Genomic DNA, 72,089 nt, shown 5'->3' with positions numbered 1-72,089 from the left:
TCGACCCTCTGCTCTCATAGTTCGATGATTGTTGACTTTGCAAATTGACTTTTAATATGCCACAGTTTGAGCAGCACTTCAGAAAATATATCCCAGGCTGACTTTTATGATTAGAGCGCGGGCAGATGGTATTGTGTGCAAACTATAGAGAGAGGAATACTAATGCAGGTATCTCTCATATCTCAAGCATGCAAATTAAACGAGCTTTGTCTCCATTTGATACAGGGCACAAAAATATTCAGCAATTGTCGGCCTCCAATTTATTCTTCTTTTTATTCCTTAGCTCTCTCATGATATTTAGCGGAATTTTGATTACGAAGTGCTGCCTCCTTATGCAACGTATGCCAAGCATTTCGCCACTCCCCCTGCAGTATCAATCTCCTGCCAAACCGAACTCCAACTCCGACTCCGACTCCTGCTCTTCACCACTTCTTCGCTGATTTCTAATAAAAGCGTCGCGCATATTCCTTGCTTAATTTGGAAGAGCGGGCTCAGCCTCAGCTCTACTGCTCCAAAAATATGCGTACATGAGCATAAATATTGCTTTGTGCACACTCACACACACACACACACACACACACTTGAGATGCTGTTACGCGCCAGAGACCAGGCGAGGGGTTGCGTTGTTTTATGCATGCTAATTTGTTATGTGCATGTTCTTTTTGCCGCATGCCTTTTGATCAACATCCAAACTACATATGGAGGCGGTAAACGCACAGACCACGCCCTCCCACACACACACGCACGCACACACACTCGTACTGCCTTTGCTGCTGCCCGTAAATATTTTCATTGGCGTTTTTCTTTTTCTCTCTTTTTCTCATTTTCCCTGCGTAATTTTTCTTCTTGCAAATTTTCGCTGTGGAATTTGGCGCGTTGCTGGCAAATATTGCTTTGTTTCTACTCATTAGGCCAGGCCCAGCGCGGGCTGTTGCTCATAACAGGGCTAAGAGCATAAAGTGCTCATATATGGATATGAGTATATATATATATATATATATATTCATATATATGTGTGTGTTTGTGTTGCCTGCTTCGTTTCCGCCTTTGACGTTTTTCATTTGTGCCTCATTTAAATGGCAATTTATGAGTTCTGGTTCGGGGCTTTTCAATTTTTCACAGCAGCTGCGCCAAATTGCATGTTAAATGCTTACAACGCACGCTCAACCACCAGCCGCACCACCAACCGACTCCTGCTCCTCTCAGGCCTTGTTTCCATAGCCCATAGCCGCGATCTTAAGCATTAGATAAACGTTTTCCAAATTTATTTATTTTTTTTTTGCGAGGGTTGCTGAGCCACAAACGAAATGAAAATTAAACCCAAATTCGCTGCAACTTCAAAGCATCGCCGCTCATCAAATCCCTTAAAAAAAATGAAGATGAAATTTATTGCGAAACAAGTCTCTGGACTCCCTGGAGAATCTCGCAATAAATTACAAATAGTTCAAATGCTTTCTCAGGCATATGCAAAACATCTTTGATGTTATTCACATTTAAGTGTAGGATTGTGAAAAACCTTTTTCAGCCTTTTTATTGTCGATCTGCAGTTATTGACCATGAATTATATTGACTTGTTTTGTTGAAGAGAGTTGAAGGCTTTACTAAGCTTATAGAGAAACCGTTTAAGTAAGACGTGATTATTCCAGCTGGACCCTTACCAAAGGTCACGCTCCAGCTCATTTGAAAGCCATACTTGATTGAGTATGATAATAAGTTTTTACCTATATCAATCTCTCAATTATCATATTGTGAATAATTGCAGTACTTCAAGCACCTTAGTTGACTTTGGCCAAATATAAATTTGTTGTTCTCAAAGTTTCTCTCATTATTTCACTTGAGGCACATTTGCTCTTAATTTCCGCCAAGATAGTTCTGCACTTTTGTTTGCATTCTTTTGAAATGCATTCAAAAATAATTTTTAGTATTTTTTTGGTGTTTTTTGTCAGTACTATTTCGGTGTGTTGTTCTTTGCTGCTTGTCGTCTGTTATTTGTGTCTGTATGAGTGTGCATGTGTGTGTGTGTATGTGTGTGTTGTCTTTTGCACAAATGCACTCAAGCATTAATTTTTACGCTTCAATTTTCATACAAAATACACACACACACAACGGCCAAGCGACTGAAAGAGAGAGAGAGAGAGAGAGAAAGAGAGAAAGAGAGAGCGTGACTGAGAGCGTGAGAGACAGACTAAAATAGAGCTACTAAAAAGGCAGCTTGGCATGTTGACTAAATTATAATTTTCCATATGTGTGTGTGTGTTAGTGTATGTGTGTGTGTATGTCGCCAGTCGTTAGTTAAAATATGAACTCAAAACTTGTCATCAAAACGGCAAATGGCCGCCCAAAATGGCCCGAACTAAAAAATGGCTGCCAAGGCAGCAGCAGCAGTAGCCGTAGAAGCCGTAGAAGCGTGTAAAAACTTTTCAGACAGTTGCAGAAATCATTTTGGGCGTAGGGCAAGCACAAGTGAAAGAGAGAGAGAGAGAGAGAGAGAGAGAGAGAGAGAGATGAGCAGTGTGCGTGTGAGTGTGTGTGTGTGGGTGACTGTCGACAACTGCAACGGAAATGAGTTGAAAAAGTTGAGCAAATAGACGCCAACAGACGTCGCAATGTCGCCCAAAGCAACATCCAACTTCTTGTCACTAACTCACACACACACACACACACACACACACTAATACACACACCCACAAGCTGGCTGACACACCCCCAGAGCGTCTGGTTGACCGGATATAAGCAGTAAAACAAGCCGACAGCTCCGCTAGCCTTTGAACAGTGCCCGTCACTTGACTATGGACTTATGCGTGAACAAATAAAAACTAATTCCCCAGTCCAGGCACTCGCCTGGCATTATCCACCGTCGCTTAATGCACTTGAATCGTGTGTTGTCAAGTCTCGAATGCATAAAATATGAAATAACCCAACAAAGCAATTGCCATGCAGCAGCAATTGCCACTCAAGCATGCAAATTTGCGCCACAAGACATCGCCAACCACCGATGGCCAAGCGCTCTGTTTCGGCGCGGCGTGATCCTGGCCGAGAGCTGGCAAGGAGCTCAGCTGCAGCCAGCTCGGCAGCCCACCAATTGTGCCCCGCGGCTGCCACATACGCTGGTTACGCCAACTAATAAGCGACGCGACGGCAACTCAGTTGCTCTATAATGATGACGCCCACTGAGCGGCCCACTGTGCGCCCTATGCCTTGCCTCAAGTGGATTACGTGGAATTGCCAAAGCTTTTTATTCGCCAGAGCTTCGCGGGTGGCCCAGCCACGGGGTTGAGCCCTAGCCAAAGCCAAGTGCACTGATAATGCAATTTGTCGCCCGACGACGCAGATGATGGGCATAAATATGGCCAAGTGAATGGCTGGGGTGGCCAGAGCCACGATTAACATGAGCACTTCAAGTATATGTATATTATTAAATTGCATAGAATACATAAATGGCATTTGCATTAATAAATGTTTCCAGTGCATAGATAATGGTATTCCTCAAATTAACTGAAGTAAAACTCTCGGAGTAACCTCTTGAATAACAACTAAAAAATATTATTATTAATTATATAAGATTTATAAATATACTTCCTATTTCAAGTTTTCTATTCCATTAAAACAGAAGTTTAATTCACAAAATATATAAATAAATAAATGAATAACAAATAAATAATTGAAAAACTTAAAAAAAAATAAATAAATAAATAAAGTGATAAAATAAATAAAAAAAAATCAAATAAATAAACGAAATAAGTAAATAATAAAATAAATAAACAAGTACAGAAATAAAAATAAATAGTTTGGCAAATTTTAAAATAATCAATAGCTTTCTTTTTTGGGTTTGTATATATTCGTTTCTTTGAGCTCTGACAGTAAGAAAATCAAACTTAATATATTTGTATAATTATAAAATACTAGCATTATAGAATCAGTTGAATAGAGCAGCAAAAATAAAATCCACCTTGAAAAATATTAAGGTTCTGTAGGAACTCCTAAGTGATTTTCTATCATTCTGAACTATAGCTCAAAATCTACATATTGAAATTATCATAGTAGATAATCATATGATTAAAACAATCATTTTTCAATTTATCTTAAAATATTAGTATTGATAAGCAATATTTAATAAATAATAGCTAATTTTAATGCAAACTTGGTTTTCTTATTATTATAATAGTGAATAAAAGTTTAGTAGTATTTTTATTACTATTTAAAATATGTATACATATTCTAACTGAATGACTTTTGATGATGTGAAAAAGGAAATCTAAAGAATAAAATGTTTTTATTCCCCTCTGTCTGCATTAATAGGTATAACAATTGACAAATTCCTGAATTATTAATGATAAATATGGAAAGGCATGATAAAAATCACGCCAGCGACTTTAATGTAAGCTCAATTCCAAGGATATATTTGTATTTAAAATAAATCAATGATAATTTAGAGATTCCACACTTTAATAATTTTCTTTAGCCCCACTCAAAATGCGCTAATTTCTTTTTATTTAAAAATAAATTACGAAGGGAAAATCGGGAATAAAACTGCAGTAAAATTTAATAAAGCGTTTCCAAAAATTGTACAGTTTTATGGGCCGAGTTCATCCATTTAGCAGCCGCTGACCCGACGTCCTCGTCCAATTGTTGTTTAATGAGCTGCTCACGCATAAAATTTGCAATTTTCGGTGCGCCTAAGGCTATGCAATAAAATTCAAATGCATATTTTAATTGCATTTCGCTGCAGTCGAGCGGCTGTCCGTGTCGCTGTCGCTGTCGATGTCGATGTCGTTGTGGCTGTCGTTGTCGTTGGCCTTTTCCATGTACCGCGACTGGCGCCAGCGACCCAGAGTAGATAGTGCATTAAAATGGTCGCCGTTCTACGCAGCGCGTAAAGTAATTAAACGCCGCCGCCGCAAAGCTAATAAAAATGTCAAATGTCAGGCAATAAAGCATAGACCTGACACACACACACACACTCAGATAGAGAGAGAGAGAGAGAGATAGTCTGTGTGTGTATCTGATTGGTTGTCTGGTGACCGCACGGTTCACACCCTCATCCATTCGCCACAAATTTGATGAGCCGCCGCATAGTGCACTTCCAGTGGGCGCTGCCACGCCCATCTTTCAACATTTGATGGCATCAGGTTTATATGCAGCACGTCCAGCACGCTTTGCGCCTTGCTGCACTGCCGCACTGCCGCGGTTAGTTGATTGCTCTCGATTTTATGGGCTCGTCCGCTTTCTGTGTTTGCATTAACCTTAACAACAACTATTGCATCCGTGTTGCTTCTTTAACGACGTTGCAATATTTAAAGAGAGTGCACTTTGTCATAGTAGAAGGAACATTTCTTCTTCGAATACTGCTCTTAAAGATGTCGATTGAAATGATGGGAGTTGATGCTTTTCTTTATTTCCCCCAACTAATCAATAGACCAAACCAGCTAATAATTTGGAAATAATTTGTATTTGCTTCAGATAAGACTTAGATATGTTCGATAGAAAAGGAGAAAGAAAGCTCTATACGAGACTGCTCGACTACGAAATCCTCTTGACCCCTTGATTATCTGATCATACAATAATATATATATAAACAGGCAGATGGACTGCTTATTGCCTTTATGCCTCTGGTGTCTGCCACACCTCCTTCTGCCTATTGCATACATTTAACAAAACCAATATACCCTGATTTCTCATTTTCAATGGGCTCAGGCTATAAACACACATATGTACATAAATTCCATACTCCTGAGTTCATGCTGAAATAAAATTGTCAAAAGATTTCGTAGCTGTTGCACGGGTCTAACGCTTTAAGGCAATTGCATCTGTTTACAAACTGGGCCATTAAATATGCCCAAAAGATGCGAAAGCCAACGGCATTTTGTGGTGACCTTTGAGGCAGCCGAGCGAGCCATGTGTGAGCCCGGATGAGGCAGAGGTGAGCGGGGGCGAGGTAGGCAATTGCTACAGTGGAGCAATCAAATGGTTAAGGTAAGAGTGCAACGAGTGCAAAAAAAGTGACAAACTTGTCTAATAAGAACATCGCACGCTGCTTGCATCAGCATGAGAGCATACTTTTATCTCGCTCTTTGTGTGTATGTGTGTGTGTAAGTAAATATCTCTAACCCAAATCTTGAAAATGTACAAAGCGCATTTCTATAGCAGCAACTGATGTGGCAACATTTCACCTTGCAACCCGATGTTGTTACTAAACCCTGCCCTCCCTCTTTGTCCCTCTCTCTCTCTTACTCCTTACCTCTCTCCACTCTGACAGCCCTTGCATCCATGCCGCTGGCCCCATTTGGCGTTGTCAACACAAATTAAGCCAACATGTTACAGAGCAGACTCGTTGGCTGCGCTTCTGTAGTATATTTAAATATGCTCTTTCACTTTCAATATCAAATGAGTGGATGCCAAGTTTTGCAGCTGGCAGCGAGCAGTCGAGATTGCAACTTGTAGATACGCTGAGTACGTTGCCTTGGCATGCCTTGACTTGGCTTGGCTGGGGTCTGGCTTGGGTTTGGCTTGGGTTTGGCTTCTCGCACCGCAAAGTTTGCTGTTGCATCATACAGAAAACTAAACTTTGAATGAAGCACTCGTCTCACCTCCCCCACCTTCCCACAGATTCCTGGAGCCAACAATTCGTGCAATGCAAATTGCACAACTTGCCAAAAATCGCTTCACATGTGCCATTTAAAGTTTTGTTTGCTTCTGTTGCGCGTGCGTGAGTGTGTGTGTGAGTGTGCGTGCGTGTAGTTTACAAGATGCAACTTTTTACCTAGCTGCCACTTGAAAATTTAATAAATGTTTTTTTTTTTTCGCTTTGGCTTTCCTTTTTTTTTCTAAATTTGTTAACTTCTAATAACACGAAAGTGAGACCTGAAAACTTTTAAGTGATGTTTGCAAAATATACATTCGCAAACTAACTAAAAATGGTGCGCAATCAGAGTGTGAGCTGGGGCAGCCGGAGCTATTAGCTTCAGCTCTGGGTATAAATAATTCGAATCATGTCATGTTCGAGCAAATTGTGGCTTAGCAGGCTTTTAAAGCTGATTTCGGGCCATCCATAAATTAGCATAACATTTATGGCCAAGGCAGCTGGAATGCCCAGGAGATTGTTTATGATGTAATATTCACCTGATGAACCTACAAACGTACTTAGCAGCCGCTGCTGTTGTTGTTGTTGTTGTTGTTGTTGTTGTTGTTGCTGCTGCTGCTGTTGCTTTAGCTGCCCTCGGGTGTCAAGTCAGACACATGAAAGTGCAAACTGCCAAAGAATAGAGAGCCGAGAGGGCTGTGCCAGCCAAGCACAAAATGAACACAAATGAAATACAATAATAACAGCAAAGAAAACAAAAGAGAAACAGAAACAAAAACATCACAAAACAGAAAACTGGAAAAAAAAGGAACAGACAATTGCAGGTGAGCGCTGCTTAAAGACATAAACAACTGGCAAACATGCCCCTGGGGCCACAGGCTGAGCCGTGAAGGCTCCGAAGGAAAGATAAAACCGTTTTCAGCTATGGAAAATACACACACACAAGCATTTAAGCAGAGTTAGAGAGAGAGGGAGAGAGAGCGAAAGAGAGATACTAAAATAACACGCAATCCGACATCAGGCAGCAAGTGGAAATAACAATCATAATATTCAATTATGCAACACCTGCTCCAAGGCGCAGCGGACTTAAGCTGCCCCCTGACCGGAGCCGCCCCCTAGCCTGCATTGTTTGTGCTGGCTCCCAAATAATTAATAAACATTGTGTGCACTTCATGCAAACGAAATTAACAAAAATTCTGCTTGCCACTTGCCACATTCCAGTTGCCACTTGGTGCGAATTGAAATTACGTGCAATGCTTTGACAATCGAAAAGGGGTGTGGGGAGGGGTCGACTTAGTTGGCCATTTGTCGCGTCCGCCCATTGGCTGGCGCCTACCTGGGGGCGCTTTTAATTGAATTGTCGTTTGGCCTGAATTATAGATAAGCCCCATTGACAGAGGCAGCCCAAATAAATACAAAGCCAAATAGTCGACCGCTTTCGAGCGCGCTCCAGATTTATCTCAAGTTTGCCAACTTTTCGCCACCTAAGCGCAAACTGCTTAAAAATTAATGAGCCAGCGCCAAAAGAGGTCGCCAACGGGTGCTATCAGCTGTATACGTGTGTGTGCGTGGCTGTGTGTGTGTGTGTGGGTGTTTGTGGTGGGCGTGCCACAAAGTTTTGTTAATCTAAACACGCACTAAGCTAACGAATCGTAGAGAGGAAGCACTTTGAGAATGCTTAGAGAAGGCAATATAATTGCAAGATTTTATAATTCTATACTGAAGCATGAATTACTTTTATAAATATTAAATAAAAATTCGATTATCATATAAGAATAATATATATAGAAATTACAATAGGACTAGGTTAATTCCAAATTTATTTATTTATTTAATTGTTACAGAGAATTAATCTAAATTACAATTTAATTTAAGGCCAAGGCAAGATTTTAGGTATTCCACGGCATTTTGTTGTATTTCGTATTTTAATTTTTGCCAATGAAAATTAAATAATACAACATTCGAATTTCCACCTCGGCTACTTACGTAAAACTCGGTAATGTTGGATAATTGGAGTTAGCTTTGTATCGATCCCTGTTCAGCTGCACTGCATTGAGCCAACTTTTCTAATATTTAATGAAATTAATATTAATTTATATGGGCCTTCTTATAAGTGCTCACATAATAAAAGTCGAAAATATCATACACACTCACTCTCACTCAGACTAAAGCTCTTCGGTTCTTTTCGCATTGAGCTAAGCTATTCGCGTGTCCCAAGAGCATTACTTAGCGAGAGAGATCGCATAATGAGACTCAGACTGTTCACATTCTCACACATACTCACCCTCAATTTACGTGCGCTGTCAATGTAAATAAATACACAAAAGTCTTTTTGCTTCATTGAATTAACAAATATTTCCACATTATTTTGCTTTATACTATTTAAAACTAATTATATTCATCTTAATCATTTAATCACTCAAGATGAATTAGTTTTGATATTGAAGTATAATGAATTGAAAACCTTTCGCGAAATAGTTTTCATACAAAAATGTCTTTAATCCTTGCAACGAGTGTTTCAACTAAGTGAACCACACACTCTTCAATTAAGAAGAACTTTAACGCAACATGAGTGAAAGGCTTCACAGAGGGACGTCACGCTGAGGGGAAGAAAAATTGGGAAAATCACAAGTTTCGCACATAGCGCACAATGATCAAAGGGGAAAATCGCGAGGCATAGTAAAAACAATAACAGAGCAAAAAAGTTGATGCAACAAGACAGCCAAGAGAAAGAGAGACCACAAGCGAGAGCGAGAGAGAGAGAAGGAAAGAGTGAGAGAGGCATGAGTTTTGTGTTTCGGGCGCGGCTGACAAAGTAATTGCAACACGCGAATGAATGCGAAAATTCAATTATTTTCGGTCATTATTATTTTTGCAACGTCCAAACGACTCGAGTGCGTTTCCCAGCACTGTCGCCCGCCCACGCACTTTATGCAAAGCGAACAGAAAAAAAAGCAAAAAAAACTTTCAGCCACGTGCAATCAATTGGGTGCGCAGTTTGGGCCATAGCAGTCCTTGGTGAGCCCCACTTCCCCTCCCCCCCCCCCCCTCGACTGCTTTTGCAACCCTGTCATTTAGACTGGCTCGTCCATTGTCTGGCCAACTGGGGCGACGTGGCCGACAAAGTGTTGCAAAACGTTTCAGTTGTTGCTGGCGCTGCACCTCTTTGGAAACTTTGCCTCACAAAAGGCAACTGCAAAAATTAAGTTAACTTTTTCGAGTAACGGGAATTGAGTAATTTTCAGCTGTAAAACTTTATTATTTTGGGTCTCATTGTTATTGTTACTGTTGCTGTTGTTGTTGTTGTTGTTGTTGCTGGCACTCTTGCACCAATTGTAGTACATGCCAACTTGTTGTTATTGTTTAAATGTTAATTTTCCTGTAGCTGTAAATGTTGTCCGTTTGGACGAAGGTAATGGTTCGCCCGCTCGCTGCTCGCTGCCTGCCGGCCTCCCCACCCCACCCTTCAAAAACTTGTGCACGCCTCAAAAGTAGGCAAAACATGCAAATTGCATTGTGCAAGCGAGGGGAGGGACAAAGGACCGCCTCCTGCGCTGCTTATGCCAAGCAATGAACTAAAGCGTCGCCTAATTGCATTAATGAAGTGCAAGCAGCCGGCCAAAGTTTGCCAACTTGCCTAAAGCCCAATAAGATGGGCTCGATCTAAATTATAAGCAGTACTAAAATATAAATAATCTTAACTAAGAAGGTGCTTAACATTTCAAGTAAATGTTTTAAACTAATACTTGATTCTAATCAGGGAACGACTATTAATATATTATTGACTATCATAAAACAAATTTTTTTGGTGTATATTATTGTATATAAAAATTATTAAAAGAAAACAAATATATTGTTTGAAATCAAGAATCACACTGACTTGAGTTAATGTTGAGTTAGCTAATTATAGCTACTAGCTCTATGCTCATGAGCAACCAAAAATCGTCTACATAATGTTCTCCCTCCAAGCTAAGCACTTCGGTTCTATTGAGCGAAGCGAGGGCTATTCGTGTGCCGATCTTCACACAAGTATCGTTGAAGGAGAGGTACGAATGAAACTCAGTTGGTGGGCAAATAGGGAATTAAACACACACATACATACGCATACATACACAAAAGACTATTTGCTTTATTTAACTCAGCTGAAGGGTTGGAGAAAAAGCAGAGCGGAAAAGAGGGCTCTACCCGATCGCAAACAGAGTCGTTGGAGGGCCGAAGCTATAATTTGCTCTCAGAGTTATTAATCAGAGGTATCCAGAAACGACTAATGCTCTTCACAGATCATACAAGTAACGCCTAGAATATTAAACTGAGATATCTTGAAAAGTCTGAAAGCTGTGGGAGCATATGTAATAATGTAATGTATTAATATAGAAACTGCTTAAGTGAACCTAGATTTTTAGTCCTCTGGTTTTCGATTAGGTTCTTACTGCAAGCTTATATTTACAGAGGAAAACTAAAATTTTAATAATTAATACAAATAAACATGCCTAACTATTTATTTACTTAAACAAAATTTGTTTACATATTTTATTTAATTATTTTTTTATTTGACCCGAATTCCTACACTAAGTTTTAATTATTTACTACATTTATTTATTTATTATATTTAATTCCAGTCTATTGAGATCTATAAATTTAATATACAATATATAAAAGTTAGTCAAATCGCATTGTTTAACACTGAAAACTTAAGCAAAAAATAACTTGCATCAGTAACATATAAAACGTATAAAAGTCTTTAGATTTAAAGCCCTTCAATTATAATTTTTGTATTAGTTTTCCCTGTCTGTGCTAATTTTCGCCCCCTTTAAGCATTCTCAGTATTCGGCTGTCCAATCCATGCCAGCGCTGCCCTGGCTGTGCATAAGCATCTCATGCCAGGCTAAAAATGCAAAACTCATTTCATTTAGCGCCTAGCGCTTAAATCAAATTAAGAATCGCACCAATGGCCAGCCGCTGACCCTGGGGCCATACCCCCAACGGAGCTGCCACCTGAGCAGAGCACAGCCGAGCAGAGCAGAGCTGAGCTGAGCTGAGCTGAGCTGGGGGTAAAATGCTGGCACACGGCTCAGTGGCTGCAAATCAAAATAAAATGTGAATCTCTTTGAGCGCCTGGGCGAGGCTTTTTGGGCGCACTGAAATCAGTTTTAGCTGTCAAATAAATTACATTTCTTTTTAGCGGCGGGCTGGGTTGTCAGCTGCCTGCAAAAATATTCCGACAGTGGCTACAAAATGGCGCTGAACGCATAATTTAACAGCCCATCCCTGACAACACACACACACACAGACACAGAGGCAGCCCTGGTGGCGAGCATTCACTTGGTTTAATTGATTTTACAGTTAGTCGCTGGGGCTGGGGGCTGTGGAGTTTTGAGTTATAAATTTGGCAAGTGTCGATGGGCGCTTCGATTTGTTTGTGTTTGGGTCTGCTGGGAGTTGTGAGATGGGAATTGGGAAATGGGAGTTGGGAGCTGGGTGATGGCAACCCCGCCGTACACTCATTTGCACTTAACACTTTTGGCCATTTTGTTTGCCGAGCCGCCATTGTTGCCCTGGTAAATAAAGTGCTCAAGTTTGTTGGGTGAGTGTCTGCTGCGCTCTCTCTCACTCTGCCACTCTCTCTCTCTCTATCTCTCTTTACTCGCACTGCCATCTCTTTTTGTGGCCCGGGGCAATGATGAGGAAAATTGCAAAATTCGGATTCGCCTTTCGATAATTAAATATGCGCAGCGAGTGTTTGGCGGGCTGAGCACATGTGTCTAATTGGATTGTCGCAGTGTTGGCTAACGCCGTCAGATCATACCAGCAGCGCCAGCCCTCAACATGTGACCCACAAAGGTTGCACACGAAAATTGCGTTGCGCTACGCTTCAGCCGACAAAAGTTTTTAATGAAGTTTCGGCGTTCTTAAAAACTTTCCGCTCGACGACATGTTGCTCTTTCTCTCTCTCTCACACACTCTCTCTCTCTATTTATTTTGATTTCTCTGCGCACTGGCTAAGCGGCTCATTTTGTTGGTGATACGCTTTTAATTAGTGGCGAATGGCGTTGCCAGCAAAGTTTTCGTCTCAGTCGATGCGTTGCCGTACCGTTGTGTTTATAGCGGGCTTAGCCAAAGTACAGTTGTGCACGAGTTGGCTTAGCAACTGTGGCTTGAGTGGTCGGCAAATAGCAAACGACTCTCTCAAGCAACTCCGGAAGTTAATAAAGAAAGCAATTACAAAACTTGGTAGTTAAACATAATAATTAAGCTTCCACTTACTTATCCCCTTCTCTGTCTCTCTCTTTGCAGGTGCGCCCACAGTTGTTGCCCTGAATGCCACGCCTGTCGCCTATCCGGGCTCCCCTCTGCACTTGAATGTGGAGTTCTGCGCCAATCCGCCGGCGCATGCGGCACGCTGGCTGCACGGCGATCGCGTCTTTACGCCGGGCAATCAGTACGGCAGCACCGTGCTCGCCTACTCGGTCAAGGTAGGTCACTCGATGAGCCCTGTGGGAATGAGTGTAAGAGCTTTCTATTGCTTTGCTTTCAGGATCTGCCTACGCCCTACTGCAAGGAGGCGCGCCTGACCTATGTCAGCATGCATGAGCGTGTGCCGCGCACGTTCTACTTCATTGTCTCGTCGCCAGGTGGCGTCGCCGAGGCCGTCTTCAATGTGAACTTTACGAAGCGCCACCGCCAGATGTCGAACGCCATCGACGATGACGAGGAGGAGGAGCTCAATCGGCCAGAGCAAATCCATTTTCCGGTTTTCAGCAATAACACGGCGAGCGGGCGGACGGTGGCCTCCATGGACCTCCAGCTGGCCCTGGCGCTAACTCTATTCGGTGCCACGCTCCTGCAGGCCCATTAATTTTTAAGAGAGTGAAAGAGACAAACACAAAGTGCGAACGAGAGAAGCGAGTGTGCGAGTGTGTGTGAATGAAAGAGAGAATGTCGACTATAAACGCATGCAATTTATTATGCTATGTACTACGTACTACCCCTCTATGTCTAAGCCCTTATATGCATACATATATACATACATATATCTACTATATAAACATATGTACTACTATATGCTATTGCCCAGAACTACTACCACTACTAATACTATTCTAAAGCTATGTGTATGTGTATTTGTAACCAATTAGCAAAAGCATCAAAATGAAATTATGCCACTTGAACCCTGTCCCACACCCTCACCCTCCTACCACACCCCTCCCATCCACAAACACATTTTTGTGGGCTTCTAAGTTGGCAATTTCAACTTTTTACCTATGCATTAGCCACAGCTCCCCACACAAACGAATGAAAGCTAATACTTGATATTTTTACTGTAGCTGTAAGTAACTGTAACTGTAACTATAACTGTAACTCTAACTGTAACTGTGTGTGTACGTGTGTAGTACTTAGTAGCAGCGCTTAACTTGAATGCCAAAACAGAAAAGAAAACAAACAAAACTAAAGTATATTTAAATATTTCAAACATGAAACGAAATCATTTTTGGTTTACCTCTATTGTTGAAAGTTGAGCCATGCATACCATAATTATTGTACTTTAAGTTCCTTTTCGAGAAAACAAGCGAGAAACTTGCAAAGTGACTGATTTTTGTTAAATATTTTGAGGCAATTAGTGTTTAGAGTGTAAAGCAGTTAGAGAGTGCTTGAAAAACAAATAATTAATAAAAAAAAAAGATTTAAATACTATACTTTAATGTAAATGAAAAGCAAGTAACTTACCAGGCACGAACAAATTCCTTCCATTTGAATTTTTGCGCATTCGAATAGGCAAAAAAATAAGTATAAACACGCTGTAAGATATTTTCAAAAGTTAAAAGATCAAAATTTATATATATACATGTATATCAATTAAACAATTTGATCTGCTAATTTTTTAAGTTAAATAAATGCGTTTATATAGGTAATATTTAAATTGTACAACTAACAAATATTTTACAAATTTAAAATTACATTTAATGCTCTATTGAATATACATTTTGCATTTGCATTTATTTCTGGTTCAGTAAATTATTTGTACATTCATTTATTTGCCTGCATTATTACTTTACATAATTTACAAGGACCAAACAACTCTTGAAATTTCATTAAAATTCATATTTTTAAAATATATTTAAGAATTTAACATATATTAATGGTAAATTAGCTCCAAAATAGAAAAACATAAAAGAAACCCTCCACTCAAAATATACCAAGATGTAAATAAATGTTTAAGCAAAAAATTGCTCAAAAAGAAAAAGGAAAGTAATAATTATAATGATTAAAAAATTAATTCAAATGAATAAAAAAAAAAAAAAAAAAACCAGAACAATATTATATATGTAGAAGATGTTAAATGTTGTTTGAAAATGGGCGTCTGTAGAGGCAAGTTGGATGGTCCATAACTAAGTAAAAATGAATATTAACTAACAAATATTATATAGCAAGACGAAAACTTTGCGCTATTGTAAAATAAATATTTTCAAGACCCCGGATTAGAGCTGGCAAAAACTTTTTTGCGCGCTGATTTTCACTTTTTGTGTATAAAGCCAAAGCTTTTGTAAATTATTTCATAGAACATCTTAGCTATATAGTATATGCATAAATACATATATTATATTGTGTGCGCCATATTAAATACTAGTACGTTTTAAGAGATCAATGTAAAAATGAACAAGAATTACTTAGAAGAACCTAACGCCAATTTAAGCAAACAAACAAATCCCAAGCGCTAAAATTTACGCCGAGTTCCAAGAATTCCGCGAGAAGCGAAATATAAGTTGAAAGCGTTTGAAGCATTGTATAAATATAAATTATAATTTAATTAGAGACATGCCAATCAAAGCATAGTTGGATATACAAATATACTTGTGTATGGATAGCCTAACTGTATGTGTGCCATGTAAAATTGAGTTAAGAGTTTTTTGGTTTTTATAAGCGAAAATTGCGAATTGTATTAACAAAGCAAAAACAAACACGTCGTCATGTTAACTAACAAAATTAATTATTAACAAATGCAAATTATGGTATTATATACATATACATATACATATACATATACATATATATATGAGTATGGGTATATATGTAAATTTAAAAGAGTGGTCAAATGCATATTGTATTTATTATATGATTAATTATTATGATAATATTTACAAAATATTATTTATTAATGAAAAGAAAGCAAACACACATATAATACCATAATACCTAGTATTTAAGCGAAACAAAAATTATGTGGCAAATTAATTTTTAAATATTACAGAATATACAAAAAAATATATATATATAAAGTAAAACCCAAACGCAGTTCGTTTGTAGTGCAAAGAAAATGTGTTGAAAAAAAAAAATAAAATAAATAAAATAAAAATAATTGAAAACAAAAAAACAAAACAAGAAAACGAAAAGAAAGTATGCATACAAAAATACAAAAATACGAAATACAATAAGCAAAGGTTTAAGTCATAGGCCCAAGATAAAAGTAAACAACCACCAATACAAATTTTTAGCAGTACGATACGAATACTAAAGAAATACTGGGGAAGGAGAGCAAACAAAATACGAAATCAAAAGGCGCACCAACTGAATTATATATATACATAGATATATAATAATACATGAATGCTCAGACCCTGGCGGGGGAATCAATTGCATCGCAATGTTTCCACCGTAGGGCCCAGAAATAACTGTTATTTAAGCCAGACGAGATTGCAATAGGATGAAGGAGATCGCAAAATTTACAAGTTTAAGACACAAAGCAACAGACAAAATAGCCAATTTAGCATAAAATACAAATAAAAGTAAAGATACGAAAATAAAAAAGTGAAAATAAATAATAAATAAGAGGCGAAGCAAAACCAAAACAAGCGAACAACAAGATGAAAACACAAAACATGAACATGAAATAAAATTTAAAAATAAAAATGCAAAATAAAAAATAATTGAATTTTGTGTGTGGCTTATTTATGCAAGAGGGAGAAACTTTGGATAAGCGAATGAGACTGAATGATGCTCTTGACCAGGCTGGGATTTGCCATTGGAGTTATTAGTATTTTAAACAGTTCTTCAAGGCAGCCTTGGGTTAATGTCAAGTTCAGCGTGAATAAGAATCAAGTTAAGTGTAATTATATTAAGTTGATTTCTTAAGTCAGCTTACTCAGTTTCTGCCTAGCTTAAAAGTGAATTTAATCGCAATGAAAATCAGTCTGTCTTGCGAAATTGACAACCGTTTTTATGTAAGAAACGTGTTGCCGGACGGGCGGTCGACTTATGGATGCTCTATAACGTACATGAGAGGGTTGAAAATAAGAAAAATTAAAATCTTATCGAGCTTAGCAGTTAGTGCCAATGAAGAGAGTGATTAGTGCTTGAGGGACTCAACTGAGTTTTTGATTATTTGCTGAAGAACTCCAACTCATTGAAGAAAAGAGATAGGGATATTGATAGAGATTACTTATTTTAATATCTAATATTTATAATAGTAAGAATTAATAACAACTATCACAATCACTTCTTTGATTATCGAGTAAATTGTGTCATAGTTATCTGCCCTTGGCCAATAGCAAGTTGATCATCAATTCAGCTGGACCTCTGCGAATAGAGTAGGCATAACAATTGGCAATGTACGTGCAACCTGAAATGGTAATGAGATTCGGCAAAGATTGCAATTGCGCTTGCAGCGTGCAGCATGCTGCAGCATTCAGTTGCATCAATATCAATCAAAAGGCTGCGCAACGGCGCGGCGATGCGGCCAAACGAAAGGGAAAGGCCACTGCGGCGGGCTCGTTGGGTGGGGCATGCGGCAAAGGGGACGTACGACGGGGCGCTTCGAGGACGCTTTGGGGCAGCGCGACATATTCCGGTTTGCAATTCGTGCATTGGCCCAATGCGTTGTCAACATGGACTGTGTATGAGTGTGTGTGTGAGTGTGCGAGTGTGTGTGTGTGTGTTGGTTGTGCCTCTGCGTCTGGCTGCGTTGTTGTGGTCGGGTTTATTACTTGGAAATCAAAAGTACATCGACTCCGCAGGACAGAGCATGGTCAATAGCGATACCATTGGCATTATGGCCATGTGGCACTGACAGCGGCTGCTACAGTTTTTGGCCTAAAGAGTCGGCCGGCCAACCTGTTTGCTGACAACATCAACACTCGACGGTGGCAATGATAACGACGCTAAGCCAAGCAGGCTGGCAGGCGGGCGGGCGGTCGGGCAGGTAGTTAGCCGGTTTGCCACTTTGCGGCGCTAATGACGACCAAATAGCCCAGGCGCAAGATTACACGAGTCGCTGTGGCGGGGGCGTACCGTACCGCCTCCGCCGGCTTCCAGTTTATCAACTTTGCCTGGCAATGACCAATTGAAATTCCTTGCCGGAGTGGAATAAACTCGTAATGGCCCAGGCGATACATATCTGGCCAAGTCGACGCACGCGCCAAACAGCGAAAGGTGCACTATTACCTGCCGAGCAGATGAGAGGAGCTGCTCCCAAGGTGGGGCCAAGGGGCGGAGAGGCTGCCTCGAGCACTCCTCACAAACATCCGCGATTGCCAATTGGCATTGCTGTGCACATTTCTTTTTAATTGTTGTCGTGGCCAAAGCCGGCCACGAACTGGCTGCCCAGTTGCCAATTGGCGCCGCTGCAGCGCACATTCATTTGCCTAAGCGCAGCGCCCCACTAGAGGAACCAACACTTGGCCAGCAGCAAAACTGCATAAGCAACAATTATGTATATCCACAGCGCCATAAAATGGCAGAGTTTATGGCGCGGTAAGGCTTAAAGTGAATCAGCCGATTGATTTATACAGCCATCTGTGGATCCATTCGCAAATAGCAAATAGCTTTTTGCTTTTTGGGCGTGGCTGTGGCAGCGCCAAAGCAGCCAGCCTGCCTTCGTTTGTGGTATTTGATTTTGATGAAGTTACCGCAATTAGTTTGTCTTACGGCCCATCTTGGGTAGTATGGGAAGTGGCGATCGGCATTTCTCATAGATGTATAAATAAGTAAATTTGTGTATTGCTTATTTGTGTGTGGCTGCCTAATGGGAAATTGTTTATTATGTTTGGGTTAATGACAGGGAAAAGAAAACTGATTTGTGTGTGAGAGAACAAATTTTAAGCTGAATATTCAAATAAATTTTTATAATAAATTTTTAAAATACAGTGTACATTCTATAGATAAAATAAATGTAAATTATTTCGTTTTTTGGCCAAGGAAACATCCATTAAAATATTTTATACAGCATAAAATAAATGAAAATAAATTATTTCGCTTTCTGGCGAAATTAAGATCCATTGAAATACAACAATAATATTTAAAATAATTAAATTTATATTAAGCAAAAGAAAGGATTATCTTTATACTTATTTTCATATACATATCTACATGCTTATATCGCATTTTCTGCGCTTGATTGAAGCAATTAATTTATAGAATCATTTATACTTAATTACATTCACCGTTGCACTCGCTGTCGCCTCGGGGCAGTTTATGCAATTTCTCGGTTTCGAGCACTTTTCATTATCCGCGCTTTTATGCCTGCAAATTTATGAACTTGGGCGCGACTTTAAGCGCGCTTGAAACGCTGACAATTAATTCAGTACTCGCCCGATGATGCTGATGCTGCTGGTGCTGCTGCTTCTTCTTCTTCTTCTTTGTCATCTGCTCATTGGCGCACGCACAAATAATTTTTTATACACTTTTATGAAATTTCACAGTTCAATTAATGCATTTTAATTTTAACTTTATTTTCCAATTTACTTCACACAGTTAAACGAGCGACGCGGCAAAATCGCCGACAACGGGCCAATAAAATATATGTAAAAATCAGAAAAGAAATGAAGGATAAAAAAAACACCAAATATATTGTACAAAAAAGGAAAAACAAAAATCACAAAAAAAAAAAAGGCAACGTTCGACTGCTGGACGACTGGAAAACATGAAATACGAATACAAAAATTGTTAACGCAAAATTAAAAATGGTTTTTGATTGATTGTTGCATAAAATTGGCTTTTGGTTCAAGTCCGGCCACCGTCGATGCCTTCGCATTCATTGTAATTACCTTTTGGCTCATTTTATTTGCCCTGCGCACTTAATTAGCTCGCCAAAACGGGCTGGGCAGGGCGGGGCGTGGCAAGCTGTATTGGTTGGCTGGCCATAACGCTTCGATGCGCTTTTTGGAAATACAATGAGTAAATACCAGAAATAAAATAAAATAAATTGCTTTTAATAGATTTTCCGGAGCTTTCCCAGGGCTTTTACATTAATAAGCTGCGGCGGAGGCATTCCAATAATTTCCTTTGCAATTTTCACCGACTCGGTTTTCGGTTTCCCAGCGACAAGTTTGACCATGCGGAAGGAAGTTGATTGTCAGCCAACAACAACAACAACAACAACAGCAGCAGCAGCTGCTGAATAGTTGAATTTAGTTACAATTTGGCCAAATGCTGAGACTGCACAAATTAGCCATCAATAGCCAAGCTGGCCAAGCGATGCAGTCTGCGAGGGAAGCGGAGCGAGGCGTGGCCCGTGCAATTTATGAGCAGTGCTGCCAGTTTAGCCCGTTTCAGGCTAGATCTAGCTTGTTGATAATGAATCCATTGAAAATAAGCATGGGATGGCCAGAAATTGAGGCAGACTATACCGTAGTCCTAGTTTTCAAGAAAATAGAAAAGTCGATGACATCTAATCATTATAAATATATATGTAACAGTATGTACAGTAAGCTGATCAAAATGGGCTTCTGTATATGTATGTGTGTATGTCTGTCTGTATATCTATCTATCTATTTATCTGCCTCTCTATCTGTATCCACAGTCTATCTCTTCGCAAGCAAAGGGCGAAGCAGAACATCAGGAGATCATTTAAGATATTTATATGTATGCAGTATTATGCGTTTGGTATTTTTATTTACGTAAAACGAAGCTAGAATTCTTGCATCAGCAGAGAGTGTTCTCATTGGACACTTGAAGGTCAACTGTAACGAGCTCTACCTGTCGTCAACATTTGAGAGCGACATAGGCTTTGAGTATGGGTCGCCCTTTATAAAGGGCAGCAGCTGTAGCATTTATTCAGTCGTTCGGGCGTGGTGAGGGTCAGTCGTACAGTGGAATAAAGTGAACCAGAGTGTGTGATCGTACAGCTAAGCTAAGGAATAGAGGATATACTTTGAAGAGGAAATACTTGGAGGGAATACTTAGAGGAAATACTTCGAGAAGGAAATTCATAGAAGAAAATACTTTTAATACTTAGACAAATTACCAACCTTTTTTCAGTTTTTCCAGCTATAATGTGAAATTGTATGTCAAATTATTATATATGATCTTTTATATTATATTTATGAAGCTTAAAAAAAAAGCCACAGCAAATAGTTTGTTAAATAAATTTGCCATATTATCTTTCACTTTTCATCAAGCCCACTATCCAGCAGTTTTTCCTGCATTTTCGGCTCTGTTAGCCCACTCAACAACTGGCAGCACTACTTATAAAACGCATTTCCTTTGAAAAAAAATCATATGAATCGCTTGGCATGCGACGTGTTCGCCTGGCTTAGTTACATAATCTCAGCATCCCCAGCCCCCCCGCTCTTTAATCATAATTGTCCAGCGCACACACACACCCGCACACTCTTAAGCTGGCTACGCATTCGGCAGTGCGGAAGACGCAGAGAGGAAACGCCAGCCTAAATGACACCAAGCCTCAGTCTCAGCCTCAGCTTCAGCTTCAGCGACTCGGTGAAAGCCGAAATTGCCAGCAAATAATAATTGCTCATGGGGCGTGTGCTCATGCGGCATGCAACATTCTCAGCGCACACGCGCTTGAGCTGACACTAATGAGATGCATTAGATAAGTAGGCTCCATTAAGATCAGAAAGTCAAGCAGCTTACGTTTTTCGCCTGTGATGACTGCTGAGACAAAGACAAAGCGTTTCCCATGTCACATGACATTAAAAACTATTTAAAAAGTTTTTCATTTCATTTTCATTTACATGACTAACTTTAACATGTTTAGCTATAAAGTAATAATCGTAAAATGTCTGTCTTTACTTTGCTTATCCCCAAGTCAGTTCGCCTGTGGATATACAAATATCTCAGAGCACTCGTCAGCTGTGCAATAAATGAAATGAATTACCGCAAACGCATGAATAAAAGAAAAATCAGGCGAATTTTCATAAATCAATTGAGCTACGCATATAACGGTAGTCCGGCGACGTTGAAATGGCATTCAACCATGCTGTTGCCTGGCACATGAATCAATCAGCTCCAGACGTCTAATGCCTGACAATAAAAGCAACAAAATCTGTCGAATGCGGCTCATTAAAATCTAATGGAAATTGTAAGGCGAATCATGATGAACGAAAGAAAAAAAGGCAAAACAATGCGAGCAGAAAAACTGCAGGTGATCAAAGCCGAACAACAGCAACAACAATGGTCATAAATGCCACAACAGGTGTAATAACTATATGTGAGATAATAGCTTAGACGACAGCAGCAGGCAGCAGAAGAAGCAGAAGAGCAGCTTCAGTCAACAGTAGCCAAGGGCGGGTAGCGGAGGCCTGGCAAATGGCAATGACAAGGGCTTTCACTAGCGACTGAGTTTTCTTTATGCTAAATGTTGCTGCTGTTGTTGTCGTGGCTGCTGGTGCTGCTGCTGGTGCTGCTGCTGCTGTTGTTATTGTTGTGTTTTCCACACAATTGGCCAAAGCGACGGCCAGGCCGAAAAAAAACCTGTTGCACAGTTTTCCCGCATATGCTTTTTGGCAGGGTCAATGCTGCCGTAGAAAGCAATAAAAAAATGTCATTGCCGAGGCGGCAGCAGCAGTGAGAGCGAGACGGGCAGACAGAGAGGGAGAGGGCGCTAGGCAGCGAGAGCTGCGCTTGCGCAATCGCTGGCTGGACAAGTTTTGTGCTACACTTTAAGGATCGACAACAGCATCCACTGCCGCAACAACAAGCCAAACTTCAGCAGCAACTGCAACAACAAACAGCAACAAACAGCAACCGCATCGACATCGACTTCAAGTTCGAGTTCGACTCCGATCGAAAAGAAAACGAAATGCGCGTTCCACTGCGGTTTCACTTTCATTCGCAACGCGCACGCGCAGCTGACAGGGTCGCCAGCATCGAGTGCTCCCCCAAGCAAGGCCTTAGCCACAAGTGGAGACAGTAACGAAGAGCTGAAACGAACGCTAGTTAATCGCAGTTGAATTGAAACTATTTGTGCTCTGCATTGAATGAATATAAATAATATATAATAAATAATATAAATCGATTGAAGCAACTGAAACTCAAGTTTCTCTTAAAGCTGTCTTGACTGTGCCCCACAAAGTGTTGAAGAGTGAGACTTAATTGTGTTATAAGCCTTATTAATAATTAAGTGTATTCGTTCCGCTGTGTCACCCACGCCCCGTCCCGCCCCGCTCCGGCAACCGCTCGCCCGTAATATTTAATGGATGCAGGTAAATTAATAATCAAATGATGCATTTTAAATGCACATTAAGCGTGGGAAAATTATATGATTTCCATTATAAATAAATTACTGGCCAAAACTGTTAAAGCGAAAGGGATTGCGCATTATTATTATACAATTAGTTTTTTGACTTTTAATTTTGCTAAACATAAATAAATGCTATTAATTGAAAAAATATAAATAAATATAAATAGAGCTGCGATTGAATATTGACTGAAATAATTCACATAAATGGGTTCAATTCATACATTTTTAATGAAGTCCAGAAATGATTGTTCAGTTATTTTATTTTTTTAGTGAGCCTGTTAAAAATTATACAAATTGATTTGAAAAATCAGTTTCCATCATTATTAAGAATATTTTTTATAATTGGTTCATATTTTTGCGCATTTTTGATAAAAGACAATAAAAAAATAAATAAAATAAGGATTTATTTATATTTAAAATAATATTAAATTTAATAAAAATATCTTGAATTACTAATAGCTGTAAAAAAAAAGGAAAAAAAAAAACATTTCAGTAAATCCTATATAAACACTATAAATACAATAAATACCTGAATATAAATACCTAAATACAATTAAAGCATTGCAATGCATTGTTTGAAATGCGTATATTTTATTTTATTTATTTTTCTTTGTTTAAAATCTATTATATTTTCAATGGCTATTAAATTTCATTGAAAAAGACGAAAATGTATATAAGCCCGAAGCATTTCCTTTAGCCCTAAACTTCGCATGATAATCTTGTTTTTCCTTTCTAAACTAAATTATGTAATACAAACGTTTTATAAGCAATTTCCTTAGCTATACTTTTAAACGATTGCAATTAAGTGAAAGGCTTTTCCAAGCTTATCTATACATTTTTTCTTAAATTTAAGCATTGATTGGAAATCAATTTAGTACGTGTCCTGCAATTGTCAATTGAAACGGTTTCATTTCGCGGCATCATTCGAAAGTTGACCAAATTAGCTTATCAATTGGCAAAAAACTAATCTAGAGTAGAAATTTGATTTTTTTTTTAAGTTCGCTTAGGCACCGCACCTGTTTTCACAAAATTAACTTGATTGATTTGTTGTTGTTGTTGTTGTTGCAATTTGGCCAACATGTTGTGCGGCTAAGTGCACTGTAAGTGCTTCGGGCCAAAACATGAATGCGGCAAGTGAAATATGTTTTGGCATGCATATTTAATGCCTATCAAAACTGAACAGCAACAGTCGGAGGAGCAGGCGGAGCAGGAGCAGTGCCACTAACTATGTGAAAACCCGTTCCGGACCATTTTAAACGCCATCAATTTCAATTTTCCAAATTAAATGTGCGTCGACATAGAGTCGGCGGCTTCTCGCCCAGCGGCTGCGAATGGTAAATAATTCATTACGTTGCGGCGACTGCAATGACATAAGCCCACAGCGAATGCCGCTAAGTTCAACAACTCGCAATGAAAGCGATATGCGACAATGAACGAATCTTTAGGGAAAATTCGCACAGCGAAAGAGAAAGAAAAACGCCAAAATGCCAAAGCGTCACAGTGGAGTGGAGCCACTTAGGAAAAATCATCATCGAAACATATCGCGAATATCAAACAGACCCGCCACCAGAGGAAGCGTGCGGCTCCTCTTCGACTTCGTCTTCGATTTCGACTTTGACTTTGACTTTGGTTTTTGTTTCAGCATTTATTTTTTTTTTTTTTTTTTTGGAGCCCAACTGGCTTGACGGCTTGCCTGCCATTGGCAAAAAGCTGTAAAGTGTTTTGAGGAATTCATAGTTTTTGTTTGGGGTTATTCACACCGAAACTTAATGCTCTTTTGGCCATTTCCGCACAGCGCCGCTGACATGTGGCCCAAACTTCAACTGCTAGCAGCGACGGCCGCTGTCATTGGCATCTGTCTGCTGGCCACGGCCAGGGTAGCCCACGCAGCCGACTCCACTGGCAGCACCACCTCCCTGCCGCTGCCTCTGCAGCCGCCGGCAGCGCCACAGAATGCGACAACGCCAACGAGCAAAGACAACAGCGACAACTCCGATGACGCTTTGACTGACACTCTGGAGGCGGTGGTGAGTCCAAGTTTGCTGAGAGATTTTGACAGGTAATGAGAGTCACTTTTGACAGCTTAATAAGCAGGCCGGAGCTGGAGCCAGCGCGCTGGAGGTCATCCATGATCCGCCCCAGCCCAGAGAAGTGCTTAGGGAAACGGAGCTGAAATCAATCGAAGAGACAACGCAACAACAATTTGTGGGGTGAGTTGAGAGTTATTTAAAGGAATCTGCATAGAGAGTCGAAGAGAGCAGGAGTTGGCAAGTGATTGTGGAAAATAGAGTCTACTATGGTATTTATAAATAAAATATGAATATATACTATTGTTTCTACTCTATTATTTAATAGTTGATCAAATAAAATTAATCATTTGACTTCCTCTTCACTCTCACTTCCTTCCACATCGCAGCGTGCCTGGCTTTCTGCCCACCGTGATACCCAATCAGGAGGAGAGCAGCAGCGTGGACACGCCCACAAATGGGCATGGCTACATACAGTTCGATCTGAGTGAAGAGCAGCCCAGGCCAATTGTGAGTGGCGAGAGAAAGGCCAAGTCGAAGAAGGAGACGGTGAACGAGGTGCTCTTGAATCTGTTCCCCAACGGCTTCTCCGACATCTTTCGCTACAGCGGCAGTGAGCCCAACACAGAGACAGTCACCGAGGAGCCAAGCACAACCACGACAACCACAACTACTGCAAGCAGCGCTGTGGTGCATGCCACCACGGCCTTGGAGTCGAGTGCCCCCACAGAGGCCACGACGCTGCTGCCGCCCAGGAATGAGACCTATTACAGCTACCAGACGACGGTGACGAGGGAGTACCGGCGCGAGCTGCGCCCGGGGCACACACAAATCGTGGTGGAGAAGATCAGCAGTGCTGAGCGGGAGCCGTTCAGGGACGGCAGCAATCACATCACTCGGGATGAGCTGCTGCGCATCAATCGCGCCGCAGTCGCATCTCCAGTGCTGCCCAGCATGCTGCTGCGTCCCGAGGCCGAGGGTGAGGACAATGAGACTCTCGTCGCCGCCGAGAGTGCACCCATTGTCATACTCGGCGAGCAGGAGCCCGAATTCGAGGACGGTCAGGGCATTGAGGACAATCAGATTGCCGAGACGCGTCACACGGATCAGCAGCACTACGAGCGTCGTCTGCCGGCTCCTGCTCGCAGCGCTGACACCAGTGAGAGCTACAACAGCCAGAGTGGCCCGGCCGCGAAGCAGGAGATCAATGTCCACATTGTGCACGACGAGTCGTTGGCCAGGATACCGGACGAGCCCAAGTCGCAGCCTCAGCAGCAGCTCGATCACTTCCAGACTCGTGGCGAGCAGCATTTCCAGCAGCAGCAGCAGCAGCAAACGCAGGAGGCGCCGTCTCGACAGTTTCTCAAAACCTTCAATCCCAAAATATCAGACAGTGCCGACAGGCCCATACCAAAGGGCAGCTTCCACTACGAGGCCAACAGTCCCCCGCAGCGCATCATTGCCAAGCAGCCCAAGGAAATCGCCTACGACAGTCCCTTCATCAGACCTGCAGCTCAGTTGGGCCCTCAGCAGGAGTTTAGTCTGCAGCAACCGCAGAACCCTCAATCCAAACTCAATACGCAGGCAATCGCATCGTCTTCGTCCGACAACGCTGTCACGCCTGCTCCTGTCGAGTATTCCAATTACGGGGGGCCCTATGTTACGATACACTCCCATAGCCCGACACCAGCTGCTCCTGTTCCGGCTCCTGCTCAGCATGCAGAGCAGCAGCCACAGGTGCCGCTGCTGCCCAGCCCACATGAATATGTCTCGGAAGCAGCTGCCGAGCCCTCCCAGCGCCACTTGCAGCACGCCGCGCCCCCCAACTCCATAGCCCACTCACAGTCCCAGCCGGAAACGCAGCTCCTGGTTAAGCCCAATGGCTACACTTTCGTGGAAGTGCAGAAATCGGTCAACATCCACAACAAACTCATTACAGAGAAGGATGGCCGATTGGTGGAGATGCATGAGACCATTTATCAGCCGCCGCCGTATGACCAGAACTACTATGGCTCCCACTCTCTGGGCTACAGTCCCAAGGACTATGTCTCCTCGCCATCCGCGCCACCACCACCCCCACCGCCTCCTCCTGCTTCTACCAACTATGTCTCCCTAGCCGCGAATCCCATCAATGTGGAGCAGGTGGAGAGCGCGGACAGCTCACCCCAAGAGGGCGCCATCTCGCATGCCAGCATTAACATTGATGTGTCTCATCATTCCAGTGGCCACAGCCCGGATACACAGCATGGGGCAACCGTGGTGGAGAAGCATGTGCCACAGCCGTATGCGGTGCCCGTTGAGAAAATCGTCGAGCGGCCCGTGAAGCAAATCGTGGAGAAACACATCGCAGTGCCCTACGCCGTGCCCCAGCCAGTGCCGGTGCCCGTTCACGTCGAGCACTACGTGGACCGTCCCTATCCCGTTGAGACCATTGTGCAACAGCCGGTGCCCTATCCCGTGGAGACAATTGTCGAGAAGATCGTCGAGAAGAAGGTGCCCTACGAGGTGGAGCGCATCGTCGAGAAGCCCGTCGAGGTGGAGAAGATCGTGGAGAAGTACATAGACCGTCCCATGGCCGTACCCATTCACGTGCCCGTCGCCATTCACCTGCCCATGCCGCCCAACCACTCGCCCGGCTTCAACTTCGGCTCTCATCCCAACGCAGTGCATCCCTGGACGCACGCCTCGGTCGCCCACGTGCCGCCAAAGGTTCTACAGAACTACTACACGCGCATGCTGAAGAAGCTGCTGCCCCAGTTCCAGGTCCCCAAGGCAACCGCTCCAAAGGCGGCGCCGGCAAAGACCTCGGCCAAGGCGGTGCTGGTGAAGCCGCCGACCCGGCCAGTGCGCGGCGAGGCGCCCAAGGTGGCCACCTTCAGCTTGGAGGACATGCGCTACGATCTGCGCCCGCCGCCACCCCCGCAGGGCTCACCCTGGCTGCAGGGCGCCCGCTACATATACAACACCCTGCCCTCCGACCTATCGGCGGCAGCGGCCTCGGCGCCCGCGCACATGGTCAAGTCCTACATCGGACCCGTGCCCACCACCAGCACCACCAGCGAGAACAACGGCAGCGAGTTCGACGAGTTCCAGCGCTGGCGCAACGGCCACAGCCTGAAACGCAGCCCTGACTTCGGACGCAACCTGCACATGGAGTACGGCTTCAAGCCGCCCCTGGTGCCCTCCGTGGAGATCGACGACAAGGGCATGCCCCTGAAGCAGGCGGAGCCAGAGGCGCAGTAGCTCGACCTGCAGTTGAGCAGTGGAAATGAAAAGCGTGCCAAAATATACAGCTTATTAGTTGATAATGTCTATTTATGTAAACCGAAATATTATATATGTATGAAGAGCGCATTTAATAAAATTGATGTTGAACCAAGCCAGGAACTTGTTCGAATCTGAACTTAAGATGGCACGATTGATCATATAATAATCGATTATATTTGCTTACATTTTCGCTATAATTGTATCGGAAAAATCGAAGGCGAGCGAAGCTCTTCTTCGAAGAAACAGATTAGTTGCAGATTATTGTTGTGCATTTCAGACTTTTTTTATGTACATTTAAAATTTTTATTTTTGCTATACAATGAAAAACTAAAGTCATTTGTTGAATGATTCATAGAGTTTGTGTCATCTAATAATTGAAATTATTAGTCGCGTATCTTCAATTAGTCGCGATGCAGTAATCGATTCCTAAATTTGATTTGCCATCTCTAGTCTCAAGCGAACCCCACTTGAGCAGAACTGCCGACTCTGCTCAATCAGGCTGAGCAGAGCAGAGAGTCGGATGTCTGTCTTCATAAGCAGCTCAATCTGGAGAGTACAATTAGGCGCAATACTAATTAAATAAATAAATGACAATGACAGCCGCGCTGCAGGACTGTACCTCATGTGTGGCATGTGGCGTGTCTCTGGTGCGCTGGGCTCCAATTAAAACTAAGCCCGAAAGCGGATTCCTGCGGACCAGCAAATAGGGGGAACAAATTATTAATTTTCTTAAGTAGCATTTATGTAAATGAAAAATGCTACATGCGAGCACGAAGGGTTGCCGCTGGCCCGAGTGCCTTATCTGCGCAATGCGAGGCGTACAGGCTCCGCCGGAGCCAACTGCAAATTTAAAATGGCGGCACGTCTGCTGGCGGCAGGAGGCGGCAGAGGGCGACAGTGTGCAAAGATTTATATGACAGCTAATAAATTTACAACACATGTAGCTCAAGATATTAGAAATATTTTTGGTGACAGACGCCGGGACGTGGGCGTACACGTACGACGGGCTTTTGAATGTTATTGAAGCATGCTTTTAGGCGGCGCGACAAAATACAAAAAAAAAAAAAAAAAACGCGCTAGAAGAAGCAGAAAAAACAGCCTCGCAAATATTTGCAGAGCGCGTGGCAGGGCACGTCGACCCACGACTGCAGTTGACATCTGACGGCAACAAACTGTCAATAGTCAAGCCGTAGCAGCAGTCGCAGCCGCAGCAGCAGCAGCAGCAGCAGCTAGAAGGAGCCGGCTCCGCCTGCCTGCCAGGCAGACAAACCGTTTAGCGCACGTGTTGGCGGAAACGGAAGCACTACAGCAACGCGCCAAGTGGCAAATGGCGAATGGCAAATGGCAAATGGCGAATGGGAAAACGCGCATGTGGAACGGGTATTTGGGGCTGGGGCTTGTAGCAGGGCGGCATTTTGAAAAGTTATGACAATGGACCCAAGTGCCTATGCCTGATTCATGTTGTTCATAAAGGCCATCCATAAAAAAAAGGATAAGATGGTTAAGTGCCACGCCTGTCTGCTGTGAGCGCTGACAATCGAAGCGAATAGACTTTCAGTTAACTAATGCATATGAATACGAGTATGTGAGTATGAGTATGTGAATATGAGTGTGAATATGGTGTGTGTGTATATTTTGATTACCATTTGATAAACACTTTCGATGCAAGAGCTGGGCTTGACTATATCAGTCCTTCTTCTTCATACAAGATATTAATTGAAGTCACATATGAAATATATATACATATATGTATATGTATTTAAATTTAGCAACTTCTTTGCAGCTCTAATAGAATTTCAGCCACAGCTTAAAACCCTGCTCAAGGCAGAGGCAAAAAGTAGCTAGAAATAATTTAAAATTTGGAATTTTGCAATTTGAAAATCTGGAAATTCATGCGAATGCAGCAAATTGAAAATTTCACTAATTCGATATATACATATGTAGGTGTGTGTGGGAGTGCGTGTCTGTGCATGTTCAATTGAGCTAGAGTGCACTCCTTTTGACACACATAAATTGGCAACGCCCACCGTCGCGTCGCCCCTTGACCTTTGCTCTGCCGCCCTCTAGCTGGCAGCAGCAGCTGCAGCAGGAGTGGCAGGAGGGGCAGCACGAATTGCATGCAAATGCAATTTTATTTAACTTGTGCCAAATACGCAGGCATAAATCAAAAATTTATCGCACCGCCACGCCCCACTTTGGAGGCAGAGATATATATGGTTATCAGAAATCAATTGCAGCCCACAATGCATTCAGCATTTTGATAGACTCCATGGGCGGCTGCATTGCATGCGGCTGCGTCGGGCGGGGCGTGGCACAGTGCAGCCAGCAAGAAAGATAAGCCAAGGAACAATTGAATAATTTATATGCAAATAAATAAAAGTATTTCGACAATTCATTCGGCATGCAAAAGCATGCAACACCAAAATGCTCCAAGTCGTTCGCTGGCCCCTTTGCTGTATATAAAAAAGCGTGTGAAATATATTTTTGCAGGCCATGCCACAAAAGGCGTAACACATACTACAACAACAACAACAACAGCAATAAATAGCTCCTGCTACAACTATTGGCGACGGCAGCGGCGACGCTTTCAACTTCTTTCTTCATTTTTCCTTTTTTCCTGTGGTGGCATTTTCCACCTCGCCGTACTCCCGCTCGGGACCATGCCCACTTTTCCATACTCGACGTTGTCGTCGGCCTTTTTGGGGCTGCTGCCGCTGCCGCTGCCGTTGCATGTCATTGTCAGGGGCTGCCAACTCTGCGTTTGATATACGATTTGGAAGTGTTGGCAAGCCGCCCAGTTGTCAGCCAAGCGGCTGGGCGGTCGGCGGGGGGATCGGGGGTGGTTGGGCGGCGCTGCTAGACAAATGCAGCTGAACCGAAAATTGCATTTCCGCTTTGAAAATTGCGCAAACTTCCGCACAGAAAGTAGGGGTAAGAAAAAAAAAGAGAGAGGCATCGAGCTAACCACCGAGTACATCGCACGAGCCGCCACGTCGCCAGACAATTGGCAAAAATTTTCTATAAAAGTGTGAAATAGGCCGGCCGTCTGCCAAAGAGGGCCTGACATGCCGTAAAGTGGCCCCAGTGAACCACAGAAAACTTGTCACACAAAACTGAACGCAAAAATGTCAAAAGCACACATACATACACAGCCGCCAAAAGAATGAAGTGCAGCGGTCGTGGGTGTGTGTGTGTGTGTGTGTGTGGAGAGAATGCGGCTGGTTTAGGAATTCGGACAGGTCTAACGAGACGAAAAAAAAAAACATGTGTCAAGTGCTATCTAAAGCGAATCTTATATGCCCTAGCTAAATAAATTGAAGAAAAGTCGAGAAAGAATTCTAGAAAATATTAAAAATAAATAAACATTTATTATATAATAATTCTAGAAATTTAAAGGAATGTATTATGAAAAAATTAGAGAAAATAAATAAACATATATAATCAGAAATTAAAAATAGATATAATAGACAAAGTACTGAAAACAATTCTCTAAACTTAGAAGATAGGTAAAAATAAAATAAAAATAAATCAAATAAATAATAATATTATTACGATATAAAAATATTTGTAAATTTGTGACTCTCGGAATTTGTTTAGCAATAATATCAAGGTTTGCTTTTTAAATAAAATGCAATTTCTTGATTCCTTGAAAATCAAAATATTGAATATAAAAACTCAAATAGGTCTATTATTAATTATTTTAGTAACTGCAATAGAGTTTGCAATACTACTTTTTTAATTTTACGCATATTTTCTTCTCTCTTTATATTATAAAAATCTGCATAATTGCTCTTAAATAAAAGAAAGTGTGCAGCTCTGTCAAATAAATTCAAATTCTTTGGGCAATGTCAAGTGTGAATATAAAAGACGTTATGTGGAGACTGTCACCTGACATGGGTTCGTGTCACGGCTAACTATTCGACTGGCTGACTGCTTAGTGCTAATGGGCGACAATTTTGCGGTGATTGTGCAGCAGTCAAATTGCTCTTATCTATGGTCAGTCAAGTGCAGGTGTGAAGCGTAGCAAAAACCACAAGCACATACACACATAGAGGGACAGACACGTACATGCGTTTCATTTGCTAGCAGCAGCTCAAAAAGTTTCGGACATTTAACAAGCGGCGACAACAAACGAGCAAACAAACATGAAAGCGCGCACAGTCACACACAAACAGGTGTAAGGACAAACACGTGTGTGTGTGTCCGTTTGTTTGTGTAGGTATGCCACAGATTCCATTCAATCAGCGCCGCAGCAGCAATAACTGCAAAAAAAGAATGTTGAGCAAGAAGTTTGCCACGTGCTAACAATGTAAAGTGTCATAACTTTGCCCTGTTAGAGGGAGCTGGGTGATTCACAACGTGTGCGAGTGAACAGTATGGCAGTAGTACAATACTCAAAGCTTATAACTTCAAAAGGCATGGGAGTGAGCGGTGCGACAGGAATCACGATGTTGCTCCACTAACAGCGCTGTTAAGTGTCGCTGTTAAAGCTGTCAATTTTAAGGCAGGCCTAAAAGTATACTGTAATATATTAACGAAATTCGAAACCAATTCAAAAATATATTTATTAGGTTTTAATTTAAATTAACGACTAATACTTAAATTTGCTCAGCAACTGAATCGACAATAAGAATTTACAATCAATAGCCCGCATTGGAATATCATCGAGCAGAAAACTAATCAAAGAACTCAACTGCAAACCGTATTTGAAAAAAATGATGGGGAAAAAATGCAAAAAATCAGCAAATAATATTGGCAAACCAATGAGAAATTTCAGCAGCAGCAACCAATTGGATTGTATTTTCAGCCACAACAAAAATGAGAATATTACTGCAGGAGCACAAAAACGTTATGATGAATACTTCACATAGAAAGGCAACTGGCAACTGACAATGAAGGCAGCTGATGGAGTAAGGGAGATAGAGAGAGGGAGAGAAGGATGCGGGCCGCATGCTGAACGATGAAGGATGAAGGCAAGGACAGGCAACTTGTGCTGCAGGCACGCATAGATGATTTTGATAATAATAATAACAACTATAATGAAAAGTGAACTGGCACCGCCCCGGCACGGGCTGCTGAAAATTACAAGCGGCTGCCGGCAGCCAACAGCAGCAGAAGCAGCAGCAGCAGCCGGGCTAAGAATTTCAATCAGTGGCCAGAAGACAGAGTTCGGGGCAACTTTGTGATTGCATAACTGCTGTTGCGGCCTGCGCTGCCGTTGACTGGGCCCGCCGGGTGGTCCAGGCAGCCTTACCTGGGCAGGTGCACGGTCCGGCTGCACATCCTTAGCTAGCCGAGGCAGCATTCTTTGTGTGCATTCAGCTGAGCATCTTTGCCAACCGTTTGCCAGCAATTTTCTGTCAAAAGCAACAACAGCAACAGCAACAACAAGTTTTGCGGTACTTTGAGCCCAAGCATCAGCCAGGCAAGCAACTCCTTTGCTGCCACTGCCTCTGCCACGCCTACTTTCATTCTCTTTGGCCACGCTTTTAGCATGCGTGTGGTTTTTGTACAGCGCGGTCAGCAGGTCGACAATGGATTGCGAATCGAGATGGCATCCGCAACTGGGGATTGGGAACTCGGCTCTGAGACTGCAACTGCTGCCGGTATATTGGCAAAGTTTCCGTGTTCGACTTTGAGGCAGTCACACACAGTGAGAGGGAGAGAGGGGCGCACCAAGAGTGAGCTACAGTCAAAGTTGGCTGCATGCTCGCTAAAAAGTTAAGTAAAAGTGCGGCATGAGCCAAGTGTTTATTTTCTGGCTGTTTTCATGTGAAGTGGTTGAGGTTTCCGAATAGTGGGGCAGTGCGGTATCTGTTGCCTGACAATTTGTTTGTGCGTGTCCAGATTGGGGCATCTGTGGCACCACAACAAAATGCAAATTGTCATGCACACCTGACATGTTGAGCAGTTTGAGTTGGGTCCGCCATGAAAGGAAATCTTGATATTTAGGGGAACGAGGCTATGATTATATACGAGTCTGCTAAGAGTCCTATCGAATTCTTAGAGAATTTCTTCAATTTATTTACAAAGACCTGTTTGTATTATATATATATGTGTTTTATTCAAATTTTTAATATTATACATATTATGTAGTTTTATATATAATGCAATAAAAGTTCCATTGTAATATTAAAATCTCTCTCATAGTAAATTCACTACTCTTTCAAATAATTCCTCAATATACATTCATTCACCTATAAATATACAAAAACATATAATAAATCCACATCTAGCAGCTGGTATAAAACCTTTGTTGCCCATTGATAAATCCATAGATAAGCCCTTAGGTCTATCCAATTATTTACGCAGAAATCCCATTTTTCTTCATATAAGCATTTAATGTTGTTTACAGCTAGAGGAAAACCCCGCAGGCTTTGTGCCCTAATCTAACAGAGGAAATTTGCATTTCACGCGTTTCTCAAATAACGACAGAGGCATGCCGCAGTAGTAAGTAGTTAATGTTAACTGCTGCACAGGGCGTGGCAGCAGCAGCAGCAGCAGCCGCCAAACAATTTACAATTTCAGCTCCTGAGGCACAAAGGCCACGCTGTGAGCGCGGGCTTAGTTCGCATTGGGCCAAATTGCTTTAAACTGTTTGCGCTTTATGTCAGTTGCCACCTGACTTGGGCGCTTCCCTTGTGCGCATAAAAGTTTACATTTGCCAAGTAATTTTCACGAAAAATCATTTTCATTTCCGCTGAAAATCCCAGACCCGAATGCCACCTCATTCCGCCTCGAGTGCGCCATTTTGACACTTAATTATTTCAATTGAGGCAACAGCACTCAGCGCCCGCTCCTCCTCCTGCTGCTGCTGCTCCTCCTGCAGTCCCCTCGGAGGTTCCCTGCACTCATTTTGCGCCTTTTGTTTCTGAAAAGCCTTACAGAAAAACCTTTACACACAGACCTCTCGTGTGTGTGTGTGAGTGTGTGTTCGCATCGTATCGCCTAGTACCATCTTTTTTCAACGGTGTATTTCGTTAACAGCATTTTATAATATATGTATATACGTATATTGTGGAATATATATGTGTATAAAGAGAGGGAAATACATTTTGTGGGCCTGGCTGCCCCGTTGGGTGCCATTGTCTCATTGTCGCCTTTGTCAGATGATTTTGTCGCAGTCTCATTTACAATATTTGTCTACCAGTTACAGCGGCAACAACAACGATAACAAAATGAAATCAGCATTAGCTGCAGCAGCCGTTGGGTTGAAACACAACAAAACGTTAAACGAGCCAACGAGAAACGAGAAACGAGAAACGGACAGCTGGCAACGTGCAACATGCTGCCCCAGGACCACAAGTGATAAAGCAAATCACTGCAGACCCGCCCACATGCCGCCCTTGAAAGAGGTAAGACTAATGCAATGAAATCAAAACCGAAAGTTCAATGCTCTCGAGTCATATAAATATATGTAGTTAAATATGTACAGTTAAATTTAAATTCATCTGTAAATATGTTTATAAATATTTAAATTTGAAATCACGCAAAAAAAAAAAATAAACAAATTATTTACATGTAAATATATTTTTAAATATATAAATATAAATTTAATTTCTTCTATACAACTATATACTTAAGTTTAAATTTAAATGCATATAAAAGTAAATGTTTAATGAAGCTGATAAACTATGATAGTCATGGGGATTTCTTGTGATTACATTTTTATATATCTATTTTAATTGCCCAATATTTACATATATTTTACTTTATTAATCATAAATATCTTGCTTAAATATTAATATAATTTTTTAATCTATTAAAATTAAATAACTTTTAAAATAAATATTTATTATATTACTATTAATTTTCTCATAGTTATACATTATTTATCTCAAATTATTGAGAATAAATATTAATATTTTCTTTATATACATATTTATATGAATATAATATATATATATATATATATATATATAATATAGTATATATCAGCCATCCAAATATATGTATTTAGTCTCATTCGTTTCTCTATGCAAACTGGCTGATAAATTCAATAGGCTGTGCGCAAGGGAGAGGGCATTTGAAAAGGGCTGCTTAGCCGAATGGCCTGAATGGGTTTTGCTGTGAAAGCGATTTAACAATTTTAAATAAAATTGAATGCGATTGCGTTGAATTACATTTTGCGGCCGGGGTCGCATTGTCTCGATAAAAATGAAGTGGCTAAGCCCCAGACTAGGTAATTCGCCCAGCCAAAGGATACTAGGATATGTGAGTGGCAGACTGGAGGGAGGCAGGGGGCAGGCAGCCCTATTGTAGACCCAAAAATTCAAAAAGGGGGCTGCTCCAACAAGCCAAATGACATTGCTCGCTCCCAACTCCAATCGAAAAGTTGCTTAAGGAGACGTGGAGCTGAGTGTAATCATTGCATAGTGGGCGTGGCCACAGACAAAGACAATTGAAGTTAATGTGCGCCGAGGGCGTAATGCGTCCACATTCTAACCAGCGCCCCCCGTCTCTGACACGCCCATCGAGGACAGCTGCTGGCCATGCGGCTGCCATTGCTATTTTACTTTGGGATTATTTTGTGATTTATGCGGTCCTCGAGTTGACATGCAGATTTAGATTAAGAGCAAAGCTAAGCGAACCGAACCGAGCCGAACTGAGCTGAACCGAACCGAAGGACTTTGCTCGTAAATAGAAAACTGGAAATGGCCAAAAGCGCAGCCAGCAAATTTACTGAAGCTGGCAGCGCAGCGAGCACAACACGCGCATAAATTTGGAACTGGCAATTGGAGCGAACAAGACGAAGAAGAAGAAGAATAGCCATAGAGACAGAGAGAGAGAGAGAGAGAGAGAGAGGGTGGCCCACTTGGCGTATGAGTGATATTTTAGTTTGTCGTTTGTGGCTGCCGTTTGTGGCATTAAAAGATTTCGGATTTCGGCTGCTTCTGCTGGGCAAACACATAAAACAAGGATTTACCATTAAAGCAAATTAAATGTCACTGCATGATGGGGCGAGCGGGGGCTGGGGGGAGGTACTGGGTCTGGTCTAGCGGGCAGAGCGATTAACAAAAAAAAATACAATAAAAGCTTAATTAATTATATGGCCACAGCGATTTTGTTTTATTGTATCTGAGCTTCTGAGAGTGGCCAATGCATATTTATCATCAACTTTGGTCAATTAATTTACACTAACTTTGATGCGGCTTTAGCTGCCAACGCAGACTTAGCCACGCATACATACTCGGCTTTAGTGCTACTTTAGATAATTGTTATATTTGGCCCATGTGGAAGTGGAATTCCTCGAAACAGTTGCATAAATTGAACGAAACCATTCGAGCCTGATTTTTCGATTACCCAAAAACTTTATCAATTATCGAATGCAGCAATAAATTGAAATAAAAATATTTGCAATTTGCCATGAGAATATGGTTGCATTAGGTGGTGCCACAGCCACACACTGTCTGCGCACCATACACACACACACCCACTCACACACATGTGCTGGTAGCCCCAACGAAAAGCAATCATTCGCACAATTAGAAATCGTACTTAATATCAAATTGTTTGCAATTACAAAGCATTTTAGAGCACACAGATAGAAGGACTGGACTGGAGCTGTTGTAAGTGGCAAATAGGTTGGGGCTAGCCGGATGTGTGAGGAGGGGAGGCACAACAGCCCAGAGACAATAAGCAATGGGACGGACGACACATGAGCCAGGGTCAGACATTCACAGAAATTCACAATTGTTGCCTTTGGTTGGCGTTGGGAAAAGCCACAGCAACAATAATGTAAAATCAAACAAACGAAAACGAACCAAACAGAACTGACAACAGCAACAGCAACAGCAACAACGGCTAGAGCGACGGCAATGGCCACAGCAACGATAACGAAAATGTTGCAAGAGCCCATCAAGTGAATTTGACTTAAAAATGGGCAAAAAATTGCGGCAATTAAAGTGGCAAATTGTCTCGAAGAGGCAACGTTCAATATTGCAAGGTTTCCCTCCCTCTCCCTCTCCCTTTGACCTATCTCTTTCAATATATATCTTGCTCTCTTACTCCCTTAGCTCCTATCATTTCCACTTGACTATTGGACACACACACACACACACATTGGCATTGTCATTGGCGTAATGGAACCTCAACCTCCCCAGTTGTTGATATTTCGCATTGTGAAATGGAGCCTTAAATGACTTTTCAGTTGACTTCGTATGGGTATTTTCTTACCACCCCCCTCTGCTTCCTTCCCTCCACAAGACTCTAGTCTAGTACTCACATCTATCTGGCAACATTCGGTTCGCCTTCGTCTGAGTTTTGATTGAAAACCCTTAAAGTATCTGCGCAGCGCCATTAAGAGTGCGATTATTTTTGAGCTCTGAATAAAATTAAATGTTCAGCATTTGTCGTACTTATACTATATGGGATCTTTCGTTTTATTGTCTTAATAAAAAATAATGTTTATTTATGCTGTTTTGCAAAGTTCAAGAGAGTTCTCTATTCTCTCTCTGGACAGTGTGTAAACTTTGAAGGAAGGAAAATGAATAAGGGGATAAAGAGGGAGAGAGATGGTGAGAGAGAGAGTGAGGAAGAAAGAGAGAGAGAGAGAGTGAGAAGGAGCGAAGGAGTGAGATATAAAGAGAGAGAGAATGTGAGAAGGAGTGAGAATTAGAGAGAAAGTCGTGATTACTTTGAGAACGATAAACGTTTTCCATTTAATTTGCATATAAATTCTATTAAAATGTATAAAGAAAATATGGCGTAATTATTTGTGGGCAAATATATCCTAAATTCTTAGAATTATTAATGTTATATTAAAAATAAAATAATAGAGCAAATTATTTTATAAATAATCAATTTTATTTTTCTCGAAAATAAAACAATAATCTAATACATATAAACAATTTATTTAATATAATTAGCTTAATGACATAGATACAATATATTTTCTTTAAGAAATTTATTTAAAACAACAAAATATTTTATAGATTAATTTATTTAACAAAATGATGTGAATATTTAACTAAACACTGCTTAGAAAATAAAATCTTTAATGGTATTAAATTAGCTATTAAGTTCACAGATGAAATTGCCTCACGTTTTGAGTTCATTTTTAATTAATTTTTTTATATAATTATCTTCATATTTTGTGCTTATTTTAAATTAAAAAATGCCTATAATTATTGTTATTCTATAAATTTCATATTTAAATTATTTTCTTATCTTATAAACAAATTGAATAAAAATAAGAAAAATAGAATAAACATATATTTGCAGAAAATCAGGGCCACGTTTGACATTTTCTTATTTATCCCACAATATATTAAAGAGATAATCCCTCCAACCTATTCCCTGCAACCCTGCTTGCGTCTTAACTAATTTGTATTTATACATTACCTACTCCGAATCAAACTTTGTCTATACTCAGCAAGTCTTTATTATAATGGAACTATTACAATACTTCTCTTGCAGTCTTGCCCAAACAAATGTGGAGCAACTCTTTTGCCGCCTCATCGCCTGCTCTGTGTCTGCTGATTTTTGTCTGAGTTCAGTGGCAACTGAGTTGGCCGATAGTCCTGAAATATGACCAAGAGGTGAACGCTGCTGCTGCCCATGGAGGAGTCAGCAACGACTGCTCGAAGGCGACCTTTAAACGTTGGTCAGGACGCAGCTGCTATTTCTTATTATATCGGTTCGAAAATCTCAATTAACATAACTCACCTAGCAATGCTCAAAGTGCGATGCCATAAACTAGCTGGCCTGCATTGTCGCCCAGATAGCAAAGGACTTTGGCAACTTCCCGTGCTGGCTGAATCCGTAACTGAATCTGAATCCGAATCCGAGGTGGGCGGGCGAACGGACGGACGGTCGGACGGTCGGGCTCGGCTCATTGTCAAACTGGAAATTGTGTTCATAAATCAGAAACTGCCGCACATGTGTGACACGCCCCCAACCCTCCTCGTTCCTCCCCCATATCCCATAAGCCGAATGCCTGCAGCCAGTCGAAACCCCAATTCAGAATCTAAGCCTGATTCACTCCTTCTCCTGCTGCTGCTGCTGCTACTCCTGCTGCTGCTGGTAGTCCACGTTTATTGTGTTGTCAATTTGCTGCGCTCGTTGGTTTCTGGGCTGAGTGTGTGTGTGTGTGTGTGTGGCTGTGGCGTAATTAGATTTCGGGGCTGCTCGGGCGACCACGAAAACGGGAAGTGGCAGACAATTAAGGCAGCAGCGTCCAAGCTGGCAATGAAGGAAGCGTTCGACGGCTCAATTAAAATTTACAAACTGATCGCATCGGCATTGCCAGCGATATCAGCGCTAAATAAAGCCGCTGCCATTTCCTAGCCAAATGACCAACTGTCCAAGTTTAAATAAAAAATGCCAAAAACAAAATGAAAAGACAAAACACAAAAAGCGTACAAACAATTTAGCGACGATTAAGTGGATGCGACTGGCGATTGTGATTTGTCAAAACTGGACCATGACCATTCATCAGCCGCATGGCCAACAATTAAATCGCACGCACTGAGCCCCAGCGTCAACAGCAACACATTTGGCCACAAAATGCTGCAGCCCGGTTCCTCATGGATGTGAATGTTTGTCTTCTCGTTGTTGTTTCTGTCATGCGTCTGAGCCGGCTAGGCTGAAGAGGAAAGTGTTTGGTCTGCCTCGCCGTTGTCATCTCAGCCTCAGTCTTAGTCACTTTGTTAGTTGGTTAAACTTCCGCACCAACAGTGCAGACGACTACGACGACGACGACGACGACTGCATCCGCATGCAACTTTCTGTGTGAGATTTCCGCCTATTGCAGCTGTAACTGCCTACGCCTGCTGGGAGGGGGCGACGAAGGGGTGGGAGCTGCTTGCTTCTTGCCTTTAAATGCGCATCTGTGTCTATTTGCTTATGTGTGTGAGAGAGTGAGTGTGTCTGTTGAATTTATTACGAGATTGTAAATCTGCCACGATTACTGCAATTATGTGGCCTAGAGCTGAGCACACAACGCCCTCTGGGCGCTGAGGGCTGAAATTACGGGAGGGGGCGGCTCAGCCAAAGAATGCGTATGTGAAGTTGTTGCTGGGTTATCATAGAATGGAAAGGCAAGGACTGGGTGTGGGTCTAAAGATAAGAAATTCTAAGACATTAATTGGAATTGCTGGGCTGTGTTATTGTTAGCAATAATCAAGATAGAAAACGGGTTGAATGTGGAATATTATTTAAAGGCGATTTGAACTGGGTATTTATAAAACATAAAATAGAAAATATGATATATAAAATATATAATATAAATTATAAAATATGAACTATAAAATATAAAATATAATATATAAAATATAAAATATAAAATATAAAATATAAAATATAAAATATAAAATATAAAATATAAAATATAAAATATAAAATATAAAATATAAAATATAAAATATAAAATATAAAATATAAAATATAAAATATAAAATATAAAATATAAAATAAAATATGAAATATAAAATGTAAAGTAATATAGATATCTTTTCGCTATTATATGTTTGATAAATGTAAAATTAAATAAGCTTACTGATGATTATATCAATTTATGTATATTATATTTTTCTATCTGCATATCTCTCTCTATATAATGATATACGCTTTTCCTTTGCTTATGAGACTCCTGTTTTCCCATTGTTAGCTACACCACTGTCTCCACTCATAATTCCTACGATAATAATTCAATTTCGAATGCAACCGTATTCACCGGCAGCCCCTGCCCCCTAGCCAGATCACAATAGTCATGTGAAAGTATCCAACACTCACTCTCGCCCACTCCCTCGCACTGCGCCCCTCTCTATCGCTCCCAGGGTGACTTTATTTCGGCGCCAAAAGTTCGACTAATCGTCGCAGTCGCCGCAGATGCAACACAACGATAACTCAAGTCAAACCCAAAAAGCAATCTCGCAGCGGCTGCCTCCAATAAAACTAATCTGTCAGCTACTTCATCAGCCGCGGCGCGTGCGTGACTGCGACGGCGACGGCGACTGCGACTGCAACGGCTTGCAACGTGCCTCTGCGGCTGCCTGTTGCATAACCATTGAACTTTCACATGGCACGCGCGCCTCTGCCAATTGTTTTGCCAATTGCCTGGCCTAGCCAGCATCGAGTGAAATTCTTCCTATAAATCACATAATCAGAGATGCAAAGGGTGTTGCGGTGCAGCCTAGGAAATGCGTGGATCGTGCAAACATAATCAGCTTGTTGCAATTAGTCAATTAATTATGCAACTAAGCTTGCCCGCAACGCATTAAAGCTCGACGTAAAAAAACACGTAAATATCTTTATATTTATTTTTTGCAACAACCAACATCAACCGGCTGTCTGAGTCTCAGGCTCAGTCTCAGCAGCAGCAGCAGCTACAGCGACAACATTAACAACTACTCGCACAACGCAAAGTTTATGGTCAAAAGTTAGCAGGCACTTGGCCAAAGCCATGGCCAAAAATGCGTCTCGCAGTTGCAGCCAACGGCCAAAGACAAATACCAACGAGCAGACCAATAAAAATGCAGGCAATAAACAAGTGCTGAGAGACGACAGCTAACCGAAGTGTGAATGCTCTGCAATCCATGTTATTGTTAATACATTTGCTTCATTTTTAGCATAAGAAAGATTGCAAATAATTTAATTTAATAAGGGTTATTTCAGAGGATTTCCTATAGTTCTATCCATATACATATATGCAATCAACGTGATGAGCTTTATTACTTTAAAGCAGAAAATTGAATAAGTTTCATGCACTTCTCATAGTAAATAATATCAGAATTCACAATTATATAAATATATATACTTTTAACTGAAATGATAAACAATTATATCATATTTTTTATTAAAATGCATTTAAATATTTCATTTATTAAATTTAAAAAACATAAAATGAAAATGAGAAACTGTGTATATATTTGTATATATCTACAACCAATAGATGCCAGCTGAGTCGATTAAAAAAAATATTTTATATACAGTATTGGTTAACAACAAAAGGCAAATCCTATATTTATTTATTTTTTTATTTATTATTGATTATAATTAATATGCAATTATGGCTAACTTAAAAAAACCAAATTAAGACTGGCCTTCAGCCTGAATTATTTTTTAATTGCACATCCCATCGCAAAGGTAATTTTTAATAATAAAACGAAAACATGAGTCAAAAGCAGAAATTATTTCATAATGCTTATTTACATTTCTCTTAACTATACTACAAATTTAATATATTGTCTCTTAAAGCTGTAATTAGAAATTTAAGAAATGTATCTGAACTATGTGAACTAGAAATTGAACAATATTAGAATCTGCGTAAATAAAAAATTATAAATCATTTTTTCTCCTTACGGCCATATAAGATCTAAAAGTTATTTCTCATGATATTATTTATGTATTTATAAACACATTTAAATTAACATAAAAGCGCTGTGATATTTTTCAGATATTAATTTAATATTCAATTCACACTTAGTTTCGCAGCCTTATCTCAATACTATGCCAAAATTAATTAATAAATTATCATTATACAACACTGTTTCGCTCCTTCATTAAAACTGATATCATATAAAAGGATTAGCAATTTGAATTAATCATAAATTTCATGTTAGATTAGGCAGCTGTTCATTGCATATATTTTCAGGCGGAAAGCTCTATACATATGCATCAAAATGATAATTTTTGTATTATAAATTCGGAAATGCTTGTTTGAATGCCAAATCTCATCACCATTTAATTATGCCCTCTTCTTAAACTCCTAAAAAAAGAAAGAAATGGAAAGAAAAATTAATGAAAAATGCAAGAGCCACACACTAGCTACATCAACTGCAACAACAACTGCTGCTGCAACGACAACTGCAACAGTGACGATGACGACGACGACGACGACGACGACGACGGCATTTGGAAAACTGGCTGGGGGATCTTTGTGAAAATTGCGAGCCAGCAAACACACACAAAACTGAAGTGGCGCGAAAATTCGAGGCACAGTTGCTGCAGCAGCGCGCAAGCGTGCGGTTTTCCTCTAGCGTCGCAAGTAAACAAAAGAAAACTCAACTCAAATTAAAAGTCGCATTAAATAAATGAGAAACGAACGACGCCGGAGTCGACTTGGTACGGACCAAGTTTAAACAAAGCGCCAAGCTAAAGTTAAATTAAATAGACAAACTTTTGTGTTTTTTTACCCCGAATGCCGGCCAAAGCGAATGTACAGGAATTATTTTGCAAAAATTTCATAATAAATTTGGTGAAGTGACGCCAGACGCCAGACGGAAAACCCAAGGACAAAGATTGTGCAGCAAAGACAAGAATAAAACATAAACGCAATATTTACTTAATACACCAGCGAATCGAATCAAACTACAATTAAAGTAAAGTGCTAAAAGTGTACACTGAGATATACATATATATTCTTAAATAAAAACAATTCACGCAACTCTAGCGCACTTTGCATACAAATCGAATATAAATTGTCTATTTGCTCGAGCCGAGTGGCTGACTGACTGAGTGATCTGAGTGGCCGACACCTGCTTTAAGGGCTTATTAAAATTTACATTAACCGTGAGTCAGTGAGAAGCGGCTTAACGCGAGGCTGAGCAACGTTGCAAATTAAGTTGCCACAAGCTGCCAGCCCGACGCCTCATTTGTCACACTTCCGACGACAGTGCGACGCCCGCAAGGAGAATGGCTCTCGTCTGCCTGGTAAGTGCGAAGAGGTCAGCCGTAGATACTGTAATATTGTATGCGCATGCATGAATGCCAGATGCCAGATGAGCGAGTGGAGCGGGGTCGGGGGCGTGGCAGTTGAAGCATGAAAAGGACACGGCGTCCGAAAAATCAACTGTCCAATGATTTCTTTTCTTTTTTTTCCATTAAACGCCTCAATGGCCCAATGTCAGGTGTGGGCGGAAAATGCAGAAAATGAAAAACTGCAGATGATGCGCTTTTCCGCCTCAGCGCTACAGTTTTCCACGACTGCCGATTGAAGCAGCGGAAGCTGCTGTTCCATACGTCTGGCCACTCTGTATAATTTATAAATATACATGAATGTATTTTGTTTTTGCTTCTTTCGCTGAGCCACTTGAACTGCAATTAGCCGGAAAAACAATTGGCCATATTTCTGCAGGTTTTTGCCATGCTAGCTTAGCCACTGGCTGGGCCACAGCCATTTAATTACGGGCTGCAAAATCATAAAACAAATAGTCGAAATGCTTTCCATTTCGTTCCATTCACACGCGCCCAGTCGAGTCGAGTCGAGTCGCCCCGCTCCTGTGGCATTTGCTTTTACGACCTCGGCCGCCGTTCATAAAAATGTTTACGGTTATCTAACCACAGACGGTCCGAATCCGAGTCGCACACCCACTTCCCTGGCAAAAACAAGCGCAAAAATAAAAAACATTTTGCCAATTGCAATCGAAACTGGAAATTTGCAATTTAAATGGATGGAAACTTTGCGGCAATTTTCACATTTCTTTTGTGCATTTTCTCGCTGCGCATTTCCTTGTGGCCCGACTTTCAGCACTAGGCAGGACAAATACAATTGCCCCCGCAGCACCTCCATCTCCAACGGCCTTTTATGTGCATTGAACTTGACTTTGGTTTTTCGTTACGAGCTCCTATGCAAACATGCCATGGGAGTGAAAAAAGAGCGCAATGGAAAACTGGTTCAGAGTGCCCAGAGAGGCATTGGCGAACGCTGGACTAGCTACTGTAGCAGGGCCCATGCCCTTCTTCCCACTCGAACAGCCAGCCACAATTAGCCAAGTTTTGCCTTTTGCCTGGCCCAATTTCTTTAACTGTCTTGCAACGTTTTTCCGCCTTGTTGGCCGCAGCAGCAGCAGTAAAAACAGCAAACAATTTGCAAGTGAAATTAAGCCAACAAAAACAATTGCAACAACAAGTTAATGAAAACGCCTGCACGCGTTTCGAGTTGTTTTATTAAAAAGAAAAACAAGTTAAGAAATTGCAATAGGCAAAAAACGAAAACTAAAACAAGAGTGGGCTGCATTCAAATTCAACTACAACAAATTTAGTCTCTACTAAATTTATTAAATTTAAATAGTAAACATTCAAATTGTCTCCAATTTAATTGACAAAAATTCTTAAAAATCAGCTAATATATCTAAGATTTCTTGTTATTGAAACAAGATGGTAACATTTGAATAAAATTAAGTTTTTTCATAGCTACGCTCAACTGCGACGGGATATTTAAGCAGAACTGTTGACAATCTTTTGTTGTCGCTCCTGGGGGTCATAAAAATGTTTAACTAGTTTTTACAGTCATAAAAGCTGCGAAGTGAAACAACAATTACTTGGCCAAAACAACAACAACAAAAGCACACACAAAAAAGAGAGAGAATAGCAACAGTATTTTTTTTTTTTATTGTAGTTTTCCATTGAATTTTAAAGTTGTTCGCGCGTGCTCCAAAGGCGAAACGAATATCCATTTCACGCCCACCAGCCCAGCTAGCACACCCTAGCCCAGCTATAGCTAGCGCCAAAGTGTTAAATAGAAAGCACATAAAATTTTATGTCCAAAGGGGGGGAGTGGCCAAAGGGCTGGCCCGCTGACAGCAGCTAGAAGGATAACAAGTGCACTGCTCGGCAGCAAGTGGAGCCCAGGACAAGTTGGCTGCCCCAGGTAGGCGCATTAGAGGCTTATTCATGAGCCAGAGCAGAGCGGGGCAAAGGAAGGGATCACTGCTGCTACTGCTACTCCTGCTACTTCTGCTACTCCTGCTACGCCTGCTGTAGAGGGGCTGTGCTTGGCAAGTTCATAAAAATTCACTCAGGCGCAACTTTAACGGCCGTTAAATGTTTACGCGGTTGCATTTTTAACGACTGTTGACAGTTCATTTGGATTTGGATCGCGGAGCTTAGTTAAATGGCCATTGACTATACGGAGAGGCTAAGCTGCGCCGCAAAATACTCATAAAGTCGCATTCTGTGTGAGTCAGCGAATAAAACGCTTTACGTTTTAATCAACTGATGTGCAGGGCAATGGTATTTTTGATGACAAACTGAATCAGATAGGGGTATATCATCTAAAAATTATTTAATTAATTTTAGTCTTTATAAAATTAATGAAAATTGCAATTAGTTTATAGTCTCATATAATTATACTAAATTACATTATTATGGAATATCAGTCTTCTAGACATATCTCAGAATTTTCTATATTTCTCCTGGCATTTTGAATGAGTCTTTATATGAAATGCATTACGTTTTAGTCCAGTGTTATATAGAGAAATGATATTTTTAATATGAAACCGAATCAGACAGAAGAAACAATTAATAAAATGATCATGATAAAATAAAATACTTAATTTAATTATGATCGCACTATAAAAAATGCAAATTATAGTATGTTTTTATAAAAACCTCCTCCTCTTGGAGCCTGATATCCATTTCTATATACATAGATTACTGCATTATCAGCCAAGTGTTCGCACTAAATATCGCTTAATAAGTCCCAGTGGCTGCTTGGCCGACATTGCATAAGCAGGTAGACAAAGACGCGATACTATAATTGGCCTTGCATAAACCAAGAGTTAGGCAATGCAATTCAATGCTGACCATGCTCAAAATCCACAATCCGCACTCGAATAAGTTTAATGACCATAAAAGCCAAGTCAAGCCAAGCCAAGCCGAGGCAAGCTGAGCCGCGACACAAGTTCAGCGCTGCTGGATGTGAAAGTGGAACCAGACACATGAATGGGCATGCCAATAGCCAGACAGGTTGGCGCGACCAGGGAGCTAGAGATCGGTCGAGCGGGCGGGTAGAGGGGGCAATTGGACAACTGGGCGCCTGGGCACCCCGCTGAGCAAATGAACCGCTAAACGCTCAACTCGGCCAGCGCGTGCGCAACGAGTTTGAGGCAGCCGAGAATCAAGTGTTGTCGGCTGGCTGTTGTTGCAGCAGCTTCCGTCCAAATGTGGCAGGCATTGTGTGGCATGGTCGAAAGTGAAAGTGCCAAAGAGACAGCCGAGCAGCCGGACAGCCGGACAGTGCAGCTGGGCAGCTTATTTGATTTATTATTTATGAGCTCAGCTCATATATAAATATAAAGCATGTATAAACGGCCAGTGCGAAGGCACAGCTCAGTTATTTGAACTCTCAAGTTGAGTGCCAACAACATTTCCCAGTTAATCAATTTGTTAGCTATGTAAATAACGCCACCCACGCTTTCCCTCTCTCTCTCTCTCTTTTTCTCTGTTTCAGGTGCTGCTGCTCGCCCTGAGCTTATCTTCGGCTGCACCCACAGAAAACTGGCAGCGTTTTCCCTCCCTCGACACATTTGCCAGCTATGAGGTAAGACGGAGCTAAGATTTAATACAAATTTAATTAAGTATTAGCTAATTATAAAATGATGTACGTAATTTAAAATATATATTGCTGCTAAATATATAGAATAAATGTGGCTTACATATTTATTATATACTGATAATTAGTTGCTCTTCAAAGCTTTTGGAATGTTTGATTAACTTGGTTAATTGATAGTTCACAGCGCTTTATTAATTCCATCCATAAATATATGTCATTATATTTAATATACCAGCACTTTTATATTAAATAAGCCATAGGCCTATTTGCTACTGCTTAATTTTTAAATTAACTTTAATTTTATATTCATTCTATTCTATAATAAAATAAGTAAATAAATATTGTACGCCAATTTACTTTAGGAATTTGTAGTGTAAATTTGTAATGTAAAATAGCTTATTTACATATATGCATGAAAAATCAAATTTTTATTATTTATTGTATAATTTTATTTTATATTATATTATATTACATTATATTATATTATAATATAATATATTATATTATATTATATTATATTATATTATATTTGTGTTATTTTATAAATGTATTTATATATAAAGTTATTTTTCATTTAAAATAATTGAGCCAACTGTGTTAATAAATTAAATAATAATTTTTCTACTCCAATATCCAATTGATCGCAATGCATAAGATACTTTTTTTAAAATAATATAATTAAATAAATTCATGTGTATTTCTTTTAATATAATAATATTCAAATCAACATCAATAATTTCATTTTAATAATTTATTTAAAAATATTTGGATATAATGAATTCAGTTTTCAGTTATTTAAAAATATTTGGATATAATGAATTCAGTTTAAATATTAAGGATATCATAATGAGAGATCGTAATTAATATCAATTAATGCAAGCTTCTGCATTAATATTAAGCTCAATAATTGCTTAGATTATCAATTGCTTAGCATATCTATTTTCTAAATATCTGATTCCTTTTGGTGACTATTTACTTATCAATTTGCGTTTATCCTTTCGCCAGGACATGCAGCGTTACTTTGATAAGCGCAACTTGCGCAGCATGCGACACATAGACAACCCGACGGACGACAGCTACCTGGCCGCCTTCAATCAGTATAACGAGCAGCCAGCGAGTACCGCCCCGTTGGCGCACTCCCGCCCTAAGCGCGAGGAGCGTCAGCTGCCGACGGCGCCACGCATGCTGCGCTTTGAGCTGAGCGACGCAGTGGAACCCAGCCAGGAGGTGAAAGAGCTTGTGCGCCAGCATCGGGATCGTTCCCTCAAGGCAGCAACCCCACCCAGTAGCACGACTAAGCCGCCCACAGGCAACGCAGCTAATAACAAGAAATCACGTAAGCCCCGTCGGTCGAGGCGATCGGCCGGGCATCGGCAGCCGGCCAACTTTAAGGTGCAAATGATACCCTTCGAGGCCTCCGATGCACGGGAACCGGACACAATTACCGCTCAGCTAATTAGCCGCGGTAGAGCCTTGGATGTGCAACGACAGCCAGCTGCCGCAGCAGCAGAGAAGCCAGCAGCGAAATCGCAGCGCAAGCAGGCGCGGAAGACAAAGCGCTCCAAGCGCTCGGCACCGCTGCAGGTGCTCAAGTTCGAGCTGTCAGATGCAAAGACATCGCTGCCAGCCGCACTGCAGCGCAGCGGGAAGCAGCTGTCCGGCTTGCTGACCATGGAGACCCAAGCGATGCCAGCGAATCAAAGCCAAATGCAGATGCTCAGCACGCAGCAAACGCGCGTGGACGATAACATGGTGCTGTCGGGGGAGACGGCAGCCGAGTCGAAGCGCATGTACATCTACAAGGAGGCGCCCGCCAGCCACCTCAAGACGAAGAAGTCCCTGAGCGCCCTGCCGCACGAGGTGCAGAAGGTCATCTCGCACCTGATCAAGGACGGCAATGGGGGCAAGGCGTACATCAAGTACCTGACGCCCCAGAAGATCGACTACGAGCACTACAAGGCCAAGACCGTCTCGTATGTGCCCAAGCCAGCGGCCTACGTCAAGTATGTGACCGCCAAGCAGGCGGAGCCACAGGTGTCTCAGGTGTCGCAGGTGCCTCAGGTGCAGGTGCACATACAGCCCGTGCCCGTTGTGGAGCAGCTGCGCTACGTCTACAAGCCCAGCTATGCCGCGCCCTCGATACCACAGCCCATTGTGGTGCAGGAGCAAGCGCCGGTGGAGCAGGTGCATCACACATACAGCGCGGAGGTGCCTCAGCCGGCTGCCGAGGCGCAGCTGCAGCACGTGGCCACCAGCGTGGCGGAGCCACAGTTCCGACCCTCGAAGCCAGACCCGCTGCAGCTGGAGTCCAGCCCCATCTATGGCCGGCCCATTGAGCAGTACAACTATGAGATTCAGGCTGAGCCAAGCCACGCCACGTCGCCGCTCATCAAGATCGAGTACCTGGCACCCGCGGATAGCGTTAAGGAGCACTACAAGCAGTCGGCCGAGTTTCGCGAGCTGTCCACACTGATGGGCAAATCGCCCGACGACCAAATCCACGGCCTCACCTACCTGCTGGCCAAGGAGATGCAGGCCAAGCTGCAGCGCCAGCCCAAGCAGCTGCTTACTCCGGATCCCCGCCCCCAGGACAGCACTGCGCCCATACTCTTCCATCCCGGGCAGACTCAACAACAACAACAACAGCAAGCGGCGCCAGCTCCTGCTCTGTCCGCAGCAGAGCACGGCTCGCTGGGCGTTCAGCCAGGTCGCCTGATTGGCATGGCCAAGACCAAGCAGTATGTGCCCATCGTGGAGCCGGGCAACAATGATGTCAAGCAGCTGCCCCTCGCTCCGAGCACCGCTGCCAGCAAGCTGCACACGGCCAGCTCCTTCATCGACTTCAGCCACGGCCACGGCCTCTCGCACGGCTACGAAGGCATCCGCGACGAGCAGCCCGTGACCACAATCGCGCACATTGTGCACCACCCACCTCATGCTCACCAGCAGGCTGGCCTGGCCACATCTCTGCCAGCTCAGCTAGAGGCCGAGCACACGGCCAACGGACTGCACTATGTGCACCACCAAGACGACAAAGCGGTGAGTGCTAGAATGATTTAAGTAATGGGTATACTAGGCTATTAATGGCAGAGCTGAAAACTTACGAGCTGACCGACCAGCAAATGCCCTCTATTCCGTTAAATCGGGTGTTTATATATATATATATATATATATATATATATATATATATATATATATATATATTTACATACATCTAGCATTACCTTATAAAAATTAAATGAAATTTAAAAGCAAATAATCGAATAATATGGCAACGTCCAAGTCTGACACTTCTGAGAGATTAACTTCTCAGCCACTCAGCATGAGCTCTGTAACTACTTCACTGCTAGAGCGTTATCTAGAAAATAACTCCAATACTCGCTCTTGTTGTCATTCTATGAATATGATAGAATGTACATCGATATTTGAATGCATTTATGTATGTGTGCACGCCTATAAGAAAGACGCTTGGCGCTTATCCCCATTGCAATATACAAATGCCCTAAGGTTTTGTTGTATAACTTCTGTATTACTGCTCAGATTTTAATAAAATTTGGCATATATAATCTATACATCGCCTCATGAATTTATCAATTTAAAAACACATGCAAACTCATTAACTTGTAGACTATATTCACCACTGAACTTCAATTACACAAAAATATTAAAAACTAAATAAATTATTATTAAATAATTCAAAATGCAACAGTTAAATTTGTATGATAATTGCGGAGATTCTATCTGCAATAATATTACGACATATAATTCATTGTCCGACTAAATTTTGAGATCGATAACAGTCTAATGGGATTAATATAAATACTTATATTATTATTATAGTGACCGAATATTTATTTCATGTGTATATATTTAAATACAAGTTTATTTATATAATTTTAACAATATTATATTATATAGTAAGTCTATTAAACACTGTGTAATAAGATATCCCCGTATATACTCTAAAATTTTCTTTGTGACAAATTTGATCTGCGCCTGGCTTACATTTACCTATCCAAGTCGCCATTTTCCCGTCAATAGCACGCATTTCATTATTTATGATTTCATTCTGACCTGATTTCCCATTTGCAATAGGCACAAAAAAAGGTTCGAATGACTCCTGGCTAACGTAATTCTACATTTCACAGACTCTATTCGTTATGCGTGTTGCTCATATCACTTAAATAAATATATATACTCTATGAGGACTCTTGTAATCTCTTAAGCCTGTCACAGGCACCAGCAAAGTATATTTTGAAAGCTCTCTCTCTCTCTTTCTCTCTCTCTTTCTCTCTTTCTGTCTCACTCTCACTCGCTCGCTCGCTGTGCATTTTAATGGAATGCAGAAGGCATAAAAATTAACATGAAAATGGAATGGAATGGAAATCGATTTCAGAAATTCCCCCGTTATCGCCTGCGCGCTCAACTTCTCAACTTGGCGGCCTTTCTGCCAATGACAATGCATTAAATTAAAGCATACCTTGGGGCGCGCCACAAAGGCTTAACGCGCCCGAAAGTGTGCTCCATTGATTGGCATAGGCAAAAACACAATCAACATAAATAAGGCGAACTTCCCGAGCACCAACAACAACAACACCAACTCCCCAGACACGACAATGTCGCAGTCACAACAATGAAGCGCCTGCAGCATAGCTTCACTCCCCCTCCTCCTCCTGCCAGAGCAGGAGCTGGTGCCTGGTGGAAGCGGGAACGGAAGGTGCTGTGCGTATGGGTCTGGGCACTGTGCGCAATTCAGTTTGATTGCCGATCCATGTCTCGCCGGTAATGCACTTAATCGAATAATTTTCAAGTTCGACAAGCATTTTCAATGTCGTTAGCCCAAACACAAACGAAAACTCCAGCCATCCTCATCGTCTGCCACCTGGCTGCGGCCACAAAAGCAATGCAAACGGCTTCGTCTTTCATTACGATGCGTCTGCAAGCAGACTGCAGTCTACAGATTGTGGCATTGTCTGTGCCCCGCCGACAAACCGAACCCAATTGATACAGAGAGACATGCTGGGGGCAGTGAGGGGGCGTTGAGGACTGAGTGCGTACTCCTTTTGGATTTCCTTGCGAACGTTTTTAGCAAATTTTTAAGGCAAAGCCACGCCTCGGCTAGCAGCGGAGCTTGAGTTTGGCTTCTACTTTCTTTATAGACATTGCTTATTTTTATGTGCTCACTTTTTTTCTTGTATGCTCATTTGCGAAGGTGAAATGAGTATATTGGTTTTGTGCAGTGTTCGTACGTCTGTCTGCTAGTATGGTTGCTAGGTATTGCTATTATAGCTAGAGATGTGAAATTTTAATATTTGTTGTTATATAAACTAGAAACTATCCCAAATTTAAGATTTTAAGCTTGAGACAAATACCCAAATTGCCAACCAAGATCAGCAAGATATGGCGGTTGTTCCTACGGCTATTAGGCGCGTGTCAAATCGATCAAAATTGTATCAGCTGAAGCCTTAAAGGTAGAATGCTGAAATCTAACATAATTCATGCCCAGGCAGAACCTATCTGAAGATTAGAGTAGCATATACTATAATATATATACCAAACTTTGTATACTTAAATTGACAGCCTAAAATCGATTAGTACAGATATAGCAGTAGTATGTTGCAGTCGCTAACACCCGCCTGTATTACGCGTATTTCCCTTTTATTTTTCTCGTCTGGACTGAGTGAAAATACCTTTATCTTTTTCTCTTCTTTTCGAAGTAGCAAGCTTCGCGCCGTGTTTGAGGCACGGCGCTGGCTAGCATTTAATGTTAATGCATTTTTTTCTTCAATTACAATGTGTGTTTTCTTTTAAATAACTTTATAGTAATATCTTTGAGATGCATATTCGACAACCACAATCGATTAATACAAAGTATCTTGAGTAGAGAATAGTCAATGCAAATTATGCAGCGCTGCAGGAACCGTGACGCCAGAATCACACACAAAATTTCGTCTTTCTTTTATGGCCATGAGAGCTCTTTTTAATACAGAATTAACGTTATTAGTCTTCACTTCTCAACTTCAAAACAAATGAACATAACCACCACGAACACAACGATCGACATTTTACTTGACCTCGGGACAGGCCATCTGATAAACAAACTGTACCAGGGTTCTCGTGGGGCGTCCGGTCATGTAGCGCGCCGTCAGATAGGGTATGATGCCATACATGGTCAAGAGGCCAGTGCCGCGGGTGTCGATATGGGCCCAATCGGCACAGGGCACCAGCTCGTGGAGAATGGCGGCTGCCAGGCAGGAGCTGGCCAGACCGCGGCCATCATTGCTCAGATCGTAGCCCGTTTCGTCGGTCACCTGCTTCTTGTAGTATTGCCAGAGGGGCATGCGCCACAAGCGATCGCCAGTCAGCGATCCGGCGCGCTGGAACTGCTTCCACACGTAATGCGAGTTGGAGAAGATGCCGGACGCACCGCCGCCGTAGGCGTTCTTCACGCCTATGCCAAGTGTGGCGACGTCGACGACGAGGCGCGGCTTATAGGAGACCTGGCCGTAGATTAGGGGATCGGCCATCACAACGACACCGGCCTTGTCCACGTCCCGGATGGCCATCGATCGAGCGTTCAGCATGGTGACCACATCGCCGGGCTTCACCGACATGCCCGATGGCATGTTCTCGCACAGGGGTATGACGCAGGTGACGTTTATTGGCAGCGAGAGTGCAGCAACGCAACGCATCATGCCAATGATCGCAGCGGCCGCAGACATGCTGCCCCGGTATTCATCCATATACGTGCAGGGTCGCAGATTGATGCCACCGGAGTTGAATGTGATGCCTTTGCCGACAAACAGGATCGGCTTGTCCTCGGGCGAGGTGCCACAGTAGCTGATCTCCAGTAGCACGGGGGGCTCGCAGCTGCCCTTGGCAATCATGAGGAAGGCATGCATGCGCTGCATTTCGATCCAGTCCATGGTGCGCACCTCGACGGTGATGCCGCACGGACAGAGCGCATCCACGGTGGCCTGGGCGAACATGGTGGGCGTCATGCAATTGGCCGGCGCGTCGGAGAGGCGCCGGGCCAGGTTCTGGGACTCGGCCTTGAATACGCCACGCGTCCAGCCGTCCATGTCGCTCGAGTCGTACAGGTCCAGGCGCGGCACGACCATTCGATTCTTCTTGTTCAAGTTATCGGAGAACCGATAAACGCCGAGAGTGGCGCCCTCCGCTGCCTGCTCTGCATAGTCCATGCCATCCACAGAGATGAGGGTGCAGTCCTGATGCTGCAGGGATCGTGCACCGACGCCGGCGGCCACGCGCACATTCTCCATGCCCTCGTCCAGCATCTCCAGCTCATTGAAGCCGACGCCTTCCAGGCCCACGCCCACCACGGCCACAGAGGTAAAGTCGTTATCAATATTGTTGAACACACGGCCACGCCCCAGCCGACCATCCACCTTCGTCTCGCAGACGAGCTGCCTCAGCTTGCCGTTGGTGCGGTCATTGAACTTCTCGCCGGACGGCGTAAACTTTGGTTCCTTGTCGCCCTCCTTCAGGTAGATGCCAACCACCAGGCCCTTGCCGCCACCGCCTCCGGCACCGTCACACGCAAAGCGGAGATTCATCAGGCGAGTGGCCCGCTGCAAGGTGAGAACGTTTCGTATGAACTTGCGATTCATCTGCTTCATCTTGAGAATAATTTATGAAACGGAAAATTTCGAATGGAATTTCCAAATAATATTGCGGCACAATCAGGTGTAGCAAAAAACAAATTTTTTTATTTCACAAAATAAATTTTGGCTTTTTTTTGGGTTTTTCTGTTTTTATTATTAATTCGAAGTCTGTTCTGTGCAGGCCAGTAACAAAAACACATCTGAAAAGCAAATACCTGAAGCCCCCAAATCAAAGCGACTCTGACGAATTAATGTTCTTCATGGATAACATGATCCCCACATTTTAAATTTGAGTTCCAACTGAGTAAATCTGTAATTTCCAACTAACAAGGGTTTCCCTTCGTAGTTCACATAATTTTGAATTCTTCTCGATGAATTGAGTGGCGAGTAATAGAAATATTAATTTCTTTTAGATGTTAACAGTTTATGAAATAAGTTATTAGGAAAATAAAATTTGAGATTTTATTGAATTGAAAAAGATTAAGAATATCTTTTACATTCATTAGGTTTAAATTAGTTGGAAAATAGGAAAAAAACATCCTTTTCTTTAAACATTCAGCTTTATATAAAATGACAGAAAAATTAAAAACGTTTAAAATATGAATGCGTTCATCAAGGAAAGTTTAATAATATTAATATGAAATTTTAGTAAACGGTTGCTATAAAAAAAATAAAGTAAAATAAAATAATTATAATAATAATAGAAACAATAATTAGTATACGTATTGAAAATGTAAATTAAAAAAATATATATGACACATTTTAGCCAAATGGGAGAAATAAACATTGTCGAAACAGTTTCGAGTTCTCTAAACAAAAATCAGATTATATTAAATTTAAGTCATAAAAAATAGGATAATAAATTTAATAATAATTATAGTTAAAATGAATAGAAAGTTTTAATATTCAATTCAAGTTTTAGGTTGTCTGAAACTTAAAATTGAAACATGTACCAAATAATAAAAAACAATTAATAATAATAATAACAAATTAGGAAAGGACATTTTTCACAGTTTATAATATTAAATTTAAACTTAAAATTACTTGAAAAATTAAAAATTAAATCAAATCATTGTATAAGCATTTAGGAAATCTAAAATATGGAGGACTAGCATGCGGATCAGCTAGACTCCTGATCGGGGATATTAAATATTACTAAACTTTATAATTATTTTATAATTTTATTAGGCAGTTTGAACTGAATTGTTGTACTGAAATGTTACTGATGAACTTGCTATCAATAAGTATGTATATATATGTATATCACTTTGTCGTCTCTTCGACATATTTATTGCGTAGTCAGGGCAGATGAAAGGTATGCCATTGACATTCTGAGAAATGCAGCAGAGCGCAAAGTTGGGGGACAGCAGCCAAGAAGTTGCCGGGGCTGTTGCCAACATGCCATAAACAGGCAAAAGTGCAACTGCAACTGCGACAAGCAGCAACAACAACAGCAACAGCAACAACAACAACAACAATGTGCAGCAGAAGTTGTAGCTGTCAGTTGCTCGGTTCGCATCGCAAATCGACTTAAAATTGTTTTCGAGCCAAGCAACGAAACTTCCTGGCATTTGGCGCGTCATTTTATTTGATTTTCAGCTTTCAGTTTTTAGTTTTCAGTTTGCCGTTTTTCAATTTGTCGATTGGCAACTGCGAAAGCTGATTAAATTTTATTTATTGGCTCCAAGCGACTTGCATAACTTTGCCGTTAATGCGCATTAAACACCGAGGGGCGCCCGTGTGCAGGCAGGCGGCAAACGAGTGCTGAGTGTGCCACAAAACCCACCGTACTCGTGCCCAAGCCGGGGCGAACCCCACACTCTAACTGACCAGACAGTCCACACATTGTTTTACTGCCGTTTAGCATGATTTTTAATAGGCTTTGGGCCTTGTTCCTGGCTGTCGTCAATGCCGGGCTTAGCATCCACCGTTGACTGCTTGTGAAACTGGTCCGCCCCCGCCCCTGCCCCCAGCCCAATCGACTACGGCTGATGAGCATGAAGGCAAGCTGCCAGGTCCTGCCTGCTTTTCACTCTGTTCATCTGCCTGTCTGCCTGTCCGTCCGTCTGCTTGTCCATCTGTCCAGCTCTGACAGCCAAACGACACTTGTTAGGCTCAAGTTTGGGCTGAAGCACACGCGCTCTTCCGCCCGCCGTGGACATGCCGTTGCAATGCTCGTCACGGGACTTGTTTGACAGCATCTGCCACACACAAAAGCCGTAGCAGGAGCAGGAGCAAGAGCAGGAGCCGGAGCAGGAGCTGTAGCCGTAACCAGTTGGCAACGTGTGCGAACATGGCCAGATTTTTCGGGCATTTGTCATTTTATTGTGGTCAAAATGGTTGGTAATGGCCGCTCAAATTGTGTGTAGGTGTTGTTGTGTGTGTGTGTGTGTGTGCCTGCTGCTTGAGCCTGCCCAGCGTGAGCAGCAGCTGCAGGTGCAATATTTTCCGGCAAGCAACTCACATATTTTAATTCCATTTTTACTTCAACCCTTTTGCTTTTTTTATTTTATTTTATTTTTATTATGCGCCTCTTGTTTTCTTATTGTGAGGCGACATATTTGTGCAAGTGTTGAAAAGAGATTGTCAGGTAGTGGCCGGAGCTCGGCACTGGGGGCTCGGCGCTGGGGCGCTGGGCACATAACTTTTATTTAATGGAGCCTGCCAGGGGAAACATATGTGCATTGCTTAGTTTGGTATTTGGCATTGAAAAGCACTCGACAAAAGGTTTCAGCTTGGGGACTTGCCCCATAACGGAGTGAAAAAGGTTGCAGCTACTTTATGAGCTGCTTTCCAGCCGAGGTTCGAGTTGGGATGCCCGTTTTGGGTACACATTCGCCAGCATATGTTTCTAATATGCTCTCCAGTGTGGGTGCTCTTTAGGCTTTGTTAAAGTGGATTTAGACGAACAATTGAATGGCTTAATAAAGTGCCAGCTGAACTGTTAGCCGAAAGCTGAACAAAATGTTCAAGCTAACACTTAATGTTTGCCAGGAATATAAATATGAACCGTTTTTAGTTCTTTGCCACATTCAAGTGACTTTCCTAAACACTTGGCCATAAAACTCTCGGAGCGCACACTTATCCTAAGAAAATATCTCTCAAGTTTATATAGTTGGCATTGCTCGCTCGACCCGCCCGTTACTCGCAGCGTTTGCTCATCAATTTGTGGATTAGCTCCAAGTGCCATGCAAAATGAAACCCTGACAAATCATTTGCCTGGCTCTCCGCTCAGCTCAGATATTAACTTAGCAAGTAGCCAGAAAAAAAAAAGAAACGGTTCGACCCAAACCTAACATTGACTTTAAATTAGCTTCACTTCACTCGCTCACAGAGCAAACCGCAGCTAAAAACTCTGCTAACTCGACTGACTGCCAGGCTAATATTTCGGTTGCAAAAAAAAAGCAGCAAAAGTAGCTGATAAAAAAAGTAGTACCGTTGCCTACCTCCCCCCTCTTTCTCTACACCTCTCTCTCTCTGCATCTCTATAGCTCATTCATTCACTCTGGCTGCGTATCGACAGTCACATTCGCATAAAAATCACGTAGTTTGACATTTTTCCTGCTCCTCTGTCAAATCAGTTGGTTGGACGCTCTCTTTTCTCTCTCTCTCTATCTCTCTCTCTCCCTCCCACTTGCACTTTGTGTGCAGCTGGAGCAGCTGCCACGCAATCAGCCCAAGCACATTTGCTGGCAGAGCCAACAAACTGATAACTCAATTTTGGTTAGCGTTGAACCCTCGCCCACCCCCTGCCACACCCTCGCCCTCCCGCTGCGTCCCTAACATTAAAGAGCGCCGCTCATAGTGCTCATAACTCTGAGGCGAAAATTGCTAACAAGCGAGCCATAAAAATAGTCTCTCTCTCTGTGTGTGTGTGTGAAGTGCACTGCGTATGGTTGTGTGTGTGTGCGTGTTGGTTGGTTGCATTTAAAATTTTTAGCACTGGCAGTGCAACATTTGTGACTCGGCTAGAACTATGCAACACTGGTTCCATAATCAGCGCCTAGCCTCATAATTGTGTGCAAAACTTTTGGACTGTGATGTCGCCGGCAATTGTGTCAATGGCTGCCGTGTGGCAGTGGCTGCCAAAAGATGCCCCGGAGTCGCACCAGCAACGCATCAGAGCGAACGCCAGGACATTCATTGCCTGCTGTTGAACACGTACTGGGCAGGCATACACACTCACACACACACACACACAGACACACACACTCATCCACTCACTGACTGGCTGATGCGGCAACTCTGAACGCATTACATTGTAAAATTGGTTTTTGTAAATTGTTTGGACACAACATTTATTTCCATTTAAATGCGATTTGGCTGGCTTTTTTGGTCCACTCCACAACGACCGGCTTTCTGCGGAGCCTGTGGCCGCCCCAGTTGCGTGTATGTGTGTGTGTGTGTAGGTGTTAGTGAGTGCTGCCAACACTTGTTCAATTTTAAATGAGCATGCAGCTTGCCTCCGCTGCAATTGCCACTGATGCCTCCTTTGCTCTGTTCACACTCAGCCCCACACTCACACCTGGACCGGCACACCCATAATTCTCATTGAGAGACTCAGTGGTTTGGGCATTGGTTTGTGCGAGGTGTTTTGCAGCGCTTAAACGAATTGTGTGAATAATAAAAGAAGCACTGAGGTTGCTATAGATATACCGTTAGTTACCAACACGGATTAGTATTAAGGCTCTATCTGTGTGTCTATGTGTGCATGTGTGTGTGTGTGTAGTGAGTGCTCCAGGGAATTCGACATCAAATGTGGGCAATTTCGAAACGAAACTAAGCAAAGACATTGACAACTACAAGACCCACAAAACAGTGAGAGTTTCTTTTAAGCAAAGGAACAATAGACTTTAAGTCTTACAAGTATAAAAAAAATTAAACCTGATATAACAGCTGTCTTCAAAACAGAAAATTATTTATCCTGGAAGACTTGAGAGTTTAAACTAGTTTTTCATTTTCATTTACTCTATCATCTACTATATTAAATCAAATTAAAGTTTGTAAGACATATTTTATAAGTGGCAAAAAAAAAAAAACAAGTAAGAAAGCTCTAGTCGAGACTGCTCGACTACGAGATCCCCTGAACCCTTCGAGCAACTGATATTTCACACACGCATACAAACAAACACACGCACACACACATACACTCACATATACAGGCGATTGAGCTTGGGTTGCGCTGCAGTGTTGGCGATATTATGAGAACTTATTTGTGGAATAATTTAATTTCTAGACGTACGATCGTAATGAAACTTTCAGAACGTAATCATAATGTATAAATGTATAAGTATACCGAAGCTCAAGTCTCTAGTATTTGATATACGACTTCTACAAAGATGAGGGTGAGGGGGTGAATTTAGGGGTTGAGGGTAAATTTTAACAAAAACCGAAATTGTATAAAATACATCTTTATATACATTTCAAATTTGATGACTCTAGCTTGAAAGATGTAGGAGATATAATTTTTTAAGTGATCATGGATAAGGTTTTTTATCGATAAAAAAGTATCGGAATGAGTTATCGTTTTTTAGTGATAAACTCGATATGCGCGCGATATATACGGACATTTTAAAAAAAAGTTGAGGTCTCTAGCTCTTATATCTTCTGAGATCGACGCGTTCATACATACGGACAGACGGACGGACGGACGGACGGACAGACAGACAGACGGACAGGGCCAAATCGACTCAGCTCGTCGTGCTGATCAAGAATATATATACTTTGTGGGGTCTGCCACGCCTCCTTCTTCCTGTTACATACATTTCAACAAAACCATTATACCCTGATTTCCCATTTTCAATGGGTTCAGGGTATAACAAGTAAGAAAGCTCTAGTCGAGACTGCTCGACTACGAGATCCCCTGAACCCTACAAGGAACTGATATTTCAATAATAATTAGTACACACACACGTACACACACACACATACAAACAAATACACGCCCACACATACACATACAAACAAACACACGCATACACACACGCATATACAGGCGATTGCGCTTGGGTTGCGCTGCAGTGTTGGCAATATTATGAGAACTTATTTGTTGAATAATTTAATTTCTAGACGTACGATCGTAATGAAACTTACAGAACGTAATGATGATGTTTAAATGTATGTGTATACCGAAGTACAAGTCTCTAGTATTTGATATACGACTTTTACAAAGATGAGGGTGAGGGGGTGGATTTAGGAGTGGGGGGTAAATTTTAACAAAAACCGAAATTGTCTAAAATGTATCTTAATATACGTTTTAAATTTGGAGACTCTAGCTTGAAAGATGTAGGAGATATAATTTTTTAACTGATCTTCGATAAGGCTTTTTATCGATAAAAAAGTATCGGAACGAGTTATCGTTTTTTAGTGATAAACTCGATCTGCGCGTGATATATACGGACATTTTAAAAGTTGAAGTCTCTAGCTCTTATATCTTCTGAAATCGACGCGTTCATACATACGGACGGACAGACAGACGGACAGGGCTAAATCAACTCAGCTCGTCGCTCTGATCAAGAATATATATACTTTGTGGGGTCTGCCACGCCTCCTTCTGCCTGTTACATACTTTTAACAAAACCATTATACCCTGATTTCCCATTTTCAATGGGTTCAGGGTATAAAAATAATAATAATAATACATACATATATCAATGTAAAATAATAATAGTCAAAATATATAAAATTAATAATAATTAAGAAAAATATAAAATTTAAGGTAATTTAATAATAAAAGACGGCTTTTGTATAATTAAAAGATAATGTTGATTAAAGTTTGTTTCATACTTGAAAAACTTTACCATTTCGACTTGAAAGTCTTATATTTATAAAAAGAACGGACTCATATTTGCTATCGCTCTGACCAACAGCCTTCGGTTCTTTTAGTTTTTTCATGTCAATTGCGCGCCGTAAATTAAACTAATTCTATGAGGCTCTCTTCACGAGCATCATTTAGGGAAAGTTACGATCGATGTTCGCACCGCAGAGTGTCAACCAAATACATTTATTATTTATATTATATAGAGAAACGATCAATAGTTGCGTTTGAGCAACCAATTACCTCTTATAAATATATATTATATATTAACTCTTATATATAAATTTATAATATATTTGTATGTACTATAATATAATATATTTTATTCAATATTTATACTAAAGGCTCCTCAAAATCTATTGAAATAGAATATTGAGGGTTTTTATGACTATGAATTTTGTTTAAGAACAAATTTTTAATTAAAACAAAAACAAACAAGAAAGAAAGCTCTAGTCGAGACAGCTCGACTTCGAGATCCCCTGAACCCTACAAGCAACTGATATTTCAATAATAATTAGCAAACACACACGCACACACACACACACACACGCATACAAACAAACAAACGCATATATACAGGCGATTGCGCTTGGGTTGCGCTGCAGTGTTGGCAATATAATGACAACTTATTTGTTGAATAATTTAATTTCTAGACGTATGATCGTAATGAAACTTTCAGAACGTAATCATAATGTTAAAATGTATGTGTATACCGAATCACAAGTCTCTAGTATTTTATATACGACTTTTACAAAGATGATGGTGAGGGGGTGGATTTAGGGGTATGGGGTAAATTTTAACAAAAACCGAAATTGTATAAAATTCATCTTAATATACATTTTAAATTTGGAGACTCTATCTTGAAAGATGTAGGAGATATAATTTTTAAACTGATCTTCGATAAGGTTTTTTATCGATAAAAAAGTATCGGAATGAGTTATCGTTGTTTAGTGATAAACTCGATATGCGCGTGATATATACGGACATTTTAAAAAAAAGTTGAAGTCTCTAAGTCTTATATCTTCTGAAATCGACGCGTTCATACATACGGACGGACGGACGGACGGAGGGACGGACAGACAGACGGACAGGGCTAAATCAACTCAGCTCGTCGCCCTGATCAAGAATATATATATACTTTGTGGGGTCTGCCACGCCTCCTTCTGCCTGTTACATACTTTTAACAAAACCATTATACCCTGATTTCCCATTTTCAATGGGTTCAGGGTATAAAAAGAATTAAAAATAATTAAAAATAAAACAAAAATAACATAGAATTAAAAATAAAATAAAATAAATATTAATTGATATTTTCTACATATACATAAATAAATGTTACAATTCACTTCAATCATTTGATGACAGCCAAAGAAAATGTTGTCTGAATCACAATAAATTCAATTAGCCGATAAGCAAAATAAATCATAAAGCCACATGCTGATTTTGCGGTCTAATGATGAAACCGAGTTGATTTGAGTTGAGTTGAGTTGGATTGAGTTGAGCCGAGTTCAGATGAGTTAAGTTCCTGGCCAGGGGCAATGAGCTAACCACAAACAGAACCGCACAAAGCAAACGGCAGTGGGGCAGGCTGCAAAAAGCCGCAGGCAGAACAAAGGCCAAACGATTTTAATGAGCCACGCAGTGGCTAACAAATGCCCAGCTTGAAAGGGCAAAGCAAAGGGCTGGAAGGGGAGGTGGTGGAGCCATCGGCCGGCCTGAAACGGAAACTCAAATCCAGAGTGCATAATGAAAATCAACAACAATGCTGATTATATGCGAATCAAAAGAAATAAAAGCCAAAGCGCGTCCAAGTGCCATATAATGCGCAGTGCGTCAAAGGCATTGCTCAGCTTCGTTCGCTGTGCAATAAAGTGTGGAGTCAAGCAAACACTCCAAACACCCTGCTACAAGAGCGCGAGCAAAAAAATACAAATAAATAAACGCGTCTAGTTACAAAAGTTGCAGTGGAACTTGTTATGAGCTGCGCCTGGCAACTGGGATGGACAGGGGGAGGGCGATAGCGAGGGGGCGGGGCGGCCGGTCTTGAGCTACTACTACAAGTTGTGACTGCATATCGCTTTACCAAAAGTTGTGCACGCAGCCAAAAGCTGCTTGCCATAACAATTTCCAATTGCCAAAGCATACTTTTAGGCTGACCCCAAAGAACTGTGGAGCCAAACAATGGCAAACTGAAAGAGCAGGGCTTAAATGTCTATCAAATTGTCGAGACTTTGTGGTAGGCTTATAAATGAGAGCCTAAATGTTTAAAAAGGCATACAAAAATGTCATCAATTTCCCTTTTTTGAAATAGAACGAGCTGCTGAAGCACATTTTAGTTAGAGAGCTAGAGATCTACAATTTTGTTTTCCTCATTTCGGCACATTCTGATTTAATATTTTTTTTATAGATTTTATAATAGGCCTCTTAATGCTGTGATCAACAATATGTCCAATTTACGTCGCCAAGCTTATATTAAAAGATTTATATTGCCTTAAAAATGTTTACGGTGATCGAATTAATTGATGACAAGAAATATATACATATGTATTATTGTTTTTTTTTTATTGTTTAATTTCATTTATTTATTTATTTTTTTTTTATCTATTATTATGTAATTATTTTTTTATCTATTATTATTATCTATTATTATTATTATTTTTTTTTTTTTTTTTTTTTATTGAGACTTACTAAAACAATTGGCGTTTCTCTAACAAAAAAAAAATAAATAAAATAAATATAAATATATCTTAGAGGCGAAAATAAAGAAAAATAATAATTATCATAATGCTCTTATATCTTAGAGGCGAAAATAAAGAAAAATAATAATTATCATAATACTCTTTAAACCAAAAAAATAAAAATAGCAATTCGATTAGTGCTTTATATACAACTTGATATGAAAAGTAGATGATGTTAAAGTAAATCGCCTAAATAGTTAAAAGATTAACATTAAGTATAAAATATCATCATCTAATCAAAAACTTTTCGTTTTGGAGCAGAAATTATATTCCTATTAAAATTCATTTATATTTTGATTTTGTATATACAAACATGCTTGATTTATCTACATATATACTTAGAGAGAAAGGGAATCCTTTTGATTTTATATATATAATATATTTGTAGTTATAAAATATATATTTATATTACCAAACAAATTCAATAGTTGCAATAGTTTTTATTTATTTAAAATGAATACAGCAAATATTTGTCCGTTATTCACAGTCCATAGAATGACAAATAGTTATATCCCACTGTGAGCCCTCTGTCTCGCTCAGTGACTATCTCTGGCTATCTGTGTGCGTGCGCTCGCCCGCACTCAACTGAGCAAAACTAAACGAACTCACGTATTTTGGCCTCAAATTGCATTTTGCACTCGACTCGGCTCACAATTCGCCGGCACTTTTGGAGGAACGTGTTAAATGCAAAATGTGTTATAGCAAAGTGCCTGCGAAATGTCCGAGCCGGGGCCAAAGCCAATTTCTAATAAATTCCGTGAGAGACCAACTGTTTGTCATATTTTTCTTAAGCCACACCAAGTGCCTGGCTCTGTCCTGTTGACATTGACATTACTATATATGTATATATCAATATGTATATATAGAAGTGAATACTACATATATCTATATGGCCTGTCCGGTTCGTCTGCATCTAATGGCAAGTCAATTTACAGTCACAGAAAAATTGCATCGTCATCGCCACCGTTATTGTTGTTGTTGGTGCTGCTGTTGTCTGGGCTTTGGATCTGATCAACATCATCAAACGAATGCTGATTTACAGTTGGCACAAAAAATATGTGTACGTAAGCCCTTTTTTCAATATGGCACGTGATGTGATTTAGTCATTGGCTTCCATACGTCCTTACCGACGTGCCCAGAGCCCACCCCCTACCCCCTTGCCCTGTCCGCGCCATGAAACGCAAACATTGACCAGTACTTATACGAGAGTCAAGTCCTGCCACGGATAGGGCTCATGCTCATCGAGGATTGGTTGACGTTTGACCAGCTCTCATCATGTTTCATCTGCATTGTAATTATGTTCATTTAATCAAATCAAATTTGTAATGAAATTCTGCGACTGCAGCACCTCGCAATAAATTGCTTGTCCGCCCAGACCCAGCTCCAGACTCCTGCGCCGGCAATGGAAAGTAAAAAATCAAAGAAAATTTACATATTCGCTGACGATGCGGTTTATCGTCTATGACAATATAAATACCCTATGAGATATTGAATGAATGAAGATTAAGTTAAATTCTGGTTTTTTGTTAAGTAATCTTTTAATAGTTTAATTTCTATATAAAGTAAAAAAAATTCTTGCAAGATAAGAAAATTTTCCATGATATACGAATTTCGTATGTTTAATATTATAAAACAATATTATATATATATTTTTTTAACTTTTTAATGAATCGGTTATATTTATTTTCATCTTTCCATCCATACAAAATATATAAATATATTTTTAAGTTTCCTCTCCTTCTCACACCTCTTTATATCATACCTAATATAATAACAAAGCTCTCTCTTGTTGTCAATTATTCTTATTTCAATCTTTTACGTGATATTCATAAGTCCATCATCTATTGGCGCTGCTTTGAAAGATCCTTGCAGCGCGGTTCGAAAACTGTTTTGCATGTCAAAAATCTATTAACATTTTGCTGTTAATGAAGGAGTCGTCGCACTCTGCGCCTCGCCGCCTGCAAACTTCTGACTGCAACAACAATGCGCGAGCTGCAGAAACATTTTTTTACATTTCATTAAGAGCAAAGCACGATAAAAATTTAAGCTCAAATGTTGGCAAATTGCTAGAGCGTGGAAATTCTTAATTATAATAAATGCGCTTGCGGTTTAAAGATGAGCAAGAATAAGCGCGAAAGAGGAGCGAAGACTGAAGACTGAAGCAAAATACAAGTGAATATTAATTGTGTAAACGCAGAATAAAGTTTGCAAAAGAAGAGGAAAAGAAAAAGCAGAAAAATGCAAAAAATTTTGCTAAGCAGTTAACTATTTATTGTTATTCAAGTTATTTAAAAAGCGCTTGAGGAATTTCACAAGGCAGTGCAGGAAGTAAAGCAGCAAAATTAAATCGCCAACGTCAATGGAGAAGGCTCCGCTGTAATATTTTAGCTATAGCTCTGTGAAGTATCTAAGATGCTAAACTTTGCTTTCGCTCACTCTCGAACAGTTGCTGGAGCTGCAATCAAGCTTTGACTAATCCTAGAGGAGCATACAAATGACAACAAAATACTCCAGAACAACTTGAGAAACTCTGCCTCCACTCACGCTCGCTCTCTCTCTCTCTCTCACTCTCTCTCTGCCTCTCTGTCTTCCTCTATCACACAATGCTACAAAACACATAAATTTTGGAAAACTTTGCATGGGGCATGCAGAGTTTTGCTTGCACTCGCCGCAGTTGACAAGAAAAATGCCTGGCGACAACAATGTAACTTAATTAAACTTAATTTACAACTCATTAACATATCAAAAAGTTTGCTACGCCCACCTCCCTGCCCCAAAAAACGCCCACGCAATAAAAACCACAAAACATGTAGCGAAAGTTGTGACAATTGTCGAGCCGACAACGAGATTTCCAAGTTACAGGAAACGGAAACGCACACACATAAACCATCTCACACACACGCGTGCACACAAACAGGATAACGCATGCCGACATTTGTGCAAAATATTTTATTTCATCTTGAAATGTTTACCAGAGAAGTACTTACAATAAAAAGGCAACACCAAAATTCTGGATGGCATCTACAAAACAAATCTATGCGAAATGAAATCACGCTGATGGGCTGATTGAGGCAGATAGGAGAATGGGAATGAGAGTGCGAATGGGAACGGGAACGGGATGTGCTGCTGCTGGGAACTTGGGACCGGGTGGCATGGTCTGCTAGAAGATATTGGCGCATTCACTGTTTTTCATATATTGTTGCAAATTTCATTACGCACGCGCCTGCCTCAATACAATTTACAATCACATGCATAGCTGAGCGCCATGTGAATGACAGTCAGCCCCGAACTCCCCCCTGGAGCACACATCTGTTCCGGAAGTACAGAGACGCACAGGCAGCAGCTCGCTCCATCCGCCAGCCGCGAATCTTAGAAACTTCAGAGTCTATTGTTCTTGTATGCCCTATGAATTGCTGCAGGGCTCTTTGACACAAATAAATATAGAGAACGAAGAGCTGTCTTTAAGAACTAGTAAAGACTGTAGGTTTCAAAGAAGATTAGGTTATGTCTGTAGTTTGTAAACATATATTAGAAATATTATAAGAGACTGGTGATATGGCGATTTTATGGATATATATTTTTATAAACATTATAAAGATGCATCGCATGGGTTAGTTCAATTAATATATTTAAACTATTTTAAATATGATTTTATTGTTATTTATTATTATTATGGAAGTTTTTTATTAAATGAATTATTTCCACAAAGCTATATACTTATTTTATTTGATTAATTATATTCAGTTTTTATTGAATGTAATCAGCAATGCTTTGAATATTTTATGTTAATTTTAATATTTCATTTAATTATTGAATATTTTTTATAAAGATTCTATTTTAATTTAAACTTATTTCATTTAAAATGCTGAATATTGTTATAAAAATTTTATTTTAATTTAAAAACATATTTATTTGAATAATACATATTTTTTCAAATATTTTATTTTCATTAAATATATTTTAAATACTGAATAAGTATTTTATTTTAATTTAAATATATGCGTATAACTTCAATATATTTTGATTTCAATGTATTTTAATTTAAGTTTAGAATGCTTATCATATAATGTTATTTATAATGCAAACATTTTGTTTAAAATTTTACTACATTTTCCCCTCATAATTTGACTGCCGATATTGTTTATTCACGACACTCTACATTTATATACACATAATTAAAGTGTACAAAAACTTCGCTATGGCTTTTGTGCACTAAACTATTTTACATATTTGCAGCTGACATCGTTGTTGCTGTTGCATTTGTTTGCCAGTCCTCACTGTAGACGACAGCTGCCCTAATATATTTTTGCATTTTGCATACTCTTTTCGGCATGCGCACGAATTGTCAACTGCGCCAATAGAACCTATCAGCCAGCCATAAGAACAAACATACATAGATATACATACATATATATATATATAGTAAGAGCTGAAGCTAACTTAAACTAAAACTCCTCCCTCCCGCCCGGGTTTCCCCCCTTCTGCTCTTCATTACAGCTGAATCAGTACGCCTCAAAGTATGCCTTCGGTTATCGCATACGTGATTTCCATACCGGCAACGATTTTGGCCACAAGCAGAATAGGGATTTGCATGGCGTGACACGCGGTCAATATCACATTTTATTGCCAGATGGACGCGTCCAGAACGTGATTTATCATGCAGACGATACGGGCTTCCATGCGGACGTTAGCTTCGAGAGCGGCACAACCACGCACTGAGCACAAGAGCACATCTAGCCGCAGCAGCAGGAAACAAGAAAAAACAAACCCAAACAGCTAAAACATTGGGCAAACGTGCAATTTACACTTTAAGTTGAAATCAAAAGGTTTAAAAAATAATAAAATGAATAAAAATTAATTATAATGTGTTAAGGAAATATGTAGAGCTCATTTGAATTTAAATTTTATTGTTATTGTTGTTCTGAATTCATTTAATTAGAAAATAGTGTTTATTATCAATGAAATAAAATTGTTAGGTCTTATAAATATTTTTGGCTGTTATTCTGAAAAGTACTGGAACAATTTATATCAAATTAATAAGAACAAATTAATATAAAATTAAAAAGATTAAAATTTAAGTAAATTTTCAAATAATCAATATGCAAACATATATTTATATTTCGCTCAAATTTTTTAATTGTTTCAAATATTAAAATTTCTAATTGTGATTTTATTAATTTCAATCGAACATTGTTTTCTATCCAAATATTTCATCTTTCATTTACAAATTGAATACAAAAAAAAATCTCAGTTAATTAATTTAATGCTTATATTTTATCTTTCATGTTTACTTTAAATTCAGAATTTTTTTGGAAATTAATATTTATTAATCTATTCCTTCTATCCCAAAAACCATCTATAATGACTTATTTTTTCATTCATTGTCTCCATATTACATTTTATTTTTAAATTTTCGTTAAGCTTCAAGTTTCTTGAATAATAAGTGCAATATGTTTTTGAGTTCATTTCCTTAGACTCTTAACTAATTTTAATAAATTTATTTTAAGATTGTCCCTGGCTGAAAGCAAACACACTTTCCGAACTGAATACCTTAAATGTAGTGTCACCTTTTGACCTTTAACAAACGACTAGTTTGTCTCTACAATGTGCAATATAACAAAAATAAATTCATATAATTTATAGATTGTAAAAAATAAATAAAATAAATTAAACAAACAACTTTCCTGCATTTTTCATTAGCAAATGTTGTTATGGGAATTATTGAAATAGTTAATCATTGAATGAGCCGCAATTAAAATTACAAACGACTACGCACTTTGCAAGCGACAAAGCGTTAACAATATTTAACACAAACGCAGAAGCGTCATGGTGAATGGCCGGAGAGGGGGGAGCATACAGGTTCCGGTAGATTGACAAATTGCACAACTTTCAATGAAATTGGAGCCGAGGAAAACCTTCGAATGGCAGATGCGCAACGTTTACGCTTCAATTGCATCCATAATTGACTTTTAACGTTTTGTAATTGTTCAATTGCTATTTATTTTTTACTTTGTGCATTAAATGCGTGCGTCGAAAATTTCGATTAAAAAAAAAAACATACTCAACAATTATGCCAACCTTGTTGTTGACCTTTTGCCTTCCGCCTTGCCATTTTTTTGTTGTATTTCGCACACTCTTTATAGATTTCGAGAAGGTTTATTAACTGAAATAATGCGTGCAACATATTCAAGTAAACAAAATCTCATTGTGCATGAGCCAAACAACCGAAAGAAGTCTTATGTTTGCGGAGCCAACTTAACTGAAACTTGTCCATACGCTTTGGCAAGAG

The 72,089-nt window shown here is 40.6% G+C and overlaps 4 protein-coding genes across 6 annotated transcripts in view; 3 read left to right on the top strand and 1 right to left on the bottom strand.

The window, feature by feature from the left end:
- The window catches only part of tei (irregular chiasm C-roughest protein teiresias), a 197,188-nt gene extending 180,804 nt beyond the window's left edge, over positions 1–16,384 (top strand). Inside the window, exons 11-12 of the mRNA XM_018106562.3 lie at positions 12,875–13,053; positions 13,116–16,384. Coding sequence (XP_017962051.1) covers positions 12,875–13,053; positions 13,116–13,436 — 500 coding nt within the window. The 3' untranslated portion in view covers positions 13,437–16,384. The remainder of the gene's footprint in view (positions 1–12,874; positions 13,054–13,115) is intronic.
- Positions 16,385–21,643: 5,259 nt separating this feature from the next.
- On the top strand, positions 21,644–28,457 carry LOC108654950 (uncharacterized). 3 transcript variants are annotated; one of them, XM_030391243.2, is made up of 4 exons: positions 21,644–23,013; positions 24,847–25,078; positions 25,134–25,261; positions 25,468–28,457. In XM_030391243.2, exons 2-4 carry the CDS (start codon positions 24,857–24,859, stop codon positions 28,319–28,321), a joined length of 3,204 nt encoding a protein of 1,067 aa, XP_030247103.1. In that variant the 5' UTR covers positions 21,644–23,013; positions 24,847–24,856; the 3' UTR covers positions 28,322–28,457. The 3 variants fall into 3 exon arrangements, with proteins under 3 accessions (XP_030247103.1, XP_089117732.1, XP_089117731.1); XM_089261606.1 differs by lacking the exon at positions 21,644–23,013 and having other exon boundaries at positions 23,952–25,078; positions 25,468–27,547; positions 27,614–28,457; XM_089261605.1 differs by lacking the exon at positions 21,644–23,013 and having other exon boundaries at positions 23,954–25,078.
- A 15,769-nt stretch (positions 28,458–44,226) lies between these two features.
- On the top strand, positions 44,227–70,792 carry Cpr50Ca (Cuticular protein 50Ca). Its single transcript, XM_018103049.3, has 4 exons — positions 44,227–44,998; positions 48,519–48,608; positions 49,626–51,659; positions 70,298–70,792. Exons 1-4 carry the CDS (start codon positions 44,981–44,983, stop codon positions 70,517–70,519), a joined length of 2,364 nt encoding a protein of 787 aa, XP_017958538.1. The 5' UTR covers positions 44,227–44,980; the 3' UTR covers positions 70,520–70,792.
- On the bottom strand, positions 54,567–56,472 carry S-Lap7 (Sperm-Leucylaminopeptidase 7). Its single transcript, XM_018106930.3, has one exon. It carries the CDS (start codon positions 56,258–56,260, stop codon positions 54,686–54,688), a length of 1,575 nt encoding a protein of 524 aa, XP_017962419.1. The 5' UTR covers positions 56,261–56,472; the 3' UTR covers positions 54,567–54,685.
- Positions 70,793–72,089: the final 1,297 nt, after the last annotated feature.

This window comes from Drosophila navojoa, chromosome 5 (genome assembly GCF_054131105.1).
Source record: "Drosophila navojoa isolate 15081-1374.11 chromosome 5, UAZ_NAV_1.0, whole genome shotgun sequence".
NCBI classification, from domain to species: Eukaryota; Metazoa; Arthropoda; class Insecta; order Diptera; family Drosophilidae; genus Drosophila; species Drosophila navojoa.
The sequence above is the reverse complement of the archived record's forward strand: the minus strand, read 5'-3'. Positions and strand labels throughout refer to the sequence as shown.

Bases quoted from the DNA above. Each gene is read 5' to 3' on its own strand.
- Cpr50Ca (XM_018103049.3), top strand. The intron at 48,609-49,625 runs GTAAGACGGAGC...TCCTTTCGCCAG, and splicing joins ACACATTTGCCAGCTATGAG to GACATGCAGCGTTACTTTGA. The intron at 51,660-70,297 runs GTGAGTGCTAGA...TCTTCATTACAG, and splicing joins ACCACCAAGACGACAAAGCG to CTGAATCAGTACGCCTCAAA.
- S-Lap7 (XM_018106930.3), bottom strand. From the start codon at position 56,260: ATGAAGCAGATGAATCGCAAGTTCATACGAAACGTTCTCACCTTGCAG.
- LOC108654950 (XM_089261605.1), top strand. From the start codon at position 24,821: ATGCTCTTTTGGCCATTTCCGCACAGCGCCGCTGACATGTGGCCCAAA. The intron at 25,079-25,133 runs GTGAGTCCAAGT...CACTTTTGACAG, and splicing joins CTGACACTCTGGAGGCGGTG to CTTAATAAGCAGGCCGGAGC. The intron at 25,262-25,467 runs GTGAGTTGAGAG...TCCACATCGCAG, and splicing joins ACGCAACAACAATTTGTGGG to CGTGCCTGGCTTTCTGCCCA.